Raw genomic sequence first — 72089 nt, 5'->3', positions numbered from 1 at the left:
CGGGTACTTTGTATGAGTATTTTCCAGATGCCCCGAGGCCTGGACAGACCAAGGCCCCACCAAAGCCTTCTGTTGATGGAGTCATTGGTTCTGTGAATTCGTCATCAAAGAAATCGGCCGTGAACCCTGGGAAGCAGAAACAGAATGCCTCTAACGAAAATGCTTCTCAGGGCCAATCAATTTCTGGGAGTACCTCCGAGGTAAACGCCGTCCAGTCCACCGCGGCAGACAAATCCTCAAAAGGGAAAAAGAAAGGGAAGGCTAAAGATAAATCTGGACAGCCCAAGCAGGACCCTCCTAAGCCTCCCTCCGAGGAAGGAGCTAAACGAAGGCCTAAGTATCCTTGTCTCATCTGCGATGAGGATCACTACACCAAGGATTGCCCAAGGCGGTCCGAGGTTAGTCGACTTTTGAAAGGTGCTCCGGGGCCTCCTGCTGTGCTAAAAGAGCCTTTCCCTTCCCAGCAGACCCAAATGGTGGCAGATCCCTCTCAATCCTCTTCCTCGTTCGGTTCTCAAGTGTTCATGGCTGGAACGATTCCCATCCATGTTTCAACTCGAGCGAAAGATTATCCATCTCCAACCGGGAAAGAGCCGGAGGTTCCCTCCAGTGCTCCTCCGTCCAGTTCTGGTCCCCTTCACATCGAACGGCCCAGCACTGAGACGATCCCCCAACCCCCTCCCAAAGGTGTACTCAGGAAGTCATCTTATAACCCCAATGCTCGTGTTGCCCAGCACTATAGCATTGTCGAGGACTTAGCTCAGGCTCCGTCTGCTATGTCCGCGTTAGAAGTCCTCCAGAGCTGCCCCTCCCAGAGGAAGTCCTTGCTATCAGCGATTGGTGGCATAGACTCGGCAGATTCGGATTTAATTTCTTTTGATCTCGAGGGTTTCACACAGAGACTGCCTCATCAGGTGGCTTTCCTTATACAGGTCCTCATCAATGGCAAAACGATTCACTGTACAGTCATTGATGAGGGTGCCTCGACCTGCATCATGTCAGTTGCTTGCTAGAAGGCTATTGGTTCTCCTGCTCTGAGCCAATCTCCTACGACCCTGGAAGCTTTCGATGGAAGAGAATCTCGTCCATATGGTATCCTCCCACGATTGCCTATCTCTTTATAAGGGAAAACCGTAGAAGTAGAGGTGGAAGTTGTTGACGCTAATCTCACTTACAACCTCCTCCTTGGACGAAGCTGGACATACGCCATGCAAGCCGTGGCCTCCTCCTTGTTCCGTGTCGTTCGCTTCCCTCATCAAGGAAGAATCGTCACGGTGGACCAGCTGTCCTTTTTTGCTTCTTCTTCTGAAGGAAATGTGCCGTTCGTGGAGCATACCTCCAAGTCATTAGTGAGTGTGGGTGCCGGACTATTTAAAGATCCCTCCTTAATGGGAGTCTTTCCCCTCCCACCTCCGAATCTCGCCCCTGTCAACATGATTTCAGTACATTCTGATCCATGGGTTCTTCCTCCCTTGAATCAGGAAGACTCTTGGGGTGATATGATGCCGTTGAGTCCTGCCGAGCTCAACTACATCGAGATTGTCACTGCATCGGCTCCCCCTCCTGAACCTGCTTTTTTAAGCAGTGTTCCTGATTCATATGATCATTTCCCTTGGCTGGGTGATGAGGCCACTTCGGATCCCCTGAAGGAAACATTTCCCTCCGATGAGGCCATCATAGAGACTATGTCTCTCGAAGAACTCCCTTGGTTAGATCACCACCATCATTCTTCGTTTCTCCCTCCACATTCGGAAATGGTCTCATGTCTCGAGCGGTTTGCTTCATGTGTCCCATCTCCGCCCCTCCAAACACCGGTCCAGCTATATCAAGTGTCTTCGGAGGGCAATATGGGTAACATCACGCAGACCCAGCCTATCGACATCTCTGTCAAACCAGGGATTGTCGAGAATATTTTCATTGGAGTCACATGCACTCCTGAGGAAGTTCAACTTTATACTGCTTTATTTCGTGAGTTTCGTGATGTCTTCGTATGGTCTTATGAGGAAATGCCCGGCATCGACCCTAGCATTGTGGTGCACGAAATACCTACTTATCTAGATGCTAAGCCTGTTCGTCAGCGCTTGCGTCCAGTGCACCCTCGAAAGGCTGCACCCATCAAGGCCGAAGTCGAAAAGCTTCTTCAAGCTGGTTTCATCTATGCCATCCCCCTCACGGAGTGGGTGTCCAATATAGTCCCTGTGAATAAAAAGCAGGGCACTATCCGGGTCTGTGTTGACTACCGCGATATCAATCGTGCCTGTCCAAAAGATAACTTTCCTACGCCTTTCATTGATCAACTTATTGATGACTACGCAGGAAGTGAGATTTATTCGTTTATGGATGGCTTCTCTGGTTACAACTAGATCAACATATCCCCCGCAGACCAGCATAAGACAGCTTTTATTTGTCCTTGGGGCACCTTCGCTTATAAGAAGCTTCCTTTCGGTCTCAAAAATGCCGGGGCCACCTTCCAGCGTGCGATGTCATATGCTTTTCATGATATTCGACACATCGTACAGCCTTACCTGGATGACCTCCCAGCTCATTCAGCTAAGCGTCAAGACCATCCATCTCATCTACGCGAAATTTTTCTCCGCTGTCGACACTACCGTATTCGACTCAATCCACATAAGTGTGTCTTCTGTGTAGAATCTGGCCGACTACTCGAGTTCATCGTCTCCCGGGAAGGCATCCATCTGGATCCCCTCAAAGTCGAGGCCATTTTGAATCTTCCTCCCCCTGCCTCTTTGCAGCAATTGCAGAGCTTGCAGGGTAAAGCTAATTTTCTCAGACGATTCATTCCGAATTATGCCGAGGTGGCTAAGGGTTTCACACGGTTATTAAAGCGGGACACACCCTTTCATTGGGATGCTATCGCCCAGGAATCTTTCGAGCGCCTTAAAGACCTTCTTGTCTCAGCTCCGCTCTTAAGACCTCTGAACTATCACCGTGATTACACTCTCTATTTAGCTGCCGCTAACACCACCATCGGCATGGTTCTAGTGCAGGATGATGATGCCGGCACCGAGCACGTTATCTATTATCTTAGTCGCAACCTTCTGGATACGGAAACTCGCTACGCATATGTCGAGAAGTTGGCATTGGCAGCTGTCTGCGCCGTCTAACGATTCCGGCATTATACCCTGTTGCGCACAACGACCGTGATCTCTGATTGCAACCCCATGACCTACATTTTGTCGCGCCAACTACTGGGGGCCAAATACTCAAAGTGGATTGTAATCCTCCAAGAGTTTGACTTGGAATTCACTGCGGCCAAGTCTAAGAAATCTCTGGTCTTTGCTGAGCTGCTCTGTTCCTTACCATCTCACTCTGCACCATCTCGTTCGGAGGAGCATATCCCGGATGAAACATTGTTTCTCATCAGCACCCTCGACCCGTGGTACGGGGACATTATCGTATACTTGCAGACGTCTTCCTTCCGTCCAAATGTATCGAAAGATGCTCGACGGCGAATTCGTCACCAAGCTCAACCCTATCGCATTTTGGGCGATACCCTGTACCGCCTCGGCGTTGATTCTGTTCTCCGCCGATGTTTGACTCTTGAGGAAGCTGAGAGGGTGTTAAATGACTGCCACTCTGGTGCTTGTGGCGGTCACATGTCCGGATATGCTATCGCCCAGAAAATTCTCCGTGCTGGTTACTTTTGGCCTTCTATCTTTAAAGATTGCATTCTTGCCGTTCGCGCATGCCATGAATGCCAAGTATACCACCGGAAAATGCGTGCTCCTCCCACACCACTGCACCCTGTTGTCACCGTAGGTCCATTTGCCAAATGGGGCATCGATTATACGTCCTGTAACCCTCGTTCGGCCGGGGGGCATGGGTACATCATCGTTGCCGTGGATTATTTCACCAAGTGGGCCGAAGCGATGCCTACATTGAACGAAGACGGTTACACAGCGGCGCAGTTTTTATTCAATCATGTCATTACTCATTTCGGAGTCCCTCAGGCTATCGTCACGGATCACGGAAAGCATTTCCGTAATCACATGATGACGGAACTAACGACCCAACTAGGCTTGCGTCAAGATAGTTTGACACCGTACTATCCACAATCTAACGGTCAAGTCGAGGCCGTGAACAAAGTTTTGATCACTATGCTTCAACGCACCGTCAATACACACAAGTCTAATTGGCATCTGATGCTGTTCCCAGCCTTGTGGGCCTACCGGACTTCTGTGAAGGACGCCACCGGTTTCACTCTGTTTCAGTTGGTTTATGGACTGGAGGCCACCCTTCCTGTCGAGTGTGAGATTCCTTCGTTGAAATTAGCTGTCGAGTTGCTTCCCAACACCACTCCAGTGGAGGAACGACTTCTTTACCTAGAATGGTTAGACGAGACTCGTCGTTTAGCTTCTCTGGCTATCGAAGCACAAAAGAAGAGAGTCAAGGCTCACTTTGACCAGAACATTCATCCTCGTTCCTTCGTTGAGGGAGATCTAGTACTACTCTACGATCAAGCTAAAGATAAGCTGGGGGCAGGAAAACTCGAATCCATGTGGCTAGGTCCCTATATCGTGAAAAGAGTTTTACAAAAGGGCGCATATGAGTTGATTGATTACGAAGGAAATCCTCTTGACAAGCCCCGCAACTGGCTGTATTTGAAAAAATATTATGCATGACTTCGTGCACTCGGTTTGTACATACACGTGTTTAGAGTGTTTTGTGTGCATGATTTCATGTTTTGCTTTGGTGTGAAGGCGTGTTTGCCTCTTATTGTGTTTTCTCCTTCTTGTGCAGATGTCTAGTGCACCTTATGTTGGTTTCGCTGATGGCGCCTGCCGTAGTACTTGCAATTTGTCCTCTGCGGCGTGGGCAATCTACGATCCTCACGGAGAGTTGCTAGATCTTCAAGGAGTCTGCCTCGGTCGTACCACTAACAATGTAGCCGAATACAGTGTCGTAATTGAGCTACTAGCCGAAGCAGTTGATCTCGGCATTCGAGCAATGATGGTAAACCTGGACTCCCAGCTTGTCATTCATCAACTCAACGGGCGATATTCCGTCAGAAACCAACGTATCCTAAGGTTGTATCTACGTGTCAGATTGTTAGAAAGGAATTTTGACTATATCACATATCAACATATTCCGAGACGATTAAACACGTTGACTGATGCATTGGCAAATCATGTGTTAGACAGACATTTGCGAAATCGATAACATCATACAAGAAGACATAGAAAGCATAGTAGAGTAAAGCATATGTAAATAAGATATTTTCTCAAGCATAGTTTGCATGCGTGCTGTGTGTGCTTTTAAGCTTGCATTAAAAACATTAAAATACATGGGTCATGTGTTGTGCAAATTCATACATAAGATTACATTTGTACTGAACATTCGCATAACATAAACAAAACATCATCATATGTAACAAGATCCATCCAAAAATCGGTATGTATATATATATATATATATATATATATATATATATATATATATCGTGTGGCGCACTAAGGCGCTCAAAAATAAGTGTATATGTCAAAAATGGAATCACTGTCCTCAGTACATCCGAGACATATGTCTCTCAAAACATCAGTGGAAATAAACCTAGGCGACTACTGTGCTGGGTTATGCTCTCTGTAGCATACAGCTGCTCGTGCCACCCGCCTCAAAAGGCGGTGCATCCTGGGTGCCACCCCCACTGTGTGGATCTGATGCTCTATAGGGACCTCCTCGACCCCCTGGTAATCCGGCACCCCCTCCAGTAAACCCTCAAGGTTGAGAGCTACAGTCTCCGACGTGTCAACTCCTGGAGGAACTAGGGCCAGGGCTCCAGCTCCTTGCCCCTCTCTCCGAGCCTCTGGGGCGAGGCCGATGGGTCTAACAGGTCCCACATCTGCACAACGTGACGTTCATCAAGACATGTACATGAAAAATCAAAAACATTGAAAAATTAAAAAGAGATCAAGTGTCATACCTCCATCGTCCCAATGCTCTCCCGCGGGCAGTGGCATGTCAGGATCGTTGCGGAAGTCCATACCGGCATATGGCCAGTCCTCTACGAAAATGACCTGCTGGTCCAACCACTCTCGAAAGTACACTCCCCAAGCCACTGGGCGGCCACCACCCCCGCGCGGCATGATACGGGCCCATCGAGTGGCCCTCGTCTCCCGGGGACCTCTAGGTGGATCCACGGCCATGGTCTGTAGCCACATGGCTGGCACCCGCTCTAGAATGAGTGGGAGTAAGAGCGAACCGTAGCCAAACTGTTTCGTCTCCCCGCGACGACAGTTGCTAAGTTGCCTCTTCATGCTGTTTGTCACCGCCGTTGCCCAATTGAATACAGTAGGTTGTAAGCACTCGAGAGCTAGCAATAGGTGGGTCTTCGAGGCCTCATGGTTGGCCAAGCTCCCCGCTGCCCGGGTTACCATAAAGAGTATGGAACGAAGGACCATATCAGTCACCGTGGGAATTGCCACCTTCCCACTTCGCGATTTTACCGCCTCTGGACATACTCGAGCCATGAGCTGGTCAAGTGTCTCGCCACTCGGCCGTTGCCCCTCTATGATAGGCATCACGCCCCGGCGTGACAATCCAGTCAAAAAATAAATGTCCATATGGTCAAACTCAATGTCACGGCCTCGGATGGTAAATTTGCCATCTATTGGGTTCCATGCCCTGATCAGGAACTCAAGCAGGTAAGGCTGAGCTCTCAGACGTGGAGTGAGAAAGAATTTCATGAACCCGCACGCCCGCATGGCATTTCGGCAATTCGCATCCGCAAAAGCAACTATATCCTCGACATCATGGGCCCTCTCTTACCATTGAAAGGCCATTGCGTCCTGCATGAGCATGAAGAAACATTAGAATGTTGTTTGTGGAAATTTTTACATTCATTTTGTAAAAAATCAAATTTTTCCGCGCCAACGCGACTGTTTTAAAAACAGTCGCGCTGAAAATTGCGCCTATGTGTTTTTTCATTGGGTCAGCGCGGAAGCACACGTGTTTTCCGCGCTGACCCAAAAGGTGGTACGTGTAATTTTAAATCGATCAGCGCGGTCCCGCGTGAGAAATCCGCGCTGACCGTGAGCGCACCAACGCTCAAAGAATTTGACCAGACGGCCAATTCCCACCGTTAAAATGCTCAAAAAGGGACTCAAAACAGAGCGCATGGCAAGGGGAACCTACCTGGAGCAAGCCGTTCGATGAATGGTGTCCGCACGGGGAAGAATTCGCTCCGTCAACTTCACAGCTTCACAACGTTCTCAAAGGCTCAATATGGTAACAATGGTAAAAATGACTATTTACCCTTCTATTTATAGTAAAAATGGCTTAATTAACTATAGATTTTACAAATGTGGGTTTTTGTCATGCTTTTACCATGGATTTAGCACTTCTGTCAATGTCTTATGCCTTTATACGTGTTTCACTATGTTTTTATACATGTCGAACGGATTTATGCGGGTATATTCTTTACTGTGCAGGTACTCAGAAACGGTGAAATCATAATGGTCCTAAATGCACTTGGTCCCAAAAAATGTCGTCTTTGAGCTCTTTTCCGACATGAAACAAGAAAAGATGGCCGAGCTTCCTTTCAGCTCGTTAAAGGGAACGAGAGGCGGTCATTTTAAGCTTTTTTTCCGACCGTGTAACTTAAAAAGATTGTCGGGTGTTTGTCGTTTTGCACTCGTTATTGGCTCTAAAACGACGTGTTTTCGATCGCTTTTTTACTTTTTCGGGTCGAAGGCACTATTTACGAAAAGTACTCCTCGATCGTAATGGTCGGGCGGTTCTTTCGAGCATTGTTTTATACTTTTTCGGGCTCGAGAGACACAACTTTAAGGAAAAGGACCCCCCTGGAGTCTCCTTTTCCGCTGTCTTTTCAGACTCTCTAAACAAGAAAAGACGCCGAGTTTTTCCTTTGTCAGGCTCGTTAAACACTTGATGACATCGGGCATTGTCGAAATGACACTCTTCAAGCATATGCTATCCCCGTCAAGCTTGTCATCCAAAAATAACCGGGGTACCTGCCAGAAATGGTGGGGAAAATGGAACTGCAATTGTCGCGTCGGCAGTATGTCGCTCTTGAACATGGCACTGGTCTGCATTCGTGTCGGGTGGGGATTTCTCATTTTGTTTCACAACTGACCTCCGTGGGTACGGGTTATCCTATTTGGCCTCTCATTTGCTCATTGCCATCGTCATCATACCCTCTGCTCATTTGATGTCAAATACTGCCAAATCCACTGTCGTGCCGCCGATATGTTCAAGAGAAGTTGACCTCTGCAATAATACAACCTCATCTGCTATCTCACACAAATCATTTTACCTCTGTCTCGTGTCGATGATGTGGGAAACATTATGGCCCACCTTCGATCAAGGTCACTTCCTATCGACTTCAGCTCATTATCCAGGAAGGCGACTTAGAGACTCCCTTCAGGTGCCTTGGAGCCTGCATGCCTTAATGGTAGGTTCTTCGTGTTCGACGCGAGGTTTACATCATTGGCCTCCGATCGAACGATTCCGTGGGTGTTCGACACTAGCTCATTGATTCACACGCCGCGGATTGTACCTATAGTACCTTGAGGACCATTGTCATTATTGGTGTTACCTCTCGCGTCTGTTAACGGTTTTCATCATTGACTGGTAATCAGACGATGTTAATGCATGTTCAACTTCAGCTCATATATTCACATGCTTGGACTTGTACTTTGTTCGGGTCAGGACGGAGCGCAAGACCTTGGATCTCTGTCTGTTATGGTCCAGGTTGCGATTTTGTGGATGATCATTACATGACTCATTGATGGATGGCTGCGCCCATACCTGAGTCTTCATGGATGGTTGCGACCATACCTTATCATTATTTTGGTCTCTTTAGCTGGGTGGTTGCGTCCATTCCACAGACCTTTTCGCATGTCTTTCGGATGGCTGCGCCCATGCCTAGACTGCATGTACTTGATTATCAGAGATTTTTGGTCCTTCCTGGTGGTGTTCCAGTTCGGCGAGTGTTGTAAAGCATTTCACCCCTCCCACTCTCTCGGTCTTCATGCTTTAGGGGGCATCTGTTACGCAATAATTTGTCACTGTCTCCATGTCAGTCACCCTACTGTGTCAGGAATTCACAATAATCAAGTTCATGCCTTCTGAACTGGCCAAAAACCCACTTTTCCAAAGTTTTCCTCATCAGCGCGTCTGTTTCTAAAATATCCGCGATGACTGGCATTTCATAACAGACCGCGTGCGCTGCCAGCGCGGAAGCACACGACTTTTCCGTGCTGATCGAATTTCATGACCAGCGCAGCCTCTGTTTGTATTTACCCGCGCTAACATGGCCCTTTCCATTATGTCTTTGCGACGTCAGCGCGCCAGACCAGTTATTCACCCACGCTGATCCAGTTTTGGCGAATTTGTTCCAACAGCCAGCCTTCCAGATAACTCCAGACCTGGTTGTTGGCCTTGTGAGTATCGACTCCCTTCTATGGCATGTCTGTTCGACCCTTTGCAACTACTTCCCTTGAAGATAAGCTCATCCTTCCACCCTTTTAGGAGGCTCCTTCTCCTATATAAACTTCCACCATTACCATGAGCAGCTAGTTTGGAATAGCTTGGATTGTGTGGAGCTTATAGTGCTCAGATTGCTGCTACTATAGGTAGTTGGTGTGATAAGTGTGGAAGTGCATGATAGCTTAGGGAAGGTTATTTTGTGTTGCTTGTGTGAGAGAGAGAGTTTCTTGTCTTGGGAGAATCATTTCCAAAGGTGAATGCTTGAGACACTTGCTGACTGGCCCCTCCTGAGAAGGATACCGACGTCAGAACATTTGGTTGTACTCTTCTCTGCTTGATTAATAATAGATGACTACTATTATTGTTCCATTCTCGTTTGTCTATGCAATGGTTAAATGTGAATTACATCTTTTCTGACTGATGTATGGTTGCTTTTATTAGATTTCACGCTTGTGTTTGTTTCCTCTTCGTGTGTGCAGGTATCTATTCGCGGAGATCACGGGAGATTGTGACCAGCCGGAGCGAAGGAGTGAAGGTGGCATCTCTTCATCAAACAACAACGCTGGAATCCAAGTAGGTGTTCTTTACCTCTTGTTTAATTGCAATTAGGAACTTGCATAGTAGCATTGACTGATTGTTGCTAGACCCACTCTGGGCTAGTAGGGATCGCCTCTATCCGTAGAGGGGATTTGCCTCTCCAACATTGTGTACATACACGACTGTTGTAAAAGAAACTAGCATATTCTTAGTAAACTTGTAAAAGAACTAATTATGTATTCATTAAACTTAAACTAAAATGTAAGAGATTTATTAGGCATTTGATAAGAAGTAAGCAGGTGCGGTAAGAATAAAATAAAGTATCACACATAAGAAACACACATGAACACCAAGATTTAAGGTGGAAACCCAATGTGCTAGAAAACCACTCTGTTGTCATATCAGTCTTCAAACTTATTAATATCAAAAACTTCTTAAATTCTTTCACTAGTGCAAACTCATGCTAGTATGTAGGCACCGACCTACTGAAGGCTATAACCTTCACTCGTTATCTAGCTCCTACTAGAAGGGAGCTCCAACCCCCTTAATCTGATTACCAACTACTACTGGCAGGAAGCTACGACTTCCTCATTGAAGGCTCCAACCCTCAACAACATCCATGGATGATGTTTCATAAATTTTTACAATGTATCCACCATCTTTAATACATCACAACTTGTAGATAAACTGAATCAAACACTAACTTAATTCAAACAAAATAGTGAGATCACTGTAACCAGAACATAGAATTGAACTCAAAATAATGCATCAGCACAAAGAATAAATTGCAACCCTAAGAATTCATATACTAAGATGTATACACTACTTTACTTAAGGCAACCCATGTGTATACACTATTTTCTGTAGAGAATCCTGCGTATAAATCTCAATATACTAAAAAATGGTAATTTTGAATGAGGCATAGAATTGACCAGAGCTATTCTAAAATATTCTGTTAGCTTATAAAACCCTCATATAGTTAGCAACATCAATAATATTTTCAACCAATCAACATGTAACCAAATTCAACTTCATCATTCAATTAGTTCTACTTCTGACATTATCCCTCAACCCAGATTAAGATGAGAACATCATTGACAGACAACAAAGATACAACAATACTGATCAAGTTGATCAGTGATTTATGAACATAAACCTTTCCTTTATATACAAGGCTTTGAAGAAACAAACCTGCGTGTATAAGTGACTTCACTAAGGCCAACCTGCATATAGATCTGAAAATTTTGACCTAAAATTGCGCAGCTCTTCAGAACTTTAGAAAGACCCAGATCATAATATTCAGAGATAAAAACATGCGTCAATACCTAGATCTAGTCAATCCATGAGAAGATCATACAATGGAAAGTCATTTTAGGTCTCATGATCCTGATCCATCATTGTATTCATTTATGCATAATTATTTTAGATCTATGTGTCAACTATGGCCCTTACATTGAAATCATACTTAATATTGAAGTATTCATAAAAAAACCCTTTCACATACACACTTAGCACTTTGATCTTCACCTTCTTATATAGTTTAGCCTTTTTCAATACCATAGGTCAAAACCATACTCTAGCCAATGGTTTTCTTAGATGGAATCAAAACAACCATTGTTGGGCTCAATACCATAGGGAAATACCATGGTAAGTACCCTTGGTATTTAGAATACCATGGTGTGGAAACTGCACGCACATCGGCTTCTTTAAACTCTCGTGTATATGCGACTTGGCCTTGAAGAACCCATGTATAGATATTCAAATATTCACCTGTATCAAAGTTATGATTATGATCTATAGAGCTTTGTCCCATCATCCTATCATTATGTTCCATCACTCTATCACCTCTGAGCTGACCTGTGGAATCATCTAGTTACCATTTACTTTTTTTGTTATAGGTGAGTTGCCATCAAGGAGAACACATGCATCATAATGCCAACACAGTGCACACGTGTATATTGATCTTATGGCTCATGCAATTCACGCTCTATCATCTCGTTCATTAGCAAATCTAACCCGTGTCAAAGATCCTCTAGTAGTGCATCACTATCTAATCTTTTCTATGATGTCAAAACTCTCTAAGATGCAACCTTAGATGCTACAACTCATCCTGCATATCCTGCTGGCCTCATTGGTGCTATATCTGCATACCACAAGTTTTGAATCGGTGCATAAATTTTCTAAATTATACATCCGATCAAAATATAGCAACTATTACTTACCATCGAGGCCCCATGCTCATCTGGGTGGAAGTGGTAGATGAGGAACCTCATGGAAGTTCATTCCATTGTATGGATAGTAATCTATGTCTAGTGGCATCTCATCCCAATGTGCAAAAGACTTTGGTCAAAAAATTCATCTAGCTCCCTCTCCTCCAGCTCATTGCAGTAGCTACCCCCGATAGCACAACCTAGGTTCCTAAGGGCCCCCATCATGGATCTATGCATGTGGACAAATGGTAGGGATATTCTCAAAGAAGAATGAGCATAAAAATATCCCAAATGAACAGTTATCATTGATTTTATTCCTGCATATACTTAACTGAAGCTTTAACGATGCCAGAAACATCTGGGCCCACCCATAATAGGTCCCTTCCACTACACTCTTTACCAGCATCATCTGCCCCCTAGTGATGTGGTTAACGGCATGACTACCTAAAATCCACACCACTACTGTGGTTATAGCTCATGTCTCCTAATTTGGATGCTTGTACCATTTTCACGAGCATCTAGTACGTAGTGACACTCCACGAACTCCCCTATATGCCTCCCATGAGGTAGCATCAGATATATCTCCCCCACCGCCTGTAAGGGTGGAAAACCTGTCAAAAAGTATATATCCTGAATCATGATCTCAATCCTATGCCACTGTGTCTGAAAGGCCTCTTGATCTGGGTCCCAAGAACTCACAATCCTAGATAATAGTGGTTCACCAGCCCTCATCAATGGATTCTCAAAGTACTTGAGAAATCTATACTGGGAAAGATCCCCCCTAACTACTTGGTTCCCTTGAACTTCAACACGAAGAGTATCAAAATCTTGTTCTCACCATACCAGCTTCAACTCTGCCATACCTACAAAATACCATCATGTTTTGTCAGTTCAAAGTCAAAAGAATCTTCTTCTGGTTCTTAGCTTCATCTCCATAGAGACCCCCAGATCTGCCTTTCCCCTTAGTCCACAACGAAATTTTACCCTTCAAAATTGCATTGGATTAACTTTTTTTCCAGTTTCCTTCCTTTCAGAATAAAAAAAAGAGGCAAACAATTGTGTTGTGACTATGAGGAAAGCAAGGGTTTCCCCCAATGAGCTGAAGACATCATCTAAAAATCTAATCCATTAGAAATGATTAGTAATTTTACGCCACCTAATTGAAAGTCCGGGGTTTGAATTATGATGATCGGTTTGTCCACTACGATCTCCACAATATTTAGGACCTTCTCCTCCTCTCCAAATTCTCCAAAATCTTACTTTGCAAATGAATTAGATTTGGGAGCATGAAGCACTTTTATAAGAAAAAACCTAGTTTTTTTGTTGCCCATTGAAACCAAATCATAGCTCGGTTTGAAGAACCATCAACACCATTGGAAAGCTCTCACCGAGATCTATAATGGGTCTCTTTATTTTTTTGGTAATTAGAAACTTCACTATGAAGCCATTTTTCCATGAGGTATCACTTTGTTTCCCAAACTGAATCTCTTCTTATGAGTCACCTGTACTTTGGTACCACTTTTCCTTTTCACTTGTTGACTTATGTGTCGATTTGCATTATGAGTAACCATCGTTTACTCATGTTTTTATGGTCCCCTTTGGGCCTCTCCCATGTCGCAACATCGAGTCACCCTTGTTCAGAGCATTGGATATGAGTCACCCTTGCGTCCATGGAGTCTTTTTAGAGTTCCATTGAGTCCTATTACTATTTTTCATCACCTTTTACATCATATTCATTCCATTTTTCTCATATTTTTCCTCTAGGTATACTGCCCCATCTTTCAAAAGCCTTCATTTGAGTTATTGACCATCCCCTTTGTAATTGAGTTAGTCGCTACTAGGTCAACCATGAATGTCATGCTCTGAAAAGGGAGGTTGTCAGTCTGCCTCTCATATTTTCTCCTTCCATCATCATCCCTAGTGTCATTCCATCAGTCACAATACTATGATCCTCATGCCTTTATTGAGGAATCCTCATTGCCTCACCTCTGGCGGGTCCTCTTCTGTCGACTTCAATACATTTATTTTAGGAGAGTGGTCTGGAGGTCGTTGTACCTTGGTTTGATCTTTCATCATTATTCGGTGCCTCAGATCAAGTAAAAGGAATCATCACTTCCCTTTGACTTGGTTGTTTCTCATGCGTGCGACTCCAACTCATTATCACACGACTGAGAATCATACACTTGATGGTCCGGTGATCCTGTAGATTATACCAGGGGTAACCCTTTAGGTATCCCCCCACATGTCCGAATAACAAAAAATTATGATCTAGCCTCAGATGAAGTTCCATAGATTTGACTGGCTCGGTTCCTATTGCTTGCAGTGTCCACAACATGCATTTCTCTGTGAGACGATCCATTCATATCTTCAGAGCCCTTTCCTATTTAGCCATGCTTCTTTGGTTGTGATACCCCTCACCATGTTAGCCTAAGGGACATTATGTCTCATGTACTTTGATTTTATTATATTCAATCCTATCCTATGTTTTTCCAGGAACATTGTGTATATGGAATTCATTGTATCATTGTATCATTTTCTAGCCCATTGATGTCATATGTCATTTATCATGTACTTTATTGCTCAGACCCACATGATTGTTGGGTGTGTCGTTATTATTTGTACTTAGTTATATTGGTGGGTATGGGTATGCCTCCCCCGCCTCATTTGCGATCATGTACTCCAAAATAAAGGAGACTTATATCATTTTAGTAGGTCTCTCCCCCTCCATTATCATTCCTTCCTTGTTTTGCTTCATCTCTCTCTCTCTCTCTCTCTCTCTCTCTCTCTCTTTGAATCCCCTTTGGTCTCTCGTGAAAGTGGAATCTACAACATATTTTGGTCATATGATTTTCTCCTGACACTCTTATGCTAAGGCGAAATATGTTATCACCTAAAAATAATCACCTAGCCATTTCATACTAGGTAGATTGAAATACCCGATGTAGGATTAATTATACCATAGCAAATTCACTTTCACAATAGGAAATAATTTAGTAAACTATTTTTATTAAATTATTTATGATTAAAAAAAACCTCATAGAAATATTTAAATAAATCAACATTTATTTGATACTCCCTAGGAATAATTATTAAATCATTCTTTGATAATTATTCCTTGTCAAATTTGACTAAATCACCTTAGAATAATTAAATAAATCATTATTTATTTATTGTTCCTTATTCTTATTTTTGGAATAATTTTTAAACCATTATTTAATAATTATTTCAAATTCACACTTTTCTTAATTCTCACAAAGTAATTAATAAATCATTTTATTTGTTAATTAATTCAACCATTTTCTAAATAAAGATATTTGACCATTTTTCATATCTTTTCCCTCTCCAAAAAATATAATAAAGTATCCCTAATGACTAGATTTTGATTGGTCAACAATATTTTAATATTTTCCATTTCCTAATTTAGCTCAATACTTTGTTATAAATAATAGGGTTCTCTATTCATTCTTCAATGTGATCATTCTCATCATCACCATTATCATCTCACAACATTTGAGCTCTCACTTGAGTTCCATCTTGCTTTTGGGATTTCTCCATATTTGAGAGAGAACAACAAGATCACTGAAGCACAAGGATGTCCATCCAACAGAGGGGGATCTACAAATCCATGTTGTAAATATTCCTCACTAGGGTTTTATATTTTTCTTGCAAACCTAAAGCATAAAAGCGACCACATTTTTTTTTAGGGTCACTTATCACCACTGACTTAAGAGAAACATTTTTGGTACACTTTTCCAAAATCTTTACATTAATAGTACACACATGTGTGTATTTGTTTCTCTTGCTACCATTGGCATTTGATTATCAAGGTGTGATAGTGGTTTTATCCTTTCCTTTCCATTTTCGGATAGCCATAGTGTGATGGGGTTCGTTCATTTGGTTGAGATTTGGATTTCTAGATGGTTTTGGAACGAGGTGAGGCAGTCTCAGGAAAATTCTAAAAGGCCTAGGAATCCCTTGACCGGTAATGGTAGGATTGTAGGAAAGACTTGCTGTAGGGATTAATGCATGGGTGGTTGTGGATAGAAAAATGCTCTCACGTCTCCCGGGACCCAAGGCAGAAGGAATTAGGTGACTTGCAACTATTGAAATATACATGCAAATATTCATGTTAATCTAGAACCAACAAAGTAAAAGAGAATATTTACCTCTCAATCTATAGTGTAGTTTCACCGGAGATCTCAATGTAACAAAGGGAGGACCACTTTGCCTACTCCTAGAACAGAACCTGGATGTAGAGAAGACAAGAAATAACCATCACAACATATAGACCTTGATGATTAAAATCATTAACATACATGAATATATAAAACTAGCATGCATCTAAGAGAGTCATCAATCTCAAAATCATATCAACATATACAGAAAAGAAGTCTTAAAATCATCAATTAGAAAAAACAAGAGTAGATCTATATTATCAGATGAGAGAAGAATGATTACAACCATGGTTGCTAAATCAAGTCTTCCCTTATCTCCTAGGCTCCTTTTCCTCTCTCTCTCTCAACTCTTTGGCAACATAACATTACTTGTCTCAATATTCAAATCACTGCATCCTTGTTACAATGGCCAAGCCTCTAATTTATAGATGAGGAGAGGCTCCCCCCTTGCCAATTTATTCATGAGTTCCAATGAGGTAAAAGCTTGGATGTTTTCTCGCTTTATTGGCCTTTCCCTTCCCTTGAAGCTTTGTTAGGATTAGAAATGTCCGTAGTTAGGACTGAGGTAGGCATTTCTTGCTTTTCGAGCTGGAATTTGAGTTAAAGGTAGAGTGTCAGTCAGTCAACTCGCGCTTTGACCTATGAAATACAATAAATATATAGTAATTCTTATGTTTAGGAAAAATAGAGTGTTAACCTATGGAATAACGCCTTTTCCTAAATCATGGACAACATTATAACTCCCTTTGCCTTTTTTTTTGGTTCATTACCCTAGAAAATGGGCCTCGAACTTGATGTTTTTCTTCCAGTCAAAGTATCCCTCTCCTCTAAGCTGTTGAGGAGGTCATTTTTTGTATAACAGATGCACCCTAAGGTGTGAGATCAAAGACCAATATGATGGATGAAATACTTCATATAAACTGAGGAGAGAGAGAGGATTGGAGCTTCGGAACTGCAAGAGACCTAAAAACAACAAAATATGTCAGAAATATATAAACATGGCATGACATGGGGAATCCAAGCTTAGTAGATGTATCAGAGTGATTCTTAGAAGAGGTATGACTCTCATGTTCATCAATAGGCACCATTTGGAAGTTGTGTCATAATATGATAAATCTAAAGAGTTTTCTCCGCAAAACAATATACATAGCTTGGGAGAGGAAACAAGGTTGAGTGATGTAAGCCTCTACCCAAGGTCTTGGTCGTCTCCTCTCTGAACGACATATTTTTGCATATGTGAATAAAGGAGTTGAAGTCAAACATGTGAGAAATCATTTTATTACCAGCCAATGATGAAAATTGTTAACAGATGTGAGGATGGCCACCGATAAGGATGATGGTCTACGAGATTTCCAGTACAATCTAGCGAGTGTGAGAAGTTTTTTATCATTGAACACTCATAGAATTGTTAAATTGGGAGCCAATAGTGAAAAATCAAAATCAAACGCATGGTAACTTGTCACTGAGGACTGCAATTTCTTGGGTACTTATCTTTTTCTAGATCTTCTTCCTAGATAGGATGTTGAGGTCAATAGGAAGATATTTGTCAAACGTAGGAAGTAAGGTGTCCTACATCAGTTGATACTAAATGGGACAAGAATGATTGTTTTGGAGATAGGTTAGAGAAATGGGATGGAAATTTCAGGCATATGATGGTATGGTCGATACGAGAAGAAAATTTTAGATGAATCCCTTGAACAATAGAAGGCACGACATCAAGGTTACCAAGCTGATTAAGCTCATGAACACTAAAGAGTGTTAGGATATAGGGAGGAGGGAACATCGGAGTATGAGGGCTAAACTCATAGGATGGTAAGGTTTGGCAAGAAGTTGATAGAGAGGATTCTTGGGGGGTGCCATGTTCAGCTGATTGATTACTGCCAAAATATCCTTCAGAATATAGATATTGATGTTGGAAATAATACTGAGAGGGGGGGTGAATCAGCATTATCAAATTCTTTTCAATCTATCTTCCTTATTTATACTTTGAATAATTCTTCAAATATTGATCATTACTTTGTATGTCAGTATCAAAAAATAATGAGCAGGAACAAGAAAATAAAATAGTCACACAAAAGAACACCAGATATAAGGTGGAAACCCAATGTGGGTGAAAACCACTTGCTGCAATATGTCTCTATCTTCTTTCAATTAGAAACTCCTTTTACAATGATTTTGTACTGGTGCAGTCCTTTACCAGTACGCAGGCTACAACCTGCAGAGAGCTACAACCCTCTTAGCTCTTGTACTAGCCAAGATACTAGTACGTAGGTGCTAGCCTACTGAAGGCTACAACCTTCTCTTTCTTCCAGGGACCACGTTTCATAAATTTTCAGACTGGATCCATGAACATCAATCAATCATCAAGTATATCTGCATCAAACAATCTCCTTTTCCCAATTAGCACTGAATCAAGTAAACACTTCTCTGACAGCTGTACCCAAAACACAGTAACAGTAACCATACACCAAATTCTGAACCCAGAATACTGCACCAATAGACAGAGACAACTAGATCATAATTTAAAGATATACGCTACTTCAACAACCTGAAACCTGCATGTAGATCTATAAAGGATAATTCCTTCTTTCAAATATTCAGACACTAATTAACCTAGATTGCAGATTTATAGATCAAGCATGCACCTCATATAACAGATCAAAATCATGCAAAGATACTATTATTCAAGCATAAAGATTATGACCCATCAATAGAACTTATCCTTCTTTATGCGCTAAGGTTCCTCCTTCATTCAGATCCAGATCTACACCATAACCCAATCACAAATATTTCAGATCTAGCACTTATTAGATATTCAATTTTTTTCGATGATACTTTGCCAAATGATCTCCTTCCTCTTTTATAGTCTTAGGCCTTCCACAATACCACAGTCCAAAACCATAGGATCAAAAAACTGTTGGACTAATACCATGAACCAACCATGAAAGTGCGTGAGATCAACACTTTTGGATGCAATACCACAAGCCAAAACCATAGGATCAGAAACTATAGGACTAATACCATGAACCAACCATGAAAGTGTGTGAGATCAACACTTTTGGATGCAATACCATGGACCAAAACCATAGGATCAAAAACTGTTGGACTAATACCATGAGCCAACCATGAAAGTGTGTGAACTTTTCTCTTCATGAAAGGGACTTTTCTCTGCATGAAAGTGCGTGAACTTTTCTCTACATGAAATAAACTTTTCTCTGCATAAAAGTGCGTGAACTTTTCTCTACATGAAATAAACTTTTCTCTACATAAGAGTGCGTGAACTTTTCTCTACATGAAATAAACTTTTCTCTGCATATAAGTGCGTGAACTTTTCTCTTCATGAAAGGGACTTTTCACTGCATGAAAGTGCGTGAACTTTTCTCTACATGAAATAAACTTTTCTCTGCATAAAAGTGCGTGAACGTTTCTCTACATGAAATAAACTTTTCTTTGCATAAAAGTGCGTGAACTTTTCTCTACATGAAATAAACTTTTATCTTCATGAAAGTGCGTGAACTTTGTTGCACTATAATTTATCATCTGAGATGAGTGGGTTTCCATCAAGTACAACATATGTATCATAATGCCAACAATCTCCCCCTTTGGACTTGATGGCAACAACAACCAATCACTCTCCCCCTTTGCCATCAAGGGAAAAGGGTTATGCTCCCCCTAAGAACATGCTCCCCCTGACTATAAACCAGATCTGCAAAGAAGAACCATAATCCATCAAACACCATAAATGACCATGAAAGAGATAGAGACGTATTGCAGCAATATTCAGACCAGCATCCATGATCTCCTTCTGTACTTCCTCCATAATTCCAACAATGCATGATATGCTCCCCCTGAGCCTGTGCCATTCGATCTTTGACCAATCCGCAACCCAGCACATGTACGCATATACTTCAGATGAACCTTGCGTACAACCAATAATCAGAAGAGATTCAACAACAAGATGATGCATCAACAACCCCCAGCTTTTGCCTGAGGTATTCAAAGGTCTCCCTAGACAATGGTTTGGTGAGTATATCAGCAACCTGTTCCTTAGAAGGAACATACTCCAACTTGACCTTTTGTTCAAGCACTTGTTCCCGGAGAAAGTGATACTTGATTGGTATGTGCTTGGTTTTTAAATGCATGACTGGGTTCTTTGAAATGCTGATTGCACTTGTATTATCACATAAGATGGATATGGGTGGTGTACAAGTGATTTGAAAATCCTGCAAGGTCTGCATCATCCAAAGGAGTTGAGTGCAGTAAGATACAGCATCAACATATTCCGCTTCAGCTGTAGACAAGGCAATCGAACTCTGTTTCTTGCTGAACCAAGATACTAATCTGGAACCCATAAAGAATGCACCACCACTTGTGCTCTTCCCGTCATCCACGCTTCCGGCCCAATCTGCATCAGTATAAGCATGAAGTCTGAGATCTATATCTCTAGGATACCATAAGCCATAATTTTGAGTCCCTTGAAGATATTTGAAGATTCTCTTTACTGCCTGAAGTTGAGTTTCCTTTGGATTTGCCTGAAATCTTCCAACTATTCCCACTGCATGCATGATGTCTGGTCGGGTACCTGTCAAATAAAGTAGACTTCCAATCATAGATCTGTAGGTTGGTTGATGTACTGCTGCTGATTCATCATTTGAACTGAGGCTACATCCTGTGACCATGGGTGTACATACTGGTTTTGCATCTTCCATGCCATATTTCTTCAAAATCTGCTTGAGATACTTGGTTTGAGACAAGAAGATCCCTCCTTCCTTTTGTTGGATTTGCAGGCCAAGAAAATATGTCAATTCTCCAAGCAAGGACATTTCGAATTCTTTCTTCATCACCAAGGCAAAGCTTTGACTCATAGATTCTTCATTGCTGCCAAAGATAATGTCATCTACATACACAACAAGTATTAGCAATTTGTCATTTTCAATTTTTATATAAAGATTGCTATCTGCTGATCCTTTTGAAAAACCTTGTTGATGAAGATATTTGTCCAAACGATAGTACCAAGCCCTTGGAGCTTGTTTAAGACCATAGAGAGCCTTTTTCAGTCTGCATACAAGATTTGGATCATTTCCAAGAATGAAACCATCTGGCTGCTCAATGTATACTTCTTCTTCTAAGTCTCCATTCAGAAAGGATGATTTCACGTCCATTTGAAATACCTTGAACTTTTGAAAGCTTTAGAGAGCAAGGAACATTCGGATGGCCTCAAGTCTTGCAACAGGAGCAAAAGTTTCCTCAAAATCTATTCCTTCTTGCTGTGCATACCCTTTACAAACAAGTCTTGCCTTGTTTCTAATTACTTCCCCATTTTCATTCAACTTATTTTTGAAGACCCATTTTGTCCCTATAACATTCTTATCCTTTGGTCTAGGAACCAACTCCCAAGTGTTGTTCTTTTCAATCTGCTCAAGTTCTTCATCCATTGCTTTGACCAAACATTCATCTTTGCATGCCTCTTTTACATTTTGTGGTTCAGTGGAGGAGAGTAATGCCAAATAGCTTGAAGCTTCTGCAATTGTTCTTCTTGTTTGTACACCTGCTTCTTTCTGCCCCAAAATCTGAGATTCTGGATGATTCTTCTGAACATATCGAGATGGAGTCTTCTCTTCTATCCTTATCTGTTCCTCTGGTGCTTCTTGAGGTTCTTCTTCTTCATCATTCTGTCTTTGAGGGTAGTCTTCATCTTCTTCGATATTTTCATGATTTACTTGCCTAGGAATGTATCCCTTTTCATCAACCACTACATCAATGCTGTCAAAAATTCTTCCAAGTCTTTTATTGTAGCACTTATATGCTTTGCTGTGTGGAGAATAACCAAGAATAATGCCTTCATCTACTCTAGGTTCAAGTTTTCCAAGTTGCTCATCAGTATTCTTAATATAGCATTTGCTCCCAAAGATTTTGAAGTGCTTTACCAAAGGAGTCTCACCATACCAGAGCTCATGAGGAGTTTGAGTGCTGTTCACTCGGACATTTCTTTTGTTGAGAATAACAACCACATCATATGCGGCTTCACCCCAGAAAGTTGCGGGAGTTCCAAACTCATCCAGCATAGCACGAGCCATTTGTTGGACTGTTCTGTTCATCCTTTCCACCACTCCATTTTGCTGAGGAGTTCTAGCTATAGAGAATTCTCTTCTTATCCCATGTTCTTCACAGAAATTGAAAAATTCATTTGAGGTAAACTCCCCACCTCTGTCAGACCTGAGGCACTTAATTTTGTAACCTGATTCATTTTCAACCAAGGCTTTGAAGGATTTGAATTTCTCGAATGCTTTGTCTTTGTGCTTCATAAGTCCTAACCAAACAAACCTGGAGAAATCATCAATGAATAATATCAAGTATTCTTCTCCTTGAGGTGTCCTTTTCCTAAATGGACCACATACATCTGTATGGACTAGCTCAAGAGGCATGCTAGTTTATCCTTCCTTCTCTGGAAATTTAGTTCTGGTTTGGTTTCCAAACTGACATGATTTGCATATGGTGTTGTCTGGAATTTTGATATCTGGAAGACCACGAACTGCCTGATATTTGCATGCTTTCCTTATTTGTGAAAAACTTAGATGCCCCAACCTCTGGTGCCATAACCAGTGTTCATCATCCTTGCTCAAATAGCATTGTTGTTGTCCTTCTTCAAATATGTATAGATTATTTGGAGTTCTTCTACCTTTGATCACTGTTTCACCTGTATCAAGATCACGAACACGACATCTGTTTGATATAAATATCACCTCGGTTCCTTGATCACACATTTGGCTGACACTTAGAAGATTATGCTTCAATCCATCAACATACAAAACATTTCCAGCTTTGACCTTTTCTTTTAATTGAGCAGTGCCTTTTCCTTTTATAGCTACAAGAGTATCATTTCCAAAAGAGACTTTCTTTCCCTTTTCTAAAGCAGAATATGATTCAAGTTTTTCTTTATCACCTGTCATATGTTTCGAACATCCACTGTCAATGTACCATAGATTTTCTTGTCCTTTTGCATAAAATGCTATCCCACATCTTTCTATTTGTGGTTCCTTTATTCTCCATGTTCTGGTGCTTGAGGCTTGTTCCTTTGTATGCTGAAACCTGCTCCTGCATTCAGAATCTTCATGACCAAAGTTATTGCAAATAGAACATTCAACTTCATTTTCAAGAACCGAAAAGTTGTTATAGGTCCTTTTTGTAATCCCGATCATACTTCTTTGTTTTTGAGCTTCTCTAGTCATGATCATTTTATATGCAACACATTGAGCTGCTTTGTGACCAAAGTTATGGCAAGAGAAACATTGCCCATTGAAGAAACTTATGCGATTATCAAATCTACCGGCCAAATGATTGTAATTTCTATTGTCATCCATTCTTGAAGCAAATTGAGAAGATTTTACCTGTGGCTGGTTGTAGCTTTTGTTCATCCTTAAGACAGATTGCCCCTGGTTTACCTAATAGTCTTTGTTCGTTCTTGATGTAATTCGTCCCTGCTTTACCTGGTGATCTCCATTGTGCTTTTGCTCATTCCTTCTTGCTGCATCAAGATAACTCTTTGAGGTGGATGCTTGAGATGTTTCTCCATTATACCCCAGACCTGTCTTGTTTAGTGGAGAACGCTGTACATTGATGATCTCATCCAGAGTTTCAGATCCTTTGACAAACTTAAGATTAATAGCCTTTGTTTTCTCAATTTCTTTTCTAAGGCCAACAATTTCACCTTCTAACTTTTCAAGATATTTTTCTTTTTCATCAATTTGAAATTGTAGAGTATCAATGATCATATTCTTTTCTTCTATACATGTCTTAAGTCTAGAAATCTCTTCATAAAAACTATCCACATCTATAGCATCCATGTAATCATCATCTTCAAATGCCATTAAAAGTTTATAGTCATTACCTCGTTCATCTTCATCACTATTTGATAGACCATCACTGTCTTCATGAGTGTAGTAGCTTTTCTTATTTGCATTCTGTTTCTTGTTCCATCTGGCAGGTTCCTTTCCTTTGTCAATCTTATCCTTATGAGGACATTTGGCAGCATAATGACCTACTCTTCCACAAGCAAAGCATTTAAAAGGTAGCTTACATCTGAATCTTCCAGTACCCCATTGAAGATTTCTGACAAAATTTGATTCTTCTTCTTCTTCTAGCACGTGACTTGATTCATAGTAGTCTCCTTTTCCTGAAGCCTTAAAAACAGCTTCTCTCCTGTCTGATGGACCTCCTTTTCTCATTTCATAAGCAGTTAGAATTCCGTGTAGCTGAGACATAGTAAGAGTTTGTAGATTTTCCTTTTCTTCTATTGCAGACACTTTAGATTCAAACTTGGGGGACAATGATCTTAGGACTTTTTCAACCACAACAGCCTCTTTTATTTCTTCACCCAATTTTTTCATACAATTAACAATCTCATCTACCCTAAGGAAATAGTTAGCCACACTTTCATCATTATACATTCTGAGATTCTCATACTGAATCCTGAGGGTTTGAAGTTTTGCACGTTTTACCTGTTCATCTCCTTCGTAGCTCAAAACAATCTTGTCCCATATTTCTTTTGCAGATTTATATTGCATAACCTTCACGAATTCAGATTGAGATAGACATCCTAGAAGAGTATTAACTGCCTTTGCATTTGTTTCATATTTCTTCTTCTCAGCTGAATCTGTAGGAGTAGCTGATGGAAAAGTATACCTTGTTTCTATAATGTCCCATACTTCTGTACCCAAAGATTGAAGATAGGCAATAACTCTTACCTTCCAATATACGAAGTTTGTTCCATCAAAAGTCGGTGCCCTAATTGATGCTTCCCTCTTGTAGTTGCTCATGATGTTAGATCTTCCTTCAAGCGATCAAGCTTCTTCAGAAGGACCTGCTCTGATACCAATTGTTGGAAATAATACTGAGAGGGGGGGTGAATCAGTATTATCAAATTCTTTTCAATCTATCTTCCTTATTTATACTTTGAATAATTCTTCAAATATTGATCATTACTTTGTATTAACACCCAGGTTGTTCCCTTTGACTCCCAAGGGAATACGGCCGGGGTAACCACTAACCAAGCTTTGGATTATAGGTCCTGTGCCTACCTATAATTAGAGAGGGCTCTCTCCTTAAGTTTTAGCTCTGTTTGTGAAAATTTTAGGCTAGTTATGAATTCAGCTTTTGTTTTTAAGGTTTTGGTTGTGCACTGTTGTTTTGAGAAGGGCATGAAATGTTTGAGGGATTTTTAGTCCATTGGGCATATGGAGTCAGAAATTGAGTAGGTCCTGATGTCTGTGATGGAGAAAGATTTACTGCAGAGCTAGACAGCTATTGATGATACAATTTTTTGGTTTATAAATGAAACAGAGTGAAATGGAAACTTATACATAGTCTGACTGTAAGTTGAAAAGGGCAGATTCTATTCAGTAGCATCTAAGAGTTACTGTACAGAAACTGTTAAAGATTTATAGTAAGTTGGAGCATTTAAGAATTCCAATTTAACAGATAAACCTGAAGAAAACATTTATAACAAGGAATGATTGAATTCAGGGTGTCTCCATGGACAAATCCTGAGTTATTCTTCTACTTTCTTGTTGAGATTAGACCACATACATGAGAAATGAAATAAACAAAAATTAAACACAGACAAAGATAGAGAAACTTATTGTATCAAACTATAGCACTAGAATTCTGCAACATTCAATGGTTCCAACACAGCATGCATAAAAAAAAACAATCTCTGAAATCCCGAAGCTTCTTTGTATTAACTCTCAAAAATACAGCCGAGTTCTCTTTCTGAACAAGTAACAACAACCCCTGCAAGCTTATGCGAGGGGGAATATATACAATCGGTTCTACAAAAATATCTGAACCGCTGAGTCACCTGATAATTAAATACGCTCACCAACTTAACAAAAATAGCAGATAAAGAAGTTATTACTGCTCTAAATACAAGATGAATGCTCTTTAATTCTGTCAGAAGTCTTTTTGACCTTTGGAGGCCACTGAGTCGGTTGAGCGTTCTGCATAAATGCTGAATGATGTGTCTTTATGCTCTGTCATGCTGTAGCTTTCTCGGCCCTGTCATTTGCAGCTGTCAGTATTGCTTTAGTGGCCGAATCTTTCTGCTGAGTTGGCTCAGTCCACTCTTCTCCAGTCATAGTGTATACATCACATTTTCTGATCCTGGTGACTTATGTTTTTGATAAAAAACCTGATGAGAGGCTCTTTTTCACAGTATCAGCTGTATCATTTTGGTCCACCATTCTTGTGTGGGCAATTGATGTCTCAAAATTGCATCTAAGGTCTCATCTGCCTCTGTATATTTGTAGAAGTTTGGAGGTACTTCAAACAAATGTTTGATCTCATTCATAATGAAAAATAAGTTCTCTACTCTGTTATAGATACTTTGCCCAGATGTTGGCCCTGTTTCTTCTGAGGTACTTGGTCTTACAGTGATCTGATTGGTAGCAAATGTATTGACTCTTTTAGCATAGTTCTCATGTGAAAGTAGTCTCCCTGCGCTGTTCAGTAAGCCAGGAAGACCTCTGCTTTGTAATGCTGCAAACTTGTCCATAAATTTGTTTACTTCTGTCTGCATGTCCTGGCTTCTTCTTTCCAGTGTTTGTACCAGGCTTCTCAATGTAAGGACCCTCTTTATCAGCAGGATAGTTTCAGTTCTGTTAGGGATTCCTATTGCTTCCAGCTGAGGACCTGTACGGTTATTAATCACGTTAATCATTCTATTTGGCTATCTCACGCATATTGCCTAGAGATGCCCTTGCTCTCTGGACTTCCCTGTGTGCTTTGCCTATGAGCTCCATTTTCTCATGAATGGTCTCTATATACTGCCACTGATCTATGATTGATTGGCCAATGTTGGCCCATAAAACTGTCTTGAGCTCAACCACCACTTTGTCAAGGGTGAGCTCTTTCTCCAGCTCCTTTATCTTCTCTTTGAGAGCCTTCACTTCTCTTCCCTTTTCAGCTATGCTTTGCTTTGACTTGTCATATTTTTCATTGAGCTTAGCCAAATTCTCCCTGGCTTCATTTAACTCTGCCATTTGGGCTTCTAAGGCCTGAATTTCATTTTTCAGCTTCTGCATATCAAGGCTTGGAGCCTGCTCTGTTGTTGGTGCTGATGTAGATGGCGTTGTTTGAGCTATCTGCTCTGTAGGAGGAGCAGTAGTTTGAGTAGATCCCTCAAGGTTGATTATTTGTGGAGGGGGTTGTGATGTTTGGCCTCCTTCCTTCTGTTGTAGGGCTGCCTGCAGCGTAGCCTCTGACTCTCCCAATTTCTCCTGTGTCTGGATCAGCTGTTTGTATAATGATACCAGCATAGCTGCTGCATCTTGGTCATGCCTTAGCTGGGCAACCTCTTCTGTTTGAGGATGAAGAGTTGCTAGGATCTTGATCATTTTTCTTAATGCTTCCATGTCTGCATCTCTTAATTTCAACAACGCTTGTATAGCCTTGGTGTCCTTGGGATCATGCCCAAGCTCTATGATGATATCCTCCAATGCTTTGATTCGGTTGTCCTTTGCCTGGGAGGATGCTTTCTCCAACTCAAGTTGGGCAGCTGTGTTGTTTAGGCTATTTTCCAGCCTATAATTTACCAATGTTTTGTCTGCAAGGGTGGCATATACCATCTCACCCGTTTGCTTGTGCAATTCAATCTGATCCATAGGGTGGATGTCTTTTGCAAGGACCTCAAGGTTGGTCCTTATGTAGTCTGCAGCTGACTGTGGCTGCAGCATGGTTGGCATGAAATGACTCATTACCATTTTGCCCTCATGTACATCATATGCAGACATCAACCTCTGTTGGTTTGTAGGAGCCATTTTCAACAAGTGATTGTAGAGCTGTATCTTGAGTGGCTCATTCCTCTTTTTGATATCAATAAATTGTTGTTTGATGCCTGCTTCAGCTCCCCTTTGGTGGCTTGAGGAGCTGACTTCTCCTCCAACTGTCCTTTCCTGTTCCTGCTGAAAGGAACTTGCAGATGCTTCCATGCTTGGTGGGCCCATGCCCAAAGATTGTCCCATAGGCATTTCTTCTTCTGAAAAGGGATTTAGCCTCTGTCTTTTCTCCCCTTGAGTTGTGGATGTGGTGAGGAGAGTCTCCTGCTCTCTATCCCTCTTCTGATTTCTATCTTCATTTTGTGGGGTTTGGAGGACCGAGGCCTCCACTGTCGTTTCCTGCCTAGGAGGCACAGTTTCTTGTGTCTGCTGCCCAGTGGATATTGGGGCTTCAGCTGTTTGTTCTTGCTGCACTGGCTGCTCCTGTTTTTGTTGTTCTTCTTGTTGCTGTACTTCTTCATGAGGTGGCTGTTCTGGCTCCATTTGTTTCTCTTTGCCTTTGCTGGAAGCCTGATAAGTAGTTTTGGCTGCTTGCTGATGTGCTGTAGAAGATGAGGCAGCTGCTCCAAGTTGCCTTTGATATGAAGAGGAAACCTGTCCACAAGTTTCCAAGTCAGCCTCTTTTTCAATATTCTTTGCCTCTCTTTGAATCATTTTCTCTCTAGTAATTGCCTCTTCTAGGGTGCCCTCTTTCCAACTTAGTAGATTGGCATATTTCTCAATATGAGGCAATCTAATGTGAGCATAGCCACCCAATTTATGTTTTACCCTCCTGAGAGAAATGAAATGATTAGGGTCATAAGGTATCCAACGAAAACTAGTTTCCAATCGGAGGGCCTCTAGCATGCCATCTGCTTCCTTCCATCCCTCCTCCCTTATGTTGTAAAGAAAAGGGCCTAGCTGGTTCCTGACTTTTAGTTGCACTTTCTTGTTTTTACTATGGAAATGGACCATGTCTGCATTTCCAAACTGCCTGAAATACTCCAAGGCAAATAGTCTCATAGGGACATATCTTGGCAGCCTATAAGGGTCCAACTCACAGCCATATATTCTGATTACTGTATGGTGTTGGTAAAAGTACCAATCACCAATGCTGTAGGACTTAGAGAGATGGAGAATTCTTTGCATTTCATCAGTCAATCTTGGAGGAGGAACACCATATAACAAGGTCAGAGCTGGATGAATGAAAAGGTCTATGAATTCACAGCATGTGTATGGTGAGCAAGAGGTGTGATGAAAAACTGAAGTCCAAAACACAACCGACCTTGGATTTCCCTGGGCATCAAGTTTCTTGAGAGGAATAGGGAAACTGTCAGGTTGATAGAATAAGAACAGATGATATATGTACGAGGTGTATCTAAACACCTTTTCCCTTTCTAGATTCATCAGCTGCTCATGAATCTTGTTTGCAATGTATTCAGCATAGTCATAGTGCACAGCAGGAGGCTTCACAGGAGAAAATATGGACAGCATGGCCATAATGGTGTTATCAACATCCTCAACTCCCTTGTAACCCAGGACATAGCTAATCAAATCTACAAGCATTTTGCCCAAGTCATTGAGATATGGATTTCCAATAGGAGGCGTTCTCACAGCTTCAGAGCTTGGCTTAATAAATAACTGATTAATTTTGATGATTTGGGTACTGGACAGCTTGCCCCCCTTCTTTAATAAATCCAACATGGAGAGAGGAGTCAATGGTCTTGCAGTGTGAAAGTGCAGCATCTCCTTTATGGCCTCAGGGGTAATATGGAACAAGACTGAGCCTGTGGGATTGAGAACAGCTCTCTGACATGGATCATAGCATTCACAGCATCTATGGATCAAGTCTGGAAGGGAGTTGACTTGAGGAAGGTTAAAAATGGGCAAATTAGAGTCCCAAATCCCCAAGATATCAGCTCCACTGAGGTGTTGGGCCTTTAACTCATTCAGCAGATGGATGTTAAATTTGGAATTCATTGGAAATGAGTCTATCATCTGATAATCTTTATCACCCAGGGCCTTCCATTCTAACTCTCTCTGTGGGGCATTGAGAGGTGCTATATTTAATGATATTAGTGTTTCCACGGCTAATAAGGCCTCTGATTTGTATGTGAACTGGTGTTACTGAACAGAGCAACACAGAGGGGTATTTCTGGAACAGAGAGGTGAATTGCAAAGGAACAGAGGGTAACTGGTAGTGGCAGCAACTGAAAAACTGCACAGAGGACTGATAGAGCGAATGCCGGGACTGGTAAACTCTCTCCAAGGTGAATTAGTGGAGCTCGGGTCTTTAAGTTAACGAATGCGTGAACTAACTGTGAATTTAGGTAAATTTGTCTAAATGCAGGTTCTGCAGAGGAATTTCGTCCCAACCACTGAAAATAGGCCTGGTTACTGGGATTTGCTAGTAGGTAGAGTGCTTTCTCACTCTTTTTAAGCTACATTTGAAGAATTATGGACAAAACCAGGCACGAAGGGAATGATTCGGATAAATACCTTGTGAATTGGCGGCAATGGTTACAAATGCAGGTAGATTGGATGCGCCCACGGTCTTTGTAGCGATTTCTGCAAGTTGGCGACGGATTGGTCGTAAAATGCATGCAGAGCAGAGCAATAGTCTTTTTGGCGAAAGTGACAAAAACACGGTTTTTTGGCGAAAGTGACAAAAACACGGTTTTTTGGCGAAAATATGGACTTTTTGGGATATTGGCGCTTTTTTTTGGATGACGTCAGCATGACATCATCAGGTGGGGTCAGGGTTGGGTGATGTCAGCATGACGTCATTGAGTGACATGGCGGCCTGTGAGTGGTCCACGGGGATTGCCTAGGTGGCGGACATGTCGGAGCGCTGGAGGGCGGGAGTGCTGACAGGTCGGCGATGTGGCATGATGTGAGCACGACGTGGCGATGACGAGGACGTGACTGGTCAGCGGAAACCGGAAGTGGTAAGTGGTAAGTTCTCGGACCGCTCTGGATACGGAAGCAGTATTGTCAGCGGGCGGCCCAAGAGAATATGGGGGTGATGCGTGGCAGAGGCCTGACGTCACCCTCTGACAGTTTCTCGGGAGGTAAGTTACGGTCGTCGGGGCCGACTCGATATGGATATGGGCCGTCATATGGGAAAGCCCAGATCCGACAGTCGACGGGTCATCAACTTGTCAGGGCGATACGGCAGTGGGCGGGAGAATAAAATAATGTTTTTCGTGAAATGCGCGCCCGGCGGAAACTTTAGAAAAGTGGGTTTTCAAGCTGTGTTACGGGAAAAATGTATTATGCACGGGTTTATTAACAAAGCCGGATTAAGGTTATTAATCCAAGCGGATCTTGGATTAATCCCAAGATTAATGTATGAGCGCTCTTTGGGTTGCGTTCTAATGTTTTAGCGCTTAAATCATTTAAAACCAAACTTAGAGCTATAATGCTCGGGGAAGGGGATACATAGGTATTTCGGGGTTTTTTGCATAATTTACATAGTAATAGGGGGAATAGGGGGTATAGGGAGTTAAATAGTAGAAGTTAGGGGTTAATATGAGTGGAAGAGGTGGATGAGGAGGGGAAACACTAAGTTTTATATGGAATCAACTTAGTTTAGGGAGTAGATCAAAATGAAAAGAATTTTACACAAGAAATGTGGCTTTTAAAGAAACAAGAACCACCATAAGACCTTGACTTTCTTTCATGAACATAACTGGTAATGGGATGTTAGCAATGAATGTGAGGGGGGAAACAGGAAGTTAGACATGCTCCCTTGTATTGCTGCAAGATGATGGAGAAGAGGAACTTCTCTATCCACTGATGTTTCCTTTATGTTAGACCAGCAAAATTCAATTGAAAGGAATGACATTTCTGCAACCCCCTCTACCTACCCATTAACTTGCCTAGAATTTTTTGTTTCTTCATGGAGGGTGCACTTAGACTTGCAGACCCTCATGTGCCTTTTCTTTTCTTTTGGATTTTTCTTTTGATTTTCTATCTAGAACTACCCTTATTGCTTCCAAGTTCCTAGATTAAGCAGTTGGGAACCTTAATTCTCTACCTAACTACTGGTCTGCCAAGATTGAACAGTTTGGACAGACTTCTTTCTCTATTCTACAACAAGAAATTGAAACATGGCATGATCCAGATTAAGTTGTTGGATCACCCATCCAAAATTTAGTCAACATCAAACTATGTACACATATTACCTTCTTTTGAAAATATGGGATCTTTGCATCACCAAAGCAGAGCATATTTGGAACTTTCTTTGCCAATCATGAAATATGAAACCTATTGGTATAGGTATCTAACACTTTGTATGTCAGTATCATAAAATAATGAGCAGGAACAAGAAAAGCAAATAGTCACACAAAAGAACACTAGATATAAGGTGGAAACCCAATGTGGGTGAAAACCACCTGCTGCAATATGTCTCTATCTTCTTTCAATTAGAAACTCCTTTTACAATGATTTTGCACTGGTGCAGTCCTTTACCAGTACGCAGGCTACAACCTGCAGAGAGCTACAACCCTCTTAGCTCTTGTACTAGCCAAGATACTAGTACGTAGGTGCTGGCCTACTGAAGGCTACAACCTTCTCTTTCTTCCAAGGACCACGTTTCATAAATTTTCAGACTGGATCCATGAACATCAATCAATCATCAAGTATATCTGCATCAAACAATCTCCTTTTCCCAATTAGCACTGAATCAAGTAAACACTTCTCTGACAGCTGTACCCAGAACACAGTAACAGTAACCATACACCAAATTCTGAACCCAGAATACTGCACCAATAGACAAAGACAGCTAGACCATAATTTAAAGATATTTGCTACTTCAACAACCTGAAACCTGCGTGTAGATCTATAAAGGATAATTCCTTCTTTCAAATATTCAGACACTAATTAACCAAGATTGTCATATTTATAGATCAAGCATGCACCTCATATAACAGATCAAAATCATGCAAAGATACTATTATTCAAGCATAAATATTATGACCCATCAATAGAACTTATCCTTCTTTATGCGCTAAGGTTCCTCCTTCATTCAGATCCAAATCTGCACCATAACCCAATCACAAATATTTCAGATCTAGCACTTATTAGATATTCAATTTTTTCGATGATACTTTGCCAAATGATCTCCTTCCTCTTTTATAGTCTTAGGCCTTCCACAATACCACGGTCCAAAACCATAGGATCAAAAAACTGTTGGACTAATACCATGAACCAACCATGAAAGTGCGTGAGATCAACACTTTTGGATGCAATACCACGAGCCAAAACCATAGGATCAGAAACTATAGGACTAATACCATGAATCAAACATGAAAGTGCGTGAGATCAACACTTTTGGATGCAATACCACGGACCAAAACCATAGGATCAAAAATTGTCGGACTAATACCATGAGCCAACCATGAAAGTGCGTGAACTTTTCTCTTCATGAAAGGGACCTTTCTCTGCATGAAAGTGCATGAACTTTTCTCTACATGAAATAAACTTTTCTCTGCATAAAAGTGCGTGAACTTTTGTCTACATGAAATAAACTTTTCTCTGCATAAAAGTGCGTGAACGTTTCTCTACATGAAATAAACTTTTCTCTGCATATAAGTGCGTGAACTTTTCTCTTCATGAAAGGGACTTTTCACTGCATGAAAGTGCGTGAACTTTTCTCTACATGAAATAAAATTTTCTCTGCATAAAAGTGCGTGAACTTTTCTCTACATGAAATAAACTTTTCTCTACATAAAAGTGCGTGAACTTTTCTCTACATGAAATAAACTTTTATCTTCATGAAAGTGCGTGAACTTTGATGCACTATAATTTATCATCTGAGATGAGTGGGTTGCCATCAAGTATAACATATGTATCATAATGCCAACAATTGAGCCATTGTTCTATCTAATTTTTCCCCATCTGATTAGGTTTAACGAGGCTAGACGGGTAAACTCAGTGGTATTTTCATATTTAGAAGGTCTAAAAATATTGTAAAGAAAACTCCAAGGGGTGCCTTTTTCATGGTTGATAACCAGGTGCAACAAAGGGTTAATAATATATCTGACATAGTTCCTTTTCCATAAGTTAGTCCATTAAGTTTACGTCATTTTGTTATGAGTATGAGGAGACAAAGTGAACTCAATATTCTTCATGAAATTTTAATGAGTCAGACAAAGAAAAACTCGATAGATCTTCATAAAATTTTAATGAGTTAGATGAAGAAAACTTGATAGATATTCGTAAAATTTTAATGGGTCAGACGAAGAAAAATTGATATGTCTTTTTCAATTTTAGGGAGCGAGAAAAAGAGATAAAAAGAATTTCTTAGATCTTCTTTGTAGGAGTTTTCGAGCCCAAATAAGGTAACTCAGAGGTTTTTTAGTTCAAGAGAGAGAAAACATCGCAAAAATAATGTTCTCATATATTATTTGTAGGTGTTTTACGAGCCTCAAGTAGGTAACTTGGGGCTTTTTCAATTTCAGAGCGAGAAAAAGTCCCAAAAAAGAATGTGCTCATCTGGAGTCAAATTTGGTCAACTTTTCATAAAAAAACTAAAATATCATTAGAGCATAAGTAAAATTTGACAGAATAGTGATATGGTGCATGTTTAAACAAGATAGGAATGAATAGCTTCAATTTCAAAGACTAGCTAAAGTGAGTCATACCTCCAGAGTGACTATAAGAAGGGTGACAGGCCCTCATTTTCAATGTTTGAAGTTTGTGAGAGTGCTTTGGAGAGAAAAAGGAGTAGAACTTTCCTGAGTGATTGTGAGCAATCCAGGCGACCATTCGATGTTCTGTCAGTTCCAGGTAGGTGGCTTGATCCTTATCCTACATTTAAATACTTAATTCATGTTTGTTGCTGGTCAATTTAACGTTTTTGAGCAAGCCCTAGGTGGCTTGGATGGTTAACACAGCCTCCAAGATCATGTGGCATGTTAAATGCCTTTCCCGTGAAGGGGAAGGGGGTTAGCATACCCTGTGAGCATAGGAGGGCCATGTTAGCTGACCAAGCACAGGGATAGCTTGGTTTTATTGATTTACCAAGGTTTTCTGCCAGCTAGAAACTGGTCTAAGGCTTATGTGATGCAAGGATTAGGCTTATAAGATGAGCTTTTGGAGAGAAAAGGCCCATGATGATGGGTTACTACAAATGGTGAATGATTTGACATGTTTGGTAGCTTTGAGATGATGTGGGCTGCTAAAGTGTTGTCACCAAAAATTGATCATCTAGCCATAAAATACAAGATGGATTGAAGTACACCATATAGGGCCAATTTTACCATAGTAAAATTGCTTTCACTATAAGAAATTACTCAATAAACCACATTTGTTAAGTTATTTCTGGTTAAACCCGTGAAGAATAATTAAATAAATCATTATTTATTTAATTATCTTCTAGGAATAATTAATTAAGCCATTGTTTAACTAATATTTCTTATCATATTTGACCCAATCATGAGAAATACTTAGATAAATCATTATATTTCTTATTTTTCTCTAGGAATAATTAATTAATCATTATTTAGTTATTATTCCTTGTCAAGTTTGACTAAATCATCTAGGAATACTTAAGAAAATCATTATATGTTTATTATTACTTAACCACATTCCTTGAGATGATAAATAAATCATTTATTTATTTATTATTTCTAAATAAAATTATTTAACCAATTTAAATACTTTTTCCCTCCAACCAAATATAATAAAATATTCCAAATGGTTAATTCTAGAATTTGTTTAATAATATTTTATTATTTTCCATTATTCGAGAATAACCTAATATTTTGTTATAAATTGGAGGGTTTTACATCCATTCTTCACTTTGGATCATTTTCATTGTTGCACTCACTATTGTAACTTTGATTATAATCACTTTCACTTACCATTTGATTTTTCCATTTGAGTTCCCATTGAGCTAAAAAAAAAATTGTTGGGTTTATACATTGTAGAGAAGAGAGACTTTCCAGAGCTGAAGACATTAAGGATAGCCAACAATCCATCCCACAGAGGGGGATTGGTAACATCATTTGTTCCCTTCACAGGTGTCATATAATAAAATCTATTCTTTATATTTGGTTTCCATTGAGTTATTGGAGTTATTTGCACTTAATTCCTTATTTCATCTTGTTGTTTAACTATTTCTATTGCATAGATCAGGACTTTGGCAGGTTTTGTTTCTATCATTTGTTACAGATCCACACTATTTTACAACCATTTTTACTGTTAAGGTTGTTTGTCATCCGCAGTCTAAAGTGGTTTCTTTTCATACACTCTTTACTAATCCTCCCTTATACATTCCCAAGTTTGAGGGTAATTCTAGAGAGAACCCCACTAATCATGTGTGCTCCTTCCATATGTGGTGTTCCTCTAATTCCATCACCAATGACTCCATTCATCTTCAGTTTTTCCAACACACGCTCACTGGAGATGCTGCAAAGTGGTACAACGACTAGCCCTCTACTTCTCATTCCACTTTTGCGATGCTTGCTAAATTGTTCATTTCATATTTTTAGTTACCTCTCCGATACGACATCGAGACCGAGCTCTTGATGACATTTCATTAGTCTTCTACCACTCGTCTTTCTGGCCATGTCTAGGAATGGCATAGAAGGAGGAGCATGTGTCGTGCTCCTTCCTTAAAATACCATTTCTACCTCAATTGGTTTCTTAGGACTCTTTTAGCACCCATTTCTAAAGATGCCGCATCTCACTTTCCTCAGACAGAGGAAGAGGCTCTCTATACTGCTTTGAGATATGAATTGATTTATGCTCAATCCAGTTATGTCTATACCGTTATATCATACCTCCCTCATCCTAGTGGTGCCAATGCACCAATAGCATCTCACGTTGCCGATGACATTGTTGGAGATATTTCACATTCTTTTCCATATGCTCAATAGAGCTATGGCTATCCATAGGGGGGCACCAGTTCCTCCAACACTTATCCCCCTCCTGCCAGTAACGTGTATTCAGGACAAAGCACATGTTATGCATTCACCCAACCACATCAACGGATGTCAGGGCTAGCTAGTGCTCAACCTGTCTACCATACTATTTCCCCTTCACCATCTTACACCTATGCACCTCCAAGCACTCCAGCCCCTCAGGCATTAGCGTTGGAGCCTCCCATGCATCCTCAGGCCTAGTAGCCCACCCTCCCCAACTTGTTGGTCATGGTGACTACCAGATTCTCATGATGAGTTCTGATGGGGTTAGTACCTCCGATGTCAACCCGCAAACTCGGTCATGTCAATACAAAAAGCCATCAACTTCATATGCAACCAAGATAAAAACCAAATAGTCTACCGAGTCTCTTATAACATCAAATGGTCCTTTACATATCCCTCACCCCAAGCTTGAGCTAATTCCCAAGATCCCCAAAGGGCCATTGAGTCATACTGTGGCTTCTAACCGAGCATCCCACACGTACAGTATAGTAGATGACTTGGCGCAATCGCCTTCTGCCATGTCGACACTGGAGGTCCTCTAGTCATGCCCATCTTAGAAGAAATCTCTACCAACTACTTTGGGATTAGTAGATCCTTTAGATGATTGTTTGATTATCTTTCCCGTGGATGTATCAAAACCTCTTCCATTACCATCATTTGTTACTTTCCAGATACCAGTCTGAGTCTATAATGCCATCATCTCCTGATGCATTATTTGCGAAGGTGCATCCACCTGTGTGATGTTTGCTACCATTTGGAAGAAACTAAAGTCACCTGAGTTGTCCCCATCCACCATCACTTTGCGTGCTTGGGATGGTCACCCCTCCCAGACTCTCAGCATGTATCACAATTCTCTAGTGACTCTTGCGGGTAAGATTGTTTCTATAGACACTGAGGTTATCAATGCCCCTCTAGATTACAACATTCTATTGGGTTTTAGTTACAATTATGCCATGTCAGCCGTCGTGTCTCTGGTTTTTCTGCAAGATATGTTTCCCCCATGAAGGGAATATCGTCACTATTGATTAGTTGACGTATACGAGCCATCATCTTGACCTCCCTTGATTCCATTGTCTCATCAACATCTGACAAGTAGTCTACCACCCCTCTCACTGGTGTTTCACTTGGAGTCTACAAATATTCCACCTTGTTGGGTGCTTACCATGGTTGTCCCCCTCCCATCTCTGAGCCCATCTCATTGATTGTTTTCATGTTATAAGCATCACGAGATTCTTAGAAATACTCTAGTACCTCTGGTCAGCAGTCAGTTCCGCAGCACCCTACTATTGTAACTTCAGCCGAGCCATCAGGATCTACCCCTCCAGGACCTCCTCTTTTTGTGGGTGCCTCTTCTTTGTTCCCACCAAGAACCCTTTCTCCAGGTCTTAACCAATTAGGAATCATTTTGTCAGGACATTATCCTACACGACATATACCTTTATTGTTTCTTCCTCCTAGCATTTTTTCTTTCCCTGTCATGGCTTAGTTGAGTCTCCCTAATATGACTTTGTGGATCCCATTTTGGTACATTGATCCTCCAGTGAGCACTTTGCCTAGTCAGCTAAGACCATATCATGCTTTGACCCTGGTTCAACTGGTCCCTACAACCCCTGCCACTTCTCTAGTTCTAGTGCAACCTCAATAAGAACCCACTCCTATTGGGAAATCATCCGTACAAGGGGGAAAAGACAAGAAGAAGGAACCTAAGCACAAGGCTCCCCAAGCACCTCCAACTCCCAAGCCTCCAAAGTCTACACCTCTGTGTGCTTTTTGTGATCTTGATGGGCATGCCACCAATAATTGTCCTGAGCTCCCTCGCCTCAAGTTTGTAGCCAATGATATGTTTCCTAAGTCTAACATCCCGGTGGTCCATGTTACCTTACCTGACTCTACAAAGAAACTTAAATCGTTGCGCATGAATCACCCTTGTGCTTTGTGTGATAACTATGACCATTATACCCATCATTGTCCTCATCTCAACGAGTTTTGTGAATACCTTCAAGTAGTTTGTGAGTTCGAGGCCACTCGTAGTGGGTCATCTAGCCCTCTTCTTGTGAGTTCTGGTCCCACTCCTGCACCAGAACATGGGGACTCTGGTCCCACCATCGTGATCCCTCCCCACGATGTCAAGATGACGAACTCCATGATCCATATCTTTTACCTGTTGTCATCCTTGAGATCCTCGTAGGAAAACCTATCTGAGTTTCCTATGCACGCTTCTAGCAAACCTCCCTCATTGGAAACCCGGGTCTCAACATCGGTAGATCTTCCATCTACTATCTCATTGTTTACCATTTCAGATGATGCATATGTGAACCTTCTTTATCAGGATGATGAACTAGGTACTATCACCACATAATATAGTCAATATTCCTCTTGTCCACCCATATTCCATTCTGATGAGGACATCAATCTTCCTCCCGTCCACCCTTGGGACGATATTCACCAACAAGCGTACTTCATCACATATTTTCAAACCCAGAAGCGTTCCCCCCTTCTTAGTCATGATGATCGACGATGTATCCGATACCAAGCCCTTCGTTATCTTCTCATCCTTGATGACCTTTATCATCACGGTGTTTATTGTATCCTTCATCATTGTCTCACTCATCATTATGGCTAGGACCTTACATCATTCGTAAGGACTTGGGTAAGGGGGCATATCTACTAGAGGATTTTGAAGGCCATCTTCTCCCTCGTCCTCACCATGCACTCTACCTCAAGAAATTATATCCATAGTATATCCCATTGATTTGCATGTATTTATTTCTTTCATGCATTTAGGTAGATTGCATCATCTCATTTGTTGTCTTTTCCCTTGGCTCCTTAAGGGATACGGCCGAGGTAACCACAAACCAATCTTTGGGCTGCAGGTCCTAGCCTACCTGCAGTCAGAGAGGGCTCTCTCTTTATGATTTAACTTTGTTTTGGTGTAATTTTAGGCTAGTTATGGTGTACATGGGTTTTGTTTTGATTTTGGTGGGAAGGATGATGTTTTCAAGCAGAGTTGGGATGCATAGTGTGAGAAGTTCAAACCATTGGGCATGGAGTCATGGATTAGGGCTTGTTGTTGCGTTTTCTTGGTCACAAGAGGAATACAGAGCAGGATAGCTACACATAGAAAAATATTAGGCTGGAATAAAGATGGAATGAAGGTCAGAGATGAAAGGCAACTAAGAATCTTTCATTAGCTAACCGAGAGGGAAGGTGAATGAAAGTTTGTCTAGGAGCAGTCAAGAATTCCTAAATAACATTCATATGTGAAAGAAATAGGGTAAACATGATCATTTAAGTATGCATATTCATAACCATTTCTGAAGAAAACATATAGAAATAACAAGAACTGAGCATATAGTGCAGTCAAGCAAAGCCTAAGCTATTCTTCTTTCTTGCTATTTAGGTGGTAACACAATGGTGGCGTAAACATATATAAACTGTAAACAGAGGTAGAAAACACTTATTGAGCCATGTAGTAGCACAGGAATTCCACAGTCACTCTTTGGCCATTAAATAACACAACAGACAGTTCTTCATCCAAAACATTCCAGCAGTCTTTGATTATAGAGCTCTCAAAGTATATAGCGCAAGTCTAGAATGAGGATTATCAACCAACCCACCACATATGCTCTCTGGGGAAGTATATATACAAAAAATGAGTTACAAAATATCTAGTTGATGAGTTAATAACTCATAACTTTTTTACCAACTCTTGAGGAATAGTAGATGAAAGATAAAATGATGCAGTAGATATTTAGGGTAATAGCTATCCATTCTGTCAGAGAATTTAGACTTTTGGGATCAACTGAGTCGGCTGAGGCGGTGCTTTTAATTTGTGTTTTTTGGGCCTGCTGCCCTAGTGCTTTGCTGAGTCACAGCTTTGTTATCCTACTTTCGGTATGCATACTTGGCCTTCTTATAAAATTGCCTTAGTCATATCTTGACTCCCTCTGCCTGCTATCTTTTCTTCAGTTCTCTGTTTCCAGCGTTGCCTCTTACAAATTTTTGGGTTTTGCAGGTAGTCGAGCAATAGGAAGCTCTCCATTTTGAGTAATTTTTCTTAGCGATGCACGATTAGCGCTAAGTGCTAATCGCGCATCGAAAACTGCCTCTGTTTCTCGTTTCAGGCATTCTTTGATGCGATTCTCGCCCTTTGCGCCTTTTCTGTGATGACGTCAGCATGACGTCATCGGCAGGTCTTGAGTATGGCAGGGTGATGTGGCAGTGACGTCAGCGGAGGACAGGTGGTGGATGGCATGGCAGCACAGCAGGGTCACATGGCAGTGACGTTAGTGAGACGACATGGCACAGGATAGAAGGCAGGGTGGGGACGCTGACAGATGAGCTGGCAGTGACACGGAGCAGCGGCGGGTTGATGTGGAGGTGACATGAGTGGCGACGTGGCGCTGACGCCAGGGGCGGAGATACAGAAGGCGGTTTGTGGTTTTATCGGCCCGCGTTCTGTACGGGGGCGGTATTTGTCAGAGCCCACCTGATACAATCAAAACGAGACACCTGTCTTCTGTACGGCAGAGAAACCGCTAGCCTATCGGAGGCTAACTGTCGAACGTCGAGGTGGCTCTGAAATCGCCGGGGGCCGTCGGATGGGGAAGGCCTGATCCGACGGTGGACAAAACTGTGATCCGGTGGGCTGTTAACATACGGAACCCGCCCGAATATTCGAATATTTATACAATGCAGCGGGGGTTTAGACTTTGGGTAATATGGGTTTTATGGGTCTGTAAGTGGGTGCCAGTTGTTATTAATTTAACCGAATATCAAATTAATCCCAAAATAAAATGTATGCACGGAGGATATTGCTATAAGGTTTATGTGTGAGAGAGGGGGGGTATGGTTATTAATTTAACCAAATGCTAAATCAATCCCAGGTTTGAACGCGGAAAGGCTAATGCCAAGCCCCAAACGAACTTAGCATTTCCCCAAACTGATGTTATATGGCTATATTGCCAAGGGATGGGAATATGTATTATTTTTGGGATTTTATATAATTTTTTGTATAATAGGGGATAAGGAAATGATCTAGGGAGCTAGATAATAGAGTTAGGAGTTAATATGACCTTGTGAAGTGAAAGTGTAGGGGCAGAGGTCAAGTTTATGGATTGAAACTTAGACATAAGAAGTGAATGGAATGTGTAGAAATGATTTTTACACAAGAAATGTGGCTTCTTTTCATTGAAGAAAGTCAAAGATTGACTTAGTATTTTACAAAAATGAGGTGATAACAGGACTGGTTGGGCATATCCCAAGGTTCTTCAGGGGTGTTAGTAAGAAACTTTGAGGGGGGGGGGGGGGGGGGGGCGTGAAAGGGAGTTAGACATGCTTCCATAATTCTGCCATCAAACAATAGCTTTGGCATTTCTTTCATTGATAAGACAAGTTGTAATTGACAATACATCAGGTGATAAAAACCTTGCTTTCTGCAACCTCAAACTACCTACCCAGCCTAACACACCTAACATTTTTCCTTCCTTTTGAATGGGTGCACTTAGACTAGCAGACCCTGATTATCCTCTTTTCTTTTGACTAACCTCCTATCTAAATCTACACTTATCTCTTCCAAGGGCCCAGATTAAGCAGTTGGGCTCCTTCATTTCTCTACCTAGCTATTCATCTGCCAAGCTTAAGCTGTTTGGATAGATATTCATTCTCTATCTTCTAAAACAAGATTAAGTTGTTTGGCTTTCCCTTAACTGTAAAAATCTTCAAAAATGGTATGATTCTTCAAACTGGAACTTCTTGCTAATATGGAACCTTGCAGGATGAAAAGATGACATATTTGGCATGTAAAACAGTCAATCATGAAATATGAAACCTATTGCAATAGGAGGCTAACAGTGGCTACACTTGGGGATGGTTTTTCAAGATGAAAAGCCAAGAACAGTAGGTCAGAATACCTTGATCTTCAATTGTTGCTGTAAACTGAAATTCTCCTTCTTCTCAATGCCTTTGATTGAATTCTTATAAGCTGATATGCAGTATCCTTTTGAGCTGAATTGCAGAAAAATTACAGCTCTGCTTCTTTCCTTTTGGGTGCTTGTAAACATATTGAAATCTGCTTGAGAACTTCTTTGGAATTATTTCAAAAAATAGAGATCTGAAATAGAGCTTTCTTTGATCTTTCCTTCAAAATTTTCTACGTTGTTCCCTCTTATTGGCCTGCTATAAGAAAAAGTGCTGAAAATACAAATATTAATGTACAGATAGTATACAGAGCTGTGTTGCGTTCAACAAAAGGGATCATGATAGTGCTTTAGCATTTGGCCATTGACAGAGCCTTCTTCAGCTGTGCTTCCATCCAAACTCTTCAAAAAATATGTGTTGTTGCCTTGAACAGTAGAAATAATAAAGGGGCCTTTCCACAGGAAATCAAACTTGCCATGCTTTCCTTTGTCCTCTCTTCTTGAATCCCATCTTAAGACTTTGTTGCCTATGTAGAAATCTTCAGCCTTAGTTCTTTTGTCAAACATTTTCTTGAGATTCTCTTGTAAAATCTGAGCTCTATCGTACACTTGCTCTTTTGTTTGCTGCAAATGGATGGTTTGGTTTATTCTTCTTTGGATATCATTTGGCTCTGCCTGAATCTCTTGCAGCAATTTGATAACAGGGATTCCCAAAGAAGAGGGGAACTTGGCCTCCATGCCATAAACTAACTCATATGGGCTCATCCCAATGGATCTCTTGGTTGACAATCTGTCTGCCCATAGGGCATTTACAAGCTTTTTGTGCCAGTTCTTCTTGTTCTCCTCCAAGACTTTCTTAATGATGTTAATCAGAATCTTGTTGGATGATTTGGCCAAGCCATTACCTTGAGGGTAATAGGATGTGGAGTGACCTAAGGTAATGTGGAATTTGTGGCAAAAACTGATCATTTTCTTGGATTTGAAGGCAGCAATGTTATCTGTAATGATCTTCTCAGGACAGCCAAATCTGGACAAAATGTTGGTTTCAAGGAATTGGATGATGGTGGAGTCATTGGCTTACCTACATGGGATGGCTTCAATCCACTTGGTAAAGTAATTTGTGGCTATTAGAATCCACTTATGCTGGCCAGAAGAGGATGGATGGATTTCTCCAATGAAGTCAAGACCCCATTGTTGAAAAGGCTTCTCGGTTGAAATGGGCTTAAGGGGCAAGGGCAAAAGCTTTCTTTTGCCTTCGAAGATTTGGCATTTGTGGCATGAAACAACAAACTTTCTCACATCAGCAAACAAAGAGGGCCAATAGAAACCAGCCGTTAGTATCTTATCAGCAGTGGACTTCCAATATAAGTTCCCTCCACAGTCCCCTGCATGAAATTATTTCATGACACTGTCAGTTTCATTCATAGTTAGACAATTCAGCAATATTCCTTCATGATTTTTCCAAAACAGGGCACTATCTAAGACACAAAACTTTGATGCTTTCATCTTTAAAAATCTCTTTTTGGTTCAGGACAACCCTGGAGGAGCACACAGTTTTAACAATATAAAACATATATTAGCATACCATGGGGATTGCAAAAAAGCTTCACTGATCTGTGGAGTCGCCAGCTCCTGTTCATTGTCCAGTTGATTAATGTCTAAGGCTTGAAAATTGGTTTCGGACATCTGTTTGGATAAACCTTGTCCCTTTATCAGCTTGGTGGGTTTTATCTCAATGTCATACTCAAGGATATTGGCAATCCATTTGCCTCTTTTTCCTTCTATGCCCTCTTGAGTTAATATGTCTTTTACAACAGCATTTGGCACATAAGCAATCACATGTGAATATAAAATGTAAATTCTGAAATATTTGATTTCTTTAACAAGGGCATATGCTTGCTTCTCCATGATTTGGTACTTCAAGGGTTCATCTCTAAGGGCTCAGCTGAAAAATGCAATTGGCTTTTCATTTCCCTGATCATCTTTCTACAAAAGGACAGCAGCAATGGTGTGTTCAGATGCAAATGAAAAAATAATGAAATCCTTATCAAATTGAGGACTTGTGAGGACTAGGGCTTAGGTTAAGGCAGATTTTATGTCCTCAAAGGCTTGCTTGGCCTCTAAAGTCCATTTTACCTTGGAATCCTTCTTTAACATGTTATTTAGCATTCTTATCATCTTGGCCAAGTTTGGGATAAATCTCCTTAGGAAATTGATCTTTCCTAGGAAGGCTTGCAATTCTTTGATGTTTCTCGGATAAGGGATTTGCCAAATGGCTTGGATTCTTTCCAGATCTATTCTAATTCCATCTTTTGAAATGATATGGCCTAGCAATTTTCCTTCTTCTAGGCCGAAGAGAGATTTCTTAGGATTTAAGGAAATGCCATATTTCCTACAGGTTAGGAACACTTGCCTTAGGTGTTTAAGGTGCTCTTGATCAGACTTTGAGAAAGGAGTAAGGTCATCAAGGTAAACCACTAGGAAATCATGGATTTCCTTGGAAAATGAAATGTCTATGGCCCTTTGAAAGGTAGCACCTACATTCTTTAGTCCAAAAGGAATTTTCACATATTTAAAGGTTCCCCACGGTGTTGTAAAGGCTGTCTTGTCTTGGTCATCCGGGTGAACAAGTATTTGATTAAAACCTGAAAATCCATCTAGCAAAGAAATTCTTGAAGACCCCACTACTCTTTGTAGAATGTGGTCCATTTTTGGCAGTGGGTAGTGATCTTTAAGGGAGACTTGGTTCAGATTTATTAAGTCCACACATAGTCTAATCTCCCTTGTTTTCTTCCTTGTGGGAACAATATTGGATACCCATTCTGAAAATCTAATGGGTGCTATGATACCAGCCTCAAACATTCTTTTCACTTCTTTCTCGATCAAAGGGAGAAGCACATGATTGATTCTCCTTAGTTTCTATTTGAAGGGCTTTTGATTTGGCTTTAAGGGAATGGTATGTTGAATAACAGAGGTGTCATAGGACTTAAGGTCCTCATAACTCCAGGCAAATACATCTTCAAACTCTTTAAATAAATCAACATATTTTGGTTTTTGATCGGGAGGCAAAGACTTGGACAGTTTAATCATTTTGGGCTTCTCTGTTGTCCCAATATTACAGTCTTCCACAGCAGCGTTTAAGGGCTGCATCTTTCGCTTTTTGGGGACATCATTTGAATTAAATATGTCTTCTAATGGAGTGAGGCCAGCAGGTAGAAAATTGTCTTTTAAATCAATCACTTCGGCCTCTCCTTCAGCTATTTCATCTAAATGCATTTGCTTCAGCTCTTGCATGTTTTTCTCATCAAAAATGGTTGGGTGCAGCATTTGATTTGTTGCTTCGGCTATTATAGTTTGCTCATTTTGGCTCATTTTCTCTTGTGGGTCATCCATGGCATCTTCATCAATGTTTAAGCTTGAGAATTCTTGCTGTAAGGTAAGAAAATTGTTGATTTGAGCATCATCCTCAAACACTTGCCAATCTTTGATATTGTTAGGGACGGCGGGCCTGTGTTTTATCTCAGCAGTAAAGTGGTGATTGGGCTCAAAGGGAAGCTTGCAAGTGCTAGCAAAAGTACCTAGACTATGAGCATGCATGTTATGGCTTCTAGAAATCTTAGCAAGCTTGGATTCGGTGAGGGAATTGAGCATTTTTGTGGCAGCAGACCTATAAGCTCTTAGCCTATTGTCGTTAGTAACAAAGTTACCTTTCATCTATTGAATGATCAAATCGGAGTCACCTAGAATGGACACTTTTGCAGCTCCTAGAGCTTTGAGCAGTTTAAGGCCTAAAAGGAGAGCCTCATACTCTGCCATGTTGTTGGTGCATTTGAAGTTTAATCTGTAAGCATGACCCTCTGCATGTCTGTTATGTGTATTGTGAATCCATATTCCTGCCCCTGCTCCTAGCTTATTAACAGAACCATCAAACTCTAAATACCATGTGATTTCTTGCTTGTTGTTAGTATTAAGAGTTTTAGTCATTTTAGGATTGGGCGGACCTAGGTTTTGTGCTTCATGTGGTTCTTCTTGTTTGCTGGTTGCACTAATTTTTTTAACAGTTTCATGGGTATGGGCAACCGACTCTTGATTGATGCATGTTTCTTGTTCTACAGGCAAAGACTTCTCATCAGTGGGGGGGCAGCTATCATCATTGAACAATATAAAGGAATCCATATCAGAATGGATTGAGTAAATGGGAAAGTTTTGGGGTTTTTCCTCAGTACTTACCACATACTTCATCAGTGTTTCTCTATATAGTCTCTTTGGTTGCCCAAAGACTAAAATAGTGGCATAGGAGAGGTCTAGTTGGAGAGATCCTTGGAGTTTTGCTCCCTAAGATCTTGATAAGAGCATGCCATACTTTGGTGGAATGTCAGCAACCACCACGTCCATTAGGATCGTTTTGTTGGGAAATTGGACTAAAGATACAAAAAGGTCTTTGATTAAGCCTAAACACTTGACCTGACTAGAATCAAATGAGAATAAGTCTTTGTAGGGTCTAGTGACATCAAGGTTTAGCTTCTCCATTACAGCTTTGGGCATTAGATTGTGTGAAGCACCTGAATCAAACATAGCAATGTGCAACACTTTATCATGAATGTGCAAACTAACATAAAAGGGTAGAACAGCTCCATGTCCTGATTTACCATTGACTTCAGGACCAAAAAGTAATTCAGGTTGATTATCTAAGACATTAACATCATCCCTATTCTCTGGCATTTGCAGTGATCTTTTGATTTTCTGTCTGTACACATCATGTTTGGCAAGCTCAGAGAGAGGAATAGATATCTTTAATTTACCAATTTCTGCTTCTAAATCAAAAGGTTTTTCTGACTGTGTTTTAGTATTGTGACTGGTAGATTTTCCCTTTTCAATTGTATCTTCAGTGATCTTCTCTTGGTTATCAGTGATTTCTTGAGATTGTTCTATTTTGGGAAGGTTTTGAGGAGTGCTATTTATATTGTCTTTTGAGGGAAAGGATACAAAAGGCTGGTTATTAGAGGGCTGCATGTCAGATACATCCTCTATGGTCACTTCTTTTAATTTTGGGTCTGTTTTATCAGCAGGTTCTGTGATAGCGGCCTTGTCTTTTACTTTCTTAGGCTGCTTGGCATCCTTTGGCTTGATGGGATCAGACACATCAATGGTTCTTGTTCTCAATTTGTATTGTTTATGGACTTTGTATACAGCTGAATCATAGCCTTGTTTGAAGTCAAATGAATCTCCAGACTTGGTCTGAAATTGATTTATATCATGGTCATCTTGGTCTTCTTGGGTTAGAAACACTTGTTGTTCACTCTTCAAACCCATCAAGTTTATGTGAGTGTCCTCTATCTGCTCACTAGATGTGGATGCTTCAGCATAGTTTTCATGAAAAGGAGGTCTTATATCATGGTCAAGACTTGCCCTTCCAACGTTTGGGTTCTGATTTTTTCTAAAGTTTGGATTTCTGATAGGATTATTTTGCTGTCCTTCCCATGAGGCTTTTCTTTCAATAGTTCCCATTCTATTTTCAAAGCTGTCCATATCTTTGATGATTGTGTCCAATTTTTGCTCAAAAACTGAAGGTTCATCTTTAAAAGTGGTTCTTCTCTCAGCTCTTGCTCTATTTCGCTTAGCAAACAGATTTGCCTCCACACTAACAGCTACATTTTGCATGTTTGCTAAGGTTTGAGGGGCTCTTTCCCTTAACTGATAAGCCATGTCTGAATCAAATCCATCAGGGAATTTGTATAAAGCAAGATCAGGTGGAGGTCTAAGGTTTTGTGGAATAGCGTTGTAAACATTGTTAAACCTGGCACAATAGTCTAAGACAGCTTCTTGAGGGCCTCTTTTGATAGTGTCATACTCGGATAATATGTGCAGAGGGTCCTTCTTCTTCTCTCATCTGTTAATAAATGTTTGGTAAAGGGCCACTGGGTCAGCTATGCAATTTGCAGGAAGAGATCTAAATTAGGGCCTTACATCTCCTGTTAAACTTTGGACAAAAATCTTCATTCTTACACTATCATCATCTATTTCATAACTCTCAAAATAGTCCTGCATTTTCTTGGTATGTTGCAGGGCTGTGCCAGAACCAGTACCATCAAAATATGTGATTTTGGTTTGATAATACTGAGGCATAGCCCCTAGATTTGCAGGTAACTGTAAAGGTGCATATCTGTTAGCCATATTTGCAGGGATAAGTGGAATGACTGGAACAGTTGGAACAACTGTAATAACAGTGGTGGTAGTGGTAGTATGCACAGTGAATGGAGGTGTGGAAAAGGTGCTTCGAGAAGTGGATGATGAACAAGGGGAAGTAGGGGTTGAATGAAACAAAACTTTAACAAGGGTTGGAAAATAGCTTGGCTGAACTGTTTCAGGACTAGAATCAGCAAACTCTTCTTGTTTTTGTTTGCTAAGGTTTCTAGAGATTAAATTGGGATTTTCAAAAACAGCTGGTGGATTTGGGTCTGGATTTGACCTAGTATTACGTGTTTTCTTCTTGGGAGCCAACTTCTAACTTATTTTTTGGGATTTTCTGAATAAGGTCCCCAGTGGATTTGCCAATGATGTTATCACTTAGTTTGTCCCTTGGATCCTCAAGGGATATGGCCGAGGTAACCACAAACCAATCTTTGGGTTGCAGGTCCTAGCCTATCTGCAGTCAGAGAGGGCTCTCTCTTTATGATTTAACTTTGTTTTGGTGTAATTTTAGGCTAGTTATGGTGTACATGGTTTTGTTTTGATTTTGGTGGGAAGGATGATTTTTTCAAGCAGAGTTGGGATGCGTAGTGTGAGAAATTCAAACCATTGGGCATGGAGTCATGGATTAGGGCTTGCTGTTGCGTTTTCTTGGTCACAAGAGGAATACAAAGCAGGATAGCTACACATAGAACAATATCAGGCTGGAATAAAGATGGAATGAAGGTCAGAGATGAAATGCAACTAAGAATCTTTCATTAGCTAACCGAGAGGGAAGGTGAATGAAAGTTTGTCTAGGAGTAGTCAAGAATTCCTAAATAACATTCATATGTGAAAGAAACAGGGTAAACATGATCATTTAAGTATGCATATTCATAACCATTTCTGAAGAAAACATATAGAAATAACAAGAACTGAGCATAGAGTGCAGTCAAGCAAAGCCTAAGCTATTCTTCTTTCTTGCTATTTAGGTGGTAACACAATGGTGGCGTAAACATATATAAACTGTAAAAAGAGGTAAGAAAACACTTATTGAGCCATGTAGTAGCACAGGAATTCCACAGTCACTCTTTGGCCATTAAATAACACAACAGACAGTTCTTCATCCAAAGCATTCTAGCAGTCTTTGATTATAGAGCTCTCAAAGTATACAACGCAAGTCTAGAATGAGGATTATCAACCAACCCCCCACATATGCTCTGTGGAGAAGTATATATACAAAAAATGAGTTACAAAATATCTAGTTGATGAGTTAATAACTCATAACTTTTTTACAAACTCTTGAGGAATAGTAGATGAAAGAGCAAATGATGCAGTAGATATTTAGGGTAATAGCTATCCATTCTGTCAGAGAATTTAGACTTTTGGGATCAACTGAGTCGGCTGAGGCGGTGCTTTTAATTTTCATTTTTTGGGCCTCCTGCCCTGGTTCTTTGCTGAGTCACGACTTTGTTATCCTGCTTTCTGTATGCATACTTGGACTTCTTATAAAATTGCCTTAGTCATATCTTGACTCCCTCTGCCTGCTATCTTTTCTTCAGTTCTTTGTTTCCAGCATTGCCTCTTGCAAATTTTTGGGTTTTGCAGGTAGCCGAGCAATAGGAAGCTCTCCATTTTGAGTAATTTTTCTTAGCGATGCGCAATTAGCGCTAAGCGCTAATTGCGCATTGAAAATTGCCTCTGTTTCTCATTTCAGGAATTCTTTGATGCGATTCTCGCCCTTTGTGCCTTTTCTGTGATGACGTCATCGGCAGGTCCTGGGTACGACAAGGTGACATGGCAGTGACATCAGCAGAGGACATGTGGTGGATGGCATGGCAGTACGGCAGGGTGACGTGGCAGTGACATCAGTGAGACGACGTGGCACAGGATAGAAGGCGAGGTGGGGATGCTGACAGATGAGCTGGCGGTGACACAGAGCAGTGGCGGGTTGACGCAAAGGTGACATGAGCGGCGACGTGGCGCTGACGTCAGGGGCGGAGAGACAAAAGGCGGTTTGTAGTTTTATCGGACTGCCTTTTATACGGGGGTAGTTTTTGTCAGAGCCCGCCCGATACAATCAAAACGGGACACCTGTCTTCTATACGGCGAAGAAACTGCTAGCCTATCGGAGGCTAACTGTCGAACGTCGGGGTGGCTCCAAAATCGCCGAGGGCCGTCGGATGGGGAAGGCCTGATCTGATGGTGGACGGAGCTGCGATCCGGTGGGCTGTTAACATACAGAACCCGCCCGAATATTCGAATATTTATACAATGCTGCGGGGGTTTAGACTTTGGGTAATATGGGTTTTATGGGTTTGTAAGTGGGCGCCGGTGGTTATTAATTTAACCGAATATCAAATTAATCCCAAATAAAATGTATGCGCGGAGGATATTGCTATAAGGTTTATGTGTGAGAGAGGGGGGGTATGGTTATTAATTTAACCAAATGCTAAATCAATCCCAGGTTTGAATGCGGAAAGGCTAATGCCAAGCCCCAAATGAACTTAGCATTTCCCCAAACTAATGTTATAGGGCTATAGTGCCAGGGGATGGGAATATGTATTATTTTTGGGATTTTATATAATTTTTTGTATAATAGGGGATAAGTAAATGATCTAGGGAGCTAGATAATAGAGTTAGGTGTTAATATGACCTTGTGAAGTGAAAGTGTAGGGGCAGAGGTCAAGTTTATGGATTGAAACTTAGACATAAGAAGTGAATGGAATGTGTAGAAATGATTTTTACACAAGAAATGTGGCTTCTTTTCATTGAAGAAAGTCAAAGCTTGACTTAGTATTTTACAAAAATGAAGTGATAACAGGACTGATTGGGCAGATCCCAAGGTCCTTCAGGGGTGTTAGTAAGAAACTTTGGGGGGGGGGGGGTGAAAGGGAGTTAGACATGCTTCCATAATTCTGCCATCAAACAACAGCTTTGGCATTTCTTTCATTGATGAGACAAGCTGTAATTGACAATACATCAGGTGATCAAAACCTTGCTTTCTGCAACCTCAAACTACCTATCCAGCCTAACACACCTAACATTTTTTCTTCCTTTTGAATGGGTGCACTTAGACTAGCAGACCCTGATTATCCTCTTTTCTTTTGACTTCCCTCCTATCTAAATCTACCCTTATCTCTTCCAAGGGCCCAGATTAAGTAGTTGGGCTCCTTCATTTCTCTACCTAGCTATTCATCTACCAAGCTTAAGCTGTTTGGACAGATATTCATTCTCTATCTTCTAAAACAAGCAATTTAAACCTAGGGGAGCCAAGATTACGCTGTTTGGCTTTCCCTTAACTGTAAAACTCTTCAAAAATGGTATAGTTCTTCAAAATGGAACTTCTTGGTAATATGGAACCTTGCAGCATGAAAAGATGACATATTTGGCATGTAAAACAGTCAATCATGAAATATGAAACCTATTGAAATAGGAGGCTAATAGGATCCATCATCCACTCCGTATATCGGCTTATGCCAATAGTTCAAGCCACTTCTCCAAGAATCTAGCCTTAGTAGCATGGGCCATTTTCACCCCCTTGCATTCGTTAGTCCATTCTAATGGCGTGTGCATTGGATCTTCCAATAATAAACAAGCTGAATATGATGCAATGATAGGTTTGTTAGTCGATTCCCTTGCTCATCGCATCCTTCATCTTCATGTTCATTTATATTCCTTGCTACTTTTCATACAATTGAATGGTGTGTATCATGTGCATAACCAAGTCCTATTTAGAAAATATCTACAATTTAAGTTGTTAGTACATGAATTTGAATCCATTACTTTCATTCATGTTCCTCGAGCCCAAAATAACTATGTAGATACCATTGTAAATAACATTCTAGATTGGAATTTATCACATGTATATCACAGAATACAACCATAACCAAAAAAAATGGTGAACCACAATCACCATATAAAATATGCATAACCACATTATGTATTGACATATAAAAATAAATGTTTTTGGAGTCTACCACTCTAACTACATCTGGTATGCCCATAGCATACTAGGCAACACATAGACCCCTACATCTCCTTATCATCCTTTGGAGGATCTCATTCCAAGTTGCGCTGAGATGCTTGAATACATTTTTCGAGCATTCGAAACACAATGGTGCTCCACAAACTCCTCCTACTAGTGGGCATAATTCGCACCTTTGCATATGAGATCAGTCTCCTCCATCACATATGCTTGCGGGAAGTATCCCATGCTTGGGGGCATGATGCTTTTCCTCTAGCCATCTTCTCAACTGATTAACATAAGTCTCGGCCTAGATCCCAATGGATATAGGTATGGTCGATTATCCTCCCATTCCTTGGATTGTTTGACCTAACGGCCTCTCCGATGAGCCATATTCAGATCACATATCGTAGACATTTGAGACCATATCTTCACATATTCTACTCTATGGCATACCACCTTTACCACATAGTCCCCATGTTTGAATTAGTGGGTGACGATGATTATAGCCCTCCTCTAGTAGTTCATTCTTGTTTTCCTCTACCCTCAATTCTTGACTAGGAACCATCGTTCCAAGAAGCATTAAGGCCATCTTTAGACAAGTAAGGCCACTTTCCTGAAATTCGTAGATCCCAATTTTGATGGTCAGTTTGTTTGCTACAATCTCCACAAGATTTAGGGACTTTTTCTCCTCTCCAAATTCACCAAAGCTTAATGATAAAATGAATTAAATTGGAGGGAAAAAGCTCTTTTCCACAAAAACCCACAGTTTTTTTGTCACCCATTGCAACCAAACCATATCTCAGTTTGACGAACTGTCAACACCATTAGCAATATCCCATTGAGCACTATAATGGTTTCTCTTCATTTTTGATGATTTGACACATCACCCAGAAGCCATGTTTCCAAGAAGGGTCACTTCGTCACCTCTCAAAATCGAATTTCTTCACATGTGATGCTTGTACTTTCGGGACCATATTCCCTTGCTACTTGTTGTCTCATGTGTCGATTTTTTTCAATAGAAACCATCATTTCCTCATGTTTTCATGGTCCCCACCAGGTCTATTCTGTGTGGCAGCATCGTTGGGTCACCCTTGTTCAGAGCATCCGCAATGAGTCACCTTTGCATCCATGGAGTCTATTTTTCATCCCATTGTGTCATGTCATAATATTCCATCCATCTTTGGATACCATTCATCCCATGTTTCCCATTTTATCCTTCAATTGTACTGTCCACCATCCCCTCCGAAGTCAAGTCAGTCGCTTCTAGTCAACCATGCACTTCATGCTCTCAAAAGGGAAGTCATTTGTTTGTCCCTCAATCCCATTTTCCCCATTTTCCGTGGTGTTAGTCCATCAGTCACATTACTATTTTACCTAATTCCTTAGCTAAGGATCCTCATTGCCTCACCTATGGCGGGTCATTTTCTGCCAACATCAGTACATATATTCCAGAAGAACGACCTAGAGGGTGGTGTATCTTGGTTCCAACTTCCACTCTTGTTCGGTGCCTCAGATCAAGCAAAGGGAATCATCATTTCCCTTTGACTTGATTGTTTCATGCTTGTGATTCATACACTTGATGGTCCAGTGATGCAACATATTGTACCAGTGATTCCCGGGTGTGTGTGTGAGGTGTTTTAGACTTCATGAGGGGGTGGCCCTTTAGGTAGCCCCCCACATGCCCAGATGACTTCATATTATTCTACAGCCTCAGATGCAGTTTCGTAGATTTGATGGGTTTGGTTCCTACTGCTTGCAACACTCATAGCATGCATGTCTCCTTCAGATGATCCATTCAGTTTTGTAGAGCCCTTTCCTATTTAGCAGGGCTTCTTTGGTTGTTATACCCTCCCTCCCACCCATTTTTTGAGGGAAGGGACATTATGTCTTATGTACTCAGATGTTATTGTATTCAGTTCTGACTCATCTTTTTCCAGATGCATTATCTATATGAGATACATTGTATTATTTCCTGGCTCATTTATGCTAGCATGTCATGTACCATTCAACATGTACTTTAGTGCTCAATTTCATTTTTCTGGGTGCACCATTATTATTTGTACTCAGTTATCTCGGTGGGTATGGGTATGCCTCCCCTACCTAATTTGATATCAAGTATCACGACATAAATGGAGACTTACATCAGTTATTTAGTCTCACCCCCTTAGTCACTATCCTCTTTCGATTCAGCTCCATTGGTCTCTCTCTCTCTCTCTAACTCCCCTTTGGTGTCTAGTGATTGTGTCCTCACAACATACTTTAGCCATATGTTTTTCTCCTAGCACTCGTACATTGGGGGGAATATTTTATCACCAAAAACTGATCATCTAACCATAACCTACTAGATGGATTGAAGTACACCATGTAGGGCCAATTTTACCATAGTAAAATTGCTTTCACTATAAGAAATTACTTAATAAACCACAATCGTTAAGTTATTTTTGGTTAAACCCATGAAGAATAATTAAATAAATCATTATTTATTTAATAATCTTCTACGAATAATTAATTAAACCATTTCTTAACTAATATTCCTTGTCATAATTGACCCAATCATGAGAAATAATTAGATAAATCATTATTTTTCTTATTTTTCTCTAGGAATAATTAATTAATCATTATTTAGTTATTATTCCTTGTCAATTTTGACTAAATCCTCTAGGAATACTTAAACAAATCATTATTTGTTTATTATTCCTTAACCAAATTCCTTGAGATGATAAATAAATCGTTTATTTATTTATTATTTCTAAATAAAAGTATTTAACCAATTTATTACTTTTTCCCTCCAACCAAATATAATAAAATATTCCAAACGGTTAATCCTAGAATTTGGTTAATATTATTTTATTATTTTCCATTATTTAAGAATAAGCTAATATTCTTTTACAAATTGAATGGTTTTACATCCATTATTCACTTTGGATAATTTTCATTATTGCACTCATTGTTGTAACTTTGATTATAATCACTGCCACTTACCATTTTCTTTTTCCATTTGAGTTCCCATTGAGCTCAAACATTTTTTGCTAGGTTTACACATTGTAGAGAAGAGAGACTCTACAGAGTTGAAGACATTGAGGATAGCCAAGAACCCATCCCACAAAGGGGGACTGGTAACATCATTTGTTCCCTTAACAAGTGTCATATAATAAAACCTATTATTTATATCTGGTAACATCATTTGTTCCCTTAACAAGTGTCATATAATAAAACCTATTATTTATATCTGGCTTCCATTGAGTTATTGGAATTATTTGCGCTTAATTCCTTATTTCATCTTGTTGTTTAACTATTTATGCTGCATAGATTAGGACTTTGGTAGGTTTTGTTTCTATCATTTGTTGCAAATCCACACTTTTTTACAACCATTTTTACTGTTAAGGTTGTTTGTCATCTATAGTCCAAAGTGGTTTCTTTTCGTACACTCTCGATAAGAATACCATATAACATAAAGTATGTCAGACTTGACATGCTGAAGAGTTAGGAGGATCTCTTGAGTTAGATTATCCAACAGTTGGATGAGCAACATGTATTTTTTAGGATTTGGGACCATGAGGTCTCTATCAAATGAGAAGACATATATTTCCTCACTAGTTTATCATGTAGAGGTGTGCAAGTAAACTTGATAGGAGGGAGAGAAGATTCGAGGACCAACGTGGAGTTGATCCAAACATATTACACTTAAGGCACTCGGCCAATGAGCAAAAGAATTCCAATAGTGTGGATAGCATCAAAACTGATAAGGTCTATTCTATGGATGATTGTGCATCTGGAAGGGTTTAAGAGTCAACATGTGGCTACAAAGTCCTAGGCGCTACCATCATTGGATTTCTTGTAGCCGCAAGTTTTCAACAAGTGTGAGGGAGTACTTTGTTAGGTGAAAGTAGAGTTGACAACATGTAAGACTCGGGCCCAAAGAGAGTTTTGGGAACTTTGATAATATATTTCCTACGAGAGAGAGTTCCCGTGACGAGTCCTCACATGAGTCTTGGTATAGCCAGTCCTAGGAAGAATCGACATGATTGATGGGAAGCCTTAACGCCTCGTACGGGAGGGGGACCAATTAAACATTTATTTGAGGATGACTTCTTTTAGTGGCTTACAGACTAGATCCCCATGATTGAGGATTATCCATATGTTGGGATGAACTATATAGGGGATCCAGAATTGATATTGTCACCTGACACTTAGTGGGGGCCACTAAGTAAGAGAATAGATGAAAGTGGAAACTATTTTTTGTCTTTTGAAGCCCATGCAATGTTTTTTTTTTTTGATGGGTGAAAAATTTGACATGAACCATTTTCTTAACACAAATGTGGTGCCAGTTCATCTTGCGGGTATGCCTCGCCATGCTAAGCAAGGTGATTAACTAACTGGGGTTAGAGTAGTAGCAGAGGGTGTGACAACCACCGAAGAGGGATATGCCACACAAAGTCTACGCAAGGTTACTAGGAGCATTGAAGGTTTGAGCATGGGTGTTCCACCTCTTCCCATGAGAGAGATAGCTATACACATGAAACAACACATAATCGATGTGCTGAAGTGGTTTTTGGTACCTCTGAGGAGGTTATCTAGAGAAGTGATATGTTACCATGAGCAATAGGCTCAACAGGAGTAGATTATGGCTAGTGGGTGTCAGAGCGAGGCTTAGCAAAGCCATTTTTGTATTAAAACACCCAAGTTTTGGGAATTTTTGATGTAAACAGACTGGAAACAATATATATATATATATATATATATATATATATATATATATATATATATACTTTTTGGAAATTAGTGGTGTATGTGTTTTTTGATTCTTGATAATTTTTAATATGAAAATTTTACACTCATGCAATTTAACTATAAAGAATGTGATAGATGCTAATCCAAGACATAATTTCCAACAAATCAGCTACTGCATTAGATTCTATGGGAATGTGCTGATAAGTAATAAACTCGAATTGATGTTCTAAAAGGCATACCCTTAAAAAGTAACCTAATAAGATTGTATTGTGAATGTGATAATGATTAGTCAAGTGCATAACAACAAGATGAGAGTCTAACCTAACCACCAAATTGGAGATGTTGCGAGATGTAGCTTCAGTAAGGAGTTCGATAAAAAACATGTACTCAACAATATTATTGGTGGCATAACAAAGAAAACCCCCCTGGAACTAAGTAGTTACGAATCAAGTGTATAAAAAACCCAGGAAGCTAATGCAATGTGCCATGTGTGATGACTGGCACCATCCGCATATCCAATGTATGGTAAGGGTGTGTTATGAAACCAGCTCAAGAAAAGATAGAAAAGATAGATCAACGCCTTAGAATTCAGCCTCTTCGAGGGGGCAACCTCCTTTACATTACATAAATGAACAATTCTTGGATGATACAAATGAAAAGACCTCCTTTCTATATATAGGAGTCTAAGGGGTCATAACATAATCAGAGCCGACATAACAATAATAATGTAAGGGCACAATAATAACAATAGTGGGCTTCTATGGGGCACAATAGTAACAATATGGGCACTACATGGGTACATCAATATAATAAGTGGGTTATACTAATAACAATAAGGGGTTACACTAGTAGTATAGGGGCCTAACATGCCCCTCTCCTTCAAAAAGCGTTGTCCTCAACGCTTGAGTAGTTCTTGATGCTTCTGTATAAAATTCTTGTCCTCCCATGTGGAATATTCAGCGGGTAAGTTCTTCCACTTGATGAGATACTCTGAAATTGATCGATTTCATAGCTGTCGGATTCTTGTTTCTGTGACTGCTCCAGGTTCCAATATGATTTTTCCTTCCTCTTTAATTTCTGGCAATATTGTTTGAATTGGGATCTTCTGCAACTTTTGAATAAGTAGCCATACTTCTTCGTCCTTCTTCCATTCATCCCTTGCTTCGTTTATCCAATTTGGTTGGATAATATAAATAGCACAAAACAATGCTTCCATATCCTCATCCTTGAAGAGTCTTCCCATTCGGTAAGGTCGCCATTTTTTAAGTGCCTGTTGTTTCGTTTGATTTTGCATCGAAGTGGCGTTATCCTTTAAAAGTTGGAGAACTTGTTGTTGATGCTCGATGTGATCTTTCACTGCTTGAACCTTTTTATTCTTGATATGTCCTTCTATCTCTAGAGTTTGAGGAGTGGTAATTTCTTCCAATCCTTTACAAGATATGGTCGGATTTATTTCTTGATGCTCGATGTGATCTTTCACTTCTTGAACATTTTTCTTCTTTATATGTCCTTCTATCTTGATAGTTTGAGGAGTGGTAATTTCGAACAATGAATTACAAGATATGGTTGGATTCATTTCTTCTTTCTCGATGTGATCTTTCACTTCTTGCACCTTTTTCTTCTTGATATGTCCTTCTATCTTGAGAGTTTGAGGAGTGGTAATTCTTGCCAATGCTTTACAAGATATGGTCTGATTCATTTCTTCTTTCTCTGGGGTGGGGTCCTGGCATATATTTTCTTCTTTTGTTGTTTCTTGATCCTTTTCTTCCTCCTCTTCATATTCTATGTAGAATAATTTCTTCTGAGCACACTTATGACCTTTAGTGCATTTGCTATCACAATTGTAACAAAGCCCTTTTTCTCTTTTTTCTTCCAATTGTTGTGGTGTAACCCTTGTAGGTTGTGGAAGGCTAGGAGAAACAACACTTCCGTCTTTATAGTTGTGAGGGGTACACTTCCTGGTTTCCATAATTTTTCTTTCTACTATGTCACAAAGCCCTTTTACTCTTTCCAATTGTTGTGGTGTTGCTTTAAAGAAGGTGTTGCTCTTTGTATCCTCATAATGTGCTATCATTTCCTCCATGAAAATTGACCACGCAACAAGTTGTTTACGAGAACAAAGCCCTTTGTACCATAAAAATTGATCTGGTTCTAAATATGAAGATGCAATACATACCTTTTGTAACAGTTGTACACCATGTATATCAAAATATTGCTCCATCTGAAGTATCCAATTTACCGGATCCTTGCCATCAAACTTCCTCATCTTGCTTTTTCTTGATTTTAGGAGCTCTACCTTGAAACACTGTAACTCTGTACTTTTGAATCTTTAAGTTCTGAAATTGTGATCTGCAGTAGACCTCTGTGTCCTCTTTCCAATGCCACCAGTCTGATCCAATTTGGATTCTCCAAGAAAGAGTTATGCACAATCTCCCAAGATGACCTGATTATAGACTAGTTCAGTAGTGCGAACTTGTACGACGTGCCACGAGTCATTGTTTCAACCTTTGGATCTGAAAAATGCATACAAGAAACTACAGTCTGTCCTCTTTCTGTACCTTCTTATGAAATTTCAATCCGATCCCCAGAGAGAAAGTTATGATGATTTCCCCAGGTCACCTATTTTTAATGTAATTCAGGAGTCTGGAAAAGGACCAACTTCATTAGATCATATCTCCGCAAATGTCGTGCGAAAAGCTCTAAAATTTGGACCCAAGGTTCAACGCTATTTCTTCTCAAATGGGTTTTTTTTGTGACTTCTGAAATGTAACAAAAAAAATGTTATAGCGAAAATGCCACGATGACCTGTTTGGAGCAGCGAAACCGTAGAATCCAAAGCTCTGATACCAAATGTTATGAAACCAGCTCAAGAAAAGATAGAAAAGATAGATCAACGCCTTAGAATTCAGCCTATTCGAGGGGGTAACCTCCTTTACATTACATAAATGAACAATTCTTGGATGATACAAATGAAAAGACCTCCTTTCTATATATAGGAGTCTAAGGGGTCATAACATAATCAGAGCCGACATAACAATAATAATGTAAGGGCACAATAATAACAATAGTGGGCTTCTATGGGGCACAATAGTAACAATATGTGTTATAGACATTTTTGTGCCTTACAGCTATAAGCATGAAATGTCCATAAACCAAGGGATCCTAAGTCCCTAAAGATGTTGTTCCGGCTCCTAAAGAAACAAGGTCAACCAATGACAGCTTTTCCCAGAAGTTCTCCACCAAAAACTACTCAGAACTAGTCAAATCAGGATCAATTCAGATGCTCCACTAGCTACCTGCGTTTCAAAGCACCCAAATACACTGGCTAGGTGCATTGTAACGCACTTGAATGCACTACCCAGGTGCATTGAGCGGGAAATGACAAGTGGCAGAGTCATTCAACGAGGTGGAGAGACAATGGAAGCTTCCATAATCTTCTCCAATGACACTTGCCTCACTGAATTAGACCAGTGATGAGTAAGAGGCTCTCAGCCTCCAAGTGGAAGCAAGAACTGACAGAGAGAAGCCACAAGTCAAAACATAAGCTGACTCATCCTCTCTGCTTACATCTATATATGGATCCCTCATCCCAGAGATCCAGAGGCTGGAATTTTGTACTTTGCAGAGAATTGCTGTTGGTTTGAGATTGAGATTAGTGCATTGGGTGATTTATGCTTTGTTGGAGGTGAGGAAGGGATTCCTTTGCTGGGAGGTAGATGCTGGATCGGGACTCACTTGGTTGTATCTCCTCTTGGACTTTCTTATCATATCAATAAAACTATTTGAGTTTCTCCTACATGCTGTGTATCAATGATGTTTTCTTATATTTGCATGTTTAGCTTAATCTGATCCTAAGCTTTTTATGAATGTAAATCTATATCTTCGTGTAGTTTCTCTCTTCTGTGATCTTGCAGGAATTTGGTGAAGCTGGGCCGGTAAGGGAGCAGGGAGCTGGGAGCTATTGAAGAGAGGAGCGATTGGATCAACAAACTAGCGCAAGACACAGGTTAGTTTATCCTTCCTCTTCGTTTACATTTCATAAAGAAGAATACTCAAGTAGTTTTCCTTGTTTGTTGTTAAGGCACTGTCACACCTTAGAGTGGGATAGGGGCGTTCTGAATAGATACTTTTCCCAACAACAAAATGGCGACTCGTTGGGGATTGTATCTAGTTAGTTTATTTGTGTTTCTATTATTGTTCTTCTCATAAACTTAGGAGTGGCGAATCGAACTGCATTTGCCATTTACAAATGCAAAGTAGAGATCTGCTACCCTAGTCCATTCACTAGGCCTGTTTATGATCTGAACAACTGATCCAAAAATGCTCTAATTACCCTTTGTGATAGCTCTTAGTCCTCCTTTAAATCATCCCTCTAATTGTACCTTACTGATAGCTTTTATCCGGCCAAAAAACCATAGATTAAACTGCAAACCATGACCCAGAACCCAGAGAAAATTCTCGTTTCTGCTTCAGCGCAGGCTCTGTGAAGAGGTTCTGCATTTCAACGCAGGTCCTGAGAGGGCTACTTGTGCTGCAATTCAGTTTCTCTGTGCAACAAGTGCGCTGATCAGCCTTTGCCCTGTGCAGCTGTGGTTCTTTGCTTCATTTTGTTCAGTTTTATCTCTGATTTTTGCAGCCTGTTATCAGTGTGTGTACCTATCTGAAAACCCCTTTTCTTTGCCTTAATTCTGCCTCAGTTGTATAAAAGAAACTATATTTGCTTTTGTGTATTTGTTACATCATTTGCAGTTTCCCATTACGAAAGTAAACTAGTCATACTGTCGCCCTTAGATCTAGACCTGTCGTAAGTGTCGTTTTGATCTTAGGAGTAAATTTGTTTGCTGTTGACAGTTGATTGCGCTTTTACTTTTGTCTTTTGGTTTGAATTTGTGAATTTCTAGTGTCGAAACAAGTTTTTACTTCAAAATCATAAAATGTCGTAATCATCTTTTTGATTTCAAAAAGAAACTTGTTTGTGTTTTCACTTGAAATCGAATTCGAATTTGTACAACAACTTTCTTTTTAGGCATCAATATTAAGAAAGTGAAAACAAATACATGCACAAGTGCATTTGCATTTTGACAATTTGTATGGTTTGATTTAGGAGAAGTGCATTTACAGTGTGTTCTATGCTCTTTGAGAAAAGATTGTGTCTTTCTTTTCCCCTTGTAGCTAGGATTTTCATTGTTGAAAAGAGATAAAAGCTTGCTTATCATCTTTAGACTGCATTTAGGAATTGTATCTACATCTCGTGGTGATCCAAAAAGGAAAACTTCTAAGAAAGATCAACCTAAAATAAATTGAATGAACTTAACAACGCTTTGTAACTTAACGCACAACATAGTGGTCTAGGCTAGAGACGTGTTCCGGCGTCGTAAAGCCTGGTAACTGTTGACCTCACTGTTGGTTGGGTGATTCCTCCACTGTGAGACGATAAGTGCCAGTATGGATTGTGCTCCCACGTACCGTCGAGTATATATTGGGAGACCCCTATAGGCATAAAACCTTTATCCATAGGAAGCCGTGTCGGGCGCCCTACTGATCGCAATGCACTGAGCACAGCATTCGGGAAGATTGACCGCCCGTACCCTAAAAAGTATTCTACGGTTTTGCGATTGGTTTGGCACACCCTCTACCTAGATCTCCAGAGCAGTCCCTTTCGTTCCTTTTCAAACTAAAAGGTCCATCTAAGCACTTGTCACTTTAGGCTCATTAAAAATCGAAGGAGACTAGAGTCATCTTTTGTTTTTTCTCGACTCTTAAAAACTGAAAAAACAAGTTGTGTCTAAAAGCGTCTAAAATTCATTTAATTCGGAAACATATTTCCCCTTTTTGTATTTTGGTTGATCGAGTAATCCGCAATCGTGGAAGAAAGTCAATTGAAACCCCGTCGTTCGCGGAGGCTTGCGAGTCAACCGTCTTTGTCTCTGGAATCGAAAACAATACTGGCAAAGCGAACTCGTTTAACCGGTTCGAAATCTCCTATTAAAGTTAGAACAAGTGTTCCAACAACATCCGAGATTCCGGTTACTCCAAACATTTCTGGAAACCCTGCCTCTACAGAAGAAGTTCAACAGCCACAGAGGGACAGTGATATTGATCCTAGTCTGAGAGCAAACACTTGTGTTACTGAACCAGTTCCATCTGCAACCGGTTTGGAGAGTCTTTCTCCTCAAACATCTGTCGCTGTCGATTCAACCCCTTCTTCGGCACCGGAAATATTTTACGGACCTGACGGTCTTCCCCTTCCACCTAGTTTGATTGCGATAGAGGAAATTGTAGAAGATCCGCAAGCAAGTACTCCAACACATGTTGGAGTCGGGGTCACTCTATTTCCTTCGACATCAGAAGTTAGTCTACCACCAGTGGAAGTTCCTGTAGAATCGCTAGGTAATCTTTTGGATAGACTCAAAATGTCTGAACAACCGTCAACATCTAGGACTGTGTCGACTGACACAGCGATAGCAGAACTCCCTGCCATCAGTCCGACAATGTTTGTCGGCGTACCATCTGTCCCGACTAGCTCACAACCGCTAGAAGGAGTCCAACCAGGGGCTATTTCGACAGTATGGTCCGTTCCTGTTTGTTCCTCCGGAATAATATCCGGCAACTCTTATGTTGAGACTCACCAAATTGATCCATTTGGAGGTCAATTTGGGCAATCCAGTCCCCAAGGGCAGACAATCCCCTTGAGTTCCGGATTACCACCGTATGGGGGGCAGTATGCCCTTTCATTACCCCCTCTGGGAGGATATCCATACGGGAGTTCACAACAGTATTCAGGTTATACTGGAGTTACATCAAGTGGTTGGGTACCTATACTACCCCAACAACCAAGAGTTGTGTATTCTATGCAACAATGTGTACCTATGTCGAACATCCCGACTACACCAGCTATTGTGACAGTGTCACAAGTTCAAACGCTGCCTGTTGTATGTCAACCTCAGATTTCTCAGGTTGTAATGCAACAGCCCCTTGACCCTGTGACTCAACCACAATCGCCGACTGGTGGGGTGACATAGGTCCAAACGGGTACAATTACCCCACACCTTGGTCCAACGATTAGTATAGCGCAACAGAACATGGCTTCACAACTGTGGCTGGTGCAATACCAGCAACCACAATTCCAACAAGTATACCAAGGTTCTGAGCAGCAGATCTTTGCGAACAGTGGACAGCCGTACATTCAAAACGGTCAAAATCAACCACTTTACAATGGTCATGTCCACCAACCGTATCAGTCGTACCAGCATCAACTACATTATGCTGGTGTGCAAAGGCCAACTGCTCAGGCAATTCCATCATATCCTGGGTATGCTTCACCTAACCTGAATCAACAGTTACCATTCGTGGCAACTTTAGAGTTACCTGATTTACACCGGTTAACAAACGATCCAATTGCTTACGCCCCTTGGTGGCCAGCGATCCCTCATAAACTTCCATCAGATATTCCTAAATTTAATGGAAATCCAGGTGAAGATCCATCGAATCACGTGATGACATTTCATCTATGGTGTTCATCAAACACCCTAAACGATGATTCGATAAGGCTTCGCCTTTTTCAGAGGACGTTAACGGGTCCAGCAGCAAAATGGTATATTGAATTGCCTAGAGCTTTGTTCGACAACTTCAGTACCTTGGCCACGACTTTCTTAACCCATTTTCAATTACCGATAAGGTATGAAATGGGAACGGAACTCCTAACCAGCTTCAAACAGACAACGGCCACTCACATATCTGATCATATACATGAGTGGCGACGTCGTTGTAGGATGGTAAAAACATACGTTCCCGATCAGCTATTAGCTGAATGGTTTATCAAATCCTTACTTCCTGCCATCACGGAAGATGTGGTAAAGGGGGGAGTCGTAACGGAAGAGCAAGTCATCGCTCGTGCGCAATATCTGGACTTGGTCTATACTCAGTCTGGCACGCTCTACGACAAAATACCTGACGCCCCTAGACCGGAATTCTCAATTCCTCCTCCTCCTAAATCAAACAATGACTCTCACGCCGACGATGGCATGATTGGCACGAAAAACGTGAAATCGACAAAGGCTACGTCCAAGAAAGCCCGTAAGATTTCAGATCAAAATGCAAAAGACGAAATTCTTGCTTCAGAAGTAAATGCCGTATCAGTAGATAAGGGCAAAGAAACCAAACAACCAGGAAGCAAGAAGAAGAAAGGAAAAGGGAAGAAGAAGAAACAGGATGAGTCATCTCCTGAAAAAACTTCTTCAAACCCTCCTGGAAATAGGAAACCCCCTTTCGGGTGTCAAATATGTGACGAGGATCATTGGACGAAAGAATGTCCATACAAAGCTGAGCTTAATAAATTCTTTAAAAGTTCGAAAACCTCAGTTGTGTTAACTAATCCGTTTCCAAATCCAGGAACAAATCTGGTTGATAGTGGAAATGCTTCCCCGTCTCAAGTGCTAATGTTGCCGATTTCAAAACAGCAAAATGATGCTTTGATTTCAACAAGGAACAAAGATTACGGGAATCTGCAGTTGTCGAACGACAAGGATAAAGATCAACCAAGTAGTTCGACAATAACTTCGACAGAAGTTGTACCACCCATCATTCATGAATTAACAATAAAACCGCCAAAGGGAGTAGTACACAAGTCGACATTTAATCCTCGCGCTAGAGCGGCGCAGCATTATAACATAGTGGAAGATTTGGCCCAATCGCCATCCGCTATGTTGACTCTTGAAGTACTACAAAATTGCCCATCCCAAAGGCAGGCTTTGTTATCAGACATTGGTGGGGTTGATCCTAAGGATTCCAATCTTGTATCCTTTGACCACAAAGGATACGATCCTCAGTTACCAGCCCAACTAGCTTTCCTTATTCAAGTGAAAGCCCTCAACAAAATTGTTCATCGAACAATTATTGATGAGGGGGCATCTACATGTATTATGTCGATGAGTTGCTGGAAAAATTTAGGATCTCCAACCTTGTCGCGATCTTCGACGACATTAAAAGAATTTGACGGAAGGACATATACCCCATATGGTATCCTAAATAACTTGAAGGTTGAACTAGGGGGAAAAACAGTAGAAATAGATGTGGAAGTCATCGATGGAAATCTTGATTAAAACATCCTACTAGGAAGACCGTGGATATATGCCATGGCAGCTGTTGTGTCAACCTATTTTAGAAAGATTTCATTTCCCTTTCAGGGGGGGATTACAATCGTCGACCAACAAAACTTCCTCCCCAATGGCTCACAAGTTACAGGAAGCATTCCCATGATCCATGGAAGCCCCCATTCGCTTCAGAATATCGGAGTAGACCTACTGAAAGACCCTATACTAATGGTAACTTTTGCTCTTCCACCTCCAATCAACTTGGCGGAAGTAGCATCGATAGGAACATGCAATATGATATCTTCCACAAAGATCTCAGGAAACGATATCAACATGGATCATGCAATGGTTTTGCCCCCAAGCCCAATAGAAATATTGTAGCAATCAATGTTTCTAGCATGGGAGGCAAACCCAAATCAACGCTCATCAAGCGTTTGGGTAGATAGGTCTAAAGAATATGGTACCCCTTCAGATCCTTGGTCGCGAGTGCATGGAACCGACGAAGGAATTATACAATCAATGTTGATTGAAGGGGCACCATGGAATGATTGCCACCATCATTCCCTTCTTCCAGATTATGAAGAAGATACTCAAGATGACCTTTATCATCCTTCAGTTTTTGAATTCCTATCAAATACTGTAAATACGGTGGATTCCGAGCAAAACTTATCCAACATTGAAGAGACTATAGCCATAAATATCTCGACTAAAATGGATGTTGTAGAGAATATTTATGTCGGCAAATGTTGTTCTCCTTCAGAACTGGAAATATATAACGCTCTTTTTCGCGAATTCAGAGATGTCTTTGCTTGGTCATATAATGAAATGCCAGGCATTGACTCGAGTATCGTTGAACACGAAATTAAGATGTATCCAGATGTCAAACCGGTACGACAACGGCTCAGACAGGTGCACCCCAAGAAAGCCACTTCCATTAAGGCAGAAGTTGAAAAACTTCTCCATGCTGGTTTCATCTACCCGGTTCCTCTAATCGATTGGGTATCGAATATTGTCCCTGTTGTGAAGAAACAAGGGACAATTAGAGTGTGTGTCAATTATAGGGATGTAAAACAAGCTTGTCCGAAAGACAAATACCCTACACCCTTCATCGACCAGATAATTGATGAATAAGCCGGATGCGAAATCTTTTCATTCATGGATGGATTTTCCAGGTATAATCAAATAAATATCCGCCCACAGGACCAGTCAAAGACTGCATTCATTTGTCCGTGGGGCACATTCGCATATCGAAAATTACCCTTTGGTTTAAAGAACGCAGGGGCGACCTTTCAGAGGGCAATTAATTATGCCTTCAATGACATCAAGAACATCGTTCAACCATACCTCAACGACCTTCCGACTCATTCGCGAAAGTGGACTGATCATCCACATCATTTAAGAGCGATATTTCTACGTTGTCGACACTACAAGATACGACTCAATCCACACAAATGTGTATTTTGCGTCAGTTCTGGTCGTTTACTTGGCTTTTTAGTCTCCAAGGATGGGATTCGTCTTGACCCTTGTAAGGTCCAGGCAATCATAGATTTTCCTCCACCTTCGAATTTGCTTCAGATTCAGAAACTCCAAGGGAAAGCAAACTTTCTGAGGAGGTTCATTCCAAATTACGCCGAACTAGCTAAAGGTTATACACGTCTTTTGAAAAAGGAGGTACCCTTCGTCTGGGATCAGGTTGCACAAGCTTCCTTTGATGCTTTAAAAGATTCCTTAATAAAAGCATCATTAATGTACGCCCCCGATTATCAAAGAGATTTTAACCTGTATCTGGCTGCAGCAGATACAACCATCGCAATGGTTTTAGTTCAAGAAGTCGATGGAATTGAACACCCTATATATTATTTAAGTAAAAACTTAAATGATACAGAAAGAAAATATTCTTATGTTGAAAAACTAGCGCTTGTAGCTGTTCAAGCGATACAAAGATTTCGACACTATGTCCTCTTTCGGAAAACTACCATTCTGTCAGATTGCAACCCCATGACTTATATATTGTCGCGACAGTTGCTGGGGGGAAAATATTCAAAATGGATAGCAATCCTTCAAGAGTTTGATCTGGAATTTGTAAAATCCAAATCAAAGAAAGCTCTAGTTTTTGCAGAATTATTATGCGATCTCCCATCGTCGTCCAACAATGAAACATCCAAAGAATCAATCGTGGACGAGAATTTGTTTATGATATCCACAAGCAATGAGTGGTATGGAGATATAATAATTTATCTCCAAACCCAAAAGTTTAGGCCTAAAACCTCTCACTCTGAAAAGAAACGTATACGATACCAAGCAAAAGACTACATGATCGTCGGTGATACACTTTACCGTCGTGGTATCGATACAGTTCTGAGAAGGTGCCTCACCCATGAGGAGGCCGAAAAAGCCCTGAATGAGTGTCATTCAGGCGCGTGTGGAGGGCATCAATCTGGATATGCTACAGCACAAAAAATCTTACGAGAAGGATACTTCTGGCCAATCATGTTCAAAGATTGCATAACCGCAGTCAGAAGTTGCCATGCTTGTCAAATTTTTGATAACAAAACCAGAAGACCTCCCGCACCTTTACAACTAATAATTGTTGTTGGGCCTTTCGCCAAATGGGGCATCGATTTCATGACATGTAACCCCACCTCGACCGGGGGGCATGGGTATATTATAGTCGCCGTTGACTATTTTATACCCATGCCCCCCGGTCGAGGTGGGGTTACATGTCATGAAATCGATGCCCCATTTGGCAAAAGGCCCAACAACAATTATTGGCTGTAAAGGTGCGGGAGGTCTTCTGGTTTTGCTATCAAAAATTTGACAAGCATGGCAACTTCTGACTGCGGTTATGCAATCTTTGAACATGGTTGGCCAGAAGTATCCTTCTCGTAAGATTTTTTGTTCTGTAGCATATCCAGATTGATGCCCTCCACACGCGCCTGAATGACACTCATTCATGGCTTTTTCGGCCTCCTCGTGGGTGAGGCACCTTCTCAGAACTGTATCGATACCACGACGGTAAAGTGTATCACCAACGATCATGTAGTCTTTTGCTTGGTATCGTATACGTTTCTTTTCAGAGTGAGAGGTGTTAGGCCTAAACTTTTGGGTTTGGAGATAAATTATTATATCTCCATACCACTCATTGCTTGTGGATATCAGAAACAAATTCTCGTCCACGATTGATTCTTCGAATGTTTCATCGTTGGACGACGATGGGAGATCGCATAATAATTCTGCAAAAACTAGAGCTTTCTTTGATTTGGATGGTATATTATAGTCGTCGTTGACTATTTTACCAAATGGGCTGAGGCGATGCCTACATTAGATAACACTGGTGAAACAGCTGCCCTTTTCTTTTTCAATCATGTAGTCGCCAGATTCGGCGTACCACAGGCTATAGTCACGGATCATGGATCACATTTTCGCAATCACATGATGCTCGAATTAGCTGCCAAACTAGGATTGTCTCACGACAGCTCTACTCCGTATTATCCGCAAGCCAACGGACAAGTTGAAGCGATCAACAAGGTCTTGAAGCGTATGTTGCAAAGGATGATCGGAGTTCACAAAAGAAGGTGGCACCTAATCCTGTACTCAGCTTTGTGGGCTTACCGAACATCGGTAAGGAATGCGACCGGGTTCACACCCTTCCAACTGGTATATGGCCTGGAAGCAGTCCTACCAGTCCAGTGCGAAATCTCGTCTCTTAAACTCGCAATCGATCTCCTCCCCGGAACTTCAGAAGAAGAGGCCCTTTTCTTGGAATTAATCCAATTGGATGAAACCCCTCGTGATGCCGCTTTGACTAATGAATCCCATAAGAAACGAGTCAAGGCGCAATTCGACAAAAATGTCAAACCCCGTGTCTTCTTAGAAGGCGACTTGGTCTTGCTTTACGACCAAGAATCCGATAAATTGAGAGCAGGTAAATTTAAGTCTCTATGGATGGGCCCCTATATTGTTAAATGGGTGTTAGCAAAAGGAGCCTACGAGTTAATGGATTATGACGGAATTCCACTGGCGCAACCTCGTAATGGGTTGTACCTCAAGCGTTACTATGCTTAAATAGTAACCAATATGCTTTTGTTGTATTTTGTTTTCGCTAAAGTTTTTGTTTTGGTCGAGTAATCCACCTTTTTACATTTATTGCAGATGTCAAACCTTTTGGAGACATGTGTTGGATATGCCGACGGAGCGAGTCGTAGTTCGCGGAACCTGTCCTCCTCAGCCTGGGCCATTTTTGATCCAAGCGGTGAGTTAGTAAGTTTCAGAGGGGTATGTATTGGTCAGTCAATGAATAACATCGCTGAGAATAGCGCGTTGGTAGAACTTCTCTCTGATGCCATCACCCATGGTATACGCCGACTAATCGTCAGGCTAGACTCACAACTCGTAATACTACAACTCAATGGTATATATTCTGTCCGAAACCCAGCCATTTATCGCATGTTCCTAAGGGTTAAGATTTTGGAAAGACAATTTGATTTGATTCAATACCAACATATTTCCATAAACTTAAACACATTAACCGACTCATTAGCAAACTATGAGTTAGATAGACATTTGCGACATTTATAAAAAGAAACACATCAGCAATGTTTTACATGTGGATCATATAACTCAACCAGAATAAAACCCCAAAAATCAAAATATATATATATAGCTGTTTATGGTTTACATATAATGTTCTGTAACCAAGAAAAAATCGGTCACATGACCCAAAAACTCAAAATGCTAGGGGGCACCCTAGTCTAATGATGCTCGTGATAGCAAGTCACAGCCTGTGCGATCATGCGTAAGAGACGAGTCCATCGTCTAGGCACACCAGTAGTATGCCGCTGTAACTGTAAAGGTAGCTCGTCGATCCTCACATCTGGGATACCGAGAGTAAGGCTCTCAACCTGCTCCTGCACAGCTGTGAGAGTCTCGGCCACATCAAGGTCATGAAGGATAACCCTCCCAACAACCTCTCCTGCTGGGGCAATAGCTGGCACTCTCAAGCAAACTACTGGACGAACAGGACCAACATCTGCATGCACACATGAGTTTGATTAAAGTCTTGATAGAATAAAGCACAAGG

The sequence above is a fragment of the Pinus tabuliformis genome, chromosome 6 (assembly GCF_031772625.1).
Source record: "Pinus tabuliformis cultivar Carrire ecotype Pingquan chromosome 6, CPIR1, whole genome shotgun sequence".
In the NCBI taxonomy this organism is placed as follows: Eukaryota; Viridiplantae; Streptophyta; class Pinopsida; order Pinales; family Pinaceae; genus Pinus; species Pinus tabuliformis.
The sequence above is the reverse complement of the archived record's forward strand: the minus strand, read 5'-3'. Positions refer to the sequence as shown.